Here is a 63,134-nt window from a genome sequence, read left to right on the forward strand (position 1 = left end):
TTCTCAATTCCCATTTCATTCAGAAACTCAAGATAGCATCATCAAAACAACTCAGTAACAGACCCACCGGTGTTTTGAAATCTGCACTGCTGCGCATCATCTGCTGTCACAAAGACAGACAGACGGACAGACGGACTGACAGCCAAGAGCCAATATTATATGCACCGTTAACATACGCATTATGTATCATTTAACTCTCATGTATAATGAGTCTAATTTATAATGACAGCGATATAAAGGTAACTGACAAAATAATGGAAACACTTGAGTAAATGAGGGATACAAAGTGTATTGAAAGCAGGTGCTTCCACACTGAGTTAATTAAACAATTAACATCCCATCATGCTTTTGGTCATGTATAAAAATACTGGGCAGGCCATTATTTTGGCTACTATCGCTATGCCCCCATCCACAGGGCACGAGTGGTCACTGAATGGTTTGATGAGCAGGAAAACAATGTAAGCCATATGCCATGGCAGTATCAGTCACCAGATCTCAACCCAATTGAACACTTATGGGAGATTCAGGAGTGGCGCCTGAGACAGCGTTTCCACCACCATCAACAAAACACCAAATGCTGTAATTTCTTGTGGAAGAATGGTGTCGCATCCCTCCAATAGAGTTCCAGACACTTGTAGAATCTATGCCAAGGTGCATTGAAGCTGTTCTGGCTTGTGGTGGACCAATGCCCTTTTTAAGACACTTTATGTAGGTTTCCTTTATTTTGGCAGTTACCTGTAGATAGGCCTATTTGTAATGTTGATGTGTTGCTGTAGTCGTAGATGGATCAGAGGAACAGATACACTGTAGGCCTACAAAGTGTGCGAGAAAAATTATCAATAACATAGCTTTAACTAATAGTATTTATTGCACTTACAAGCATCTATAAGAAAATAAAAAAATTAAAACATTATTGATATGAAAACATACAGTATATCAATGTCTGTGCAGTCAACTGTTATGGCATCTACCTCAATGCACAAATTATTCAGCCACGTTAGACAAATGACAACAGTGGCCTACATAAAAAAAGCAAGCTACAAAATCTCCTTTTCCTTTTCTAAAATTGTCACATTGTCCCTCACGATATCTCATATTATTCCCTTTTGTAGCCTATATATACACTACAAGACCAAAAATATGTGGACACCTGCTCGTCGAACATCTAATTCCAAAATCATGGGCATTAATATGGAGTCGTTCCCCCCTTTGCTGCTATAACAGCCTCCACTCTTCTGGGAAGGCTTTCCACTAGATGTTGGAACATTGCTGCGGGGAATTGCTTCCATTCAGCCACAAGAGCTTTAGTGAGGTCGGGCACTGATGTTGGGCAATTAGACCTGGCTTGCAGTCGGCGTTCCAATTCATCCCAAAGGTGTTCAATGGGGTTGAGGTCAGGGCTCTGTGCAGGCCAGTCAAGTTCTTCCACACTGATCTCGAAAAACCATTTCTGTATGGACCTCGCTTTGTGCACGAGGGCATTGTCATGCTGAAACAGGTAAGGGCCTTCCTCAAACTGTTGCCACAAAGTTGGAAGCACAGAATCGTCTAGAATGTCATTGTTTGCTGTAGCGTTAAGATTTCCCTTCACTGGAACTAAGGGGCCTAGCCCGAACCATGAAAAACAGCCCCAGACAATTATTCATCCTTCACCAAACTTTACATTTGGCACTATGCATTCGGGCCGGTAGCGTTCTCCTGGCATCCGCCAAACCCAGATTCGTCCATCAGACTGCCAGATGGTGAAGTGTGATTAATCACTCCAGAGAACATGTTTCCATTGCTCCAGAGTCCAATGGTGGCAAGCTTTACACCACTCCAGCCGACGCTTGGCATTGCGCATGGTGATCTTAGGCTTGTGTGCGGCTGCTCGGCCATGGAAACCCATTTCATGAAGCTCCCGACAAACAGTTATTGTGCTGACATTGCTTCCAGAAGCAGTTTGGAACTCGGTAGTGAGTATTTTGTATTTTATTAGGATCCCCATTAGCTGTTACAAAAGCCGCAGCTACTCTTCCTGGGGTCCACGCAGAACATGAAACATGACATAATAAAGAAGATTAATAGACAAGAACAGCTCAAGGACAGAACTACATTTTGCAACCGAGGACAGAAGATTTTTACGCGCTACGTGCTTCAGCACTTGGCGGTCCCGTTCTGTGAGCTTGTGTGGCCTACCACTTCGTGGCTGAGTCGTTGTTGCTCCTAGACATTTCCACTTCACAATATCAGCATTTACAGTTGACTGGGGCAGCTCTAGCAGGGCAGAATTTTGACGAACTGACTTGTTGGAAAGGTGGCATCCTATGAAGGTGCCACGCTGAAAGTCACTAAGCTCTTCAGTAAGGCCATTCTACTGCCAATGTCTGTGCTCGATTTATACACCTGTCAGCAACGGGTGTGGCTGAAATAGCCAAATCCACTAATTTGAAGTGGTGTCCACATACTTTTGTGTATATAGTGTACATTCAGTATAGAGGATGGACAGGTACTCTTGGTTAAAATAAATTAATCACCTTACCAAATAGACAAAAAGTGTTTTGTAAATTAAGAGATTATACTGTTGTACTCCAGTGCTTGTTCAGTGAATTATAGTGATTCAATGGTATATGCCAGAATAAAAATAACCTCTTCCAATATACTGTATGACCTGGGCATATACATAGGAAATGTACAATTCTTTTTTTATTTCTGGTCACTCATATATATTTTGTGGATTTTCTGGGCATGTATGCAAAGCAAATTCAAATAGATAGTTAGAGCACAGTTAATTCATACAAAAAACAAACATGATTGGCAGAGCTAACTACAAAGTGGAAGGGATGGTCACCCAACAAGATATGTAAATGAAATATAAATAAATAAAAATTCTGAAAACGCATTACACTCAACCATTTCATGAATCACTGTAATACATTTGTTAGGTCATCATTCATAAAGCTACAGTAAACGCCATATTCATAAGGAACCATCTGAAACATGTTCAGAAGCCCTTTTTTTATCTTTAGGTTGGTCTGTACTCTATACAGTATGAGAGAGTAGGTTATGTACTGTGAGGGAAAAAAGTATTTAATCCCCTGCTGATTTTGTACGTTTGCCCACTGACAAAGAAATGATCAGTCTATAATTTTAATGGTAGGTTTATTTGAACAGTGAGAGACAGAATAACAACAAAAAAATCCAGAAAAACGCATGTCATAAATGTTATAAATTTATTTGCATTTTAATGAGGGAAATAAGTATTTGACCCCCTCTCAATCAGAAAGATTTCTGACTCCCAGGTGTCTTTTATAAAGGTAACGAGCTGAGATTAGGAGCACACTCTTAAAGGGAATGCTCCTAATCTCAGCTTGTTACCTGTATAAATGACACCTGTCCACAGAAGCAATCAATCAATCAGATTCCAAACTCTCCACTATGGCCAAGACCAAAGAGCTCTCCAATGATGTCAGGGACAAGATTGTAGACCTACACAAGGCTGGAATGGGCTACAAGACCATCGCCAAGCAGCTTGGTGAGAAGGTGACAAAAGTTGGTGCGATTATTTGCAAATGGAAGAATCACAAAATAACTGTCATTCTCCCTTGGCCTGGGGCTCCATGCAAGATCTCACCTCGTGGAGTTGCAATGATCATGAGAACGGTGAGGAATCAGCCCAGAACTACACGGGAGGATCTTGTCAATGATCTCAAGGCAGCTGGGACCATAGTCACCAAGAAAACAATTGGTAACACACTACGCCGTGAAGGACTGAAATCCTGCAGCGCCCGCAAGGTCCCCCTGCTCAAGAAAGCATATATACAGGGCCGTCTGAAGTTTGCCAATGAACATCTGAATGATTCAGAGGAGAACTGGGTGAAATTGTTGTGGTCAGATGAGACCAAAATCGAGCTCTTTGGCATCAACTCAACTCGCCGTGTTTGGAGGAGGAGGAATGCTGCCTATGACCCCAAGAACACCATCCCCACTGTCATACATGGAGGTGGAAACATTATGCTTTGGGGGTGTTTTTCTGCTAAGGGGACAGGACAACTTCACCGCATCAAAGGGACGATGGACGGGGCCATGTACCGTCAAATCTTGGGTGAGAACCTCCTTCCCTCAGCCAGGGCATTGAAAATGGGTTGTGGATGGGTATTCCAGCATGACAATGACCCAAAACACACAGTCAAGACAACAAAGGACTGGCTCAAGAAGAAGCACATTAAGGTCCTGGAGTGGCCTAGCCAGTCTCCAGACCTTAATCCCATAGAAAATCTGTGGAGGGAGCTGAAGGTTCGAGTTGCCAAACGTCTGCCTCGAAAGCTTAATGACTTGGAGAAGATCTGCAAAGAGGAGTAGGACAAAATCCCTCCTGAGATGTGTGCAAACCTGGTGGCCAACTACAAGAAACGTCTGACCTCTGTGATTGCCAACAAGGGTTTTGCCACCAAGTACTAAGTCATGTTTTGCAGAGGGGTCAAATACTTATTTCCCTCATTAAAATGCAAATCAATTTATAAAATTTTTGACATGCGTTTTTTTGGATTTTGTTGTTGTTATTCTGTCTCTCACTGTTCAAATAAACCTACCATTAAAATTATAGACTGATCATGTCTTTGTCAGTGGGCAAACGTACAAAATCAGCAGGGGATCAAATACTTTTTTCCGTCACTGTATCTGCCTGAATCATTCTGGCTCATGGCTGTTGCTGGTACTGGCTCTCTGTTGCGGTGTAGAAATCCTCCAGGACACTCTGCAGGTACTCAAAGGTGGGCCGGTCCTCGGGCTTGTTCTTCCAGCACTCCAACATGATGTCATAGAGCTCCTTCGGACAGCTGTCGGTGCGCTGCATGCGGTAACCTTTCTCCAGAGAGCGAATCACTTCTGGGTTCGTCATACCTAGATGATAGAGCCAGCACAGAAACACATCATTACAGGGGGACAAGGATCCTTACACTTCATTTCACTATCATTTAATTCATCATTCAATTAATATACAGTACAAGTACAGTAGAGTACATGTTCTCATTCAGGTCCTGACCTGGATATGGTGTGCGTCCATAGCTGATGATCTCGGTCAGAAGAATGCCAAAGGACCAGACATCTGATTTGATGGTGAAGGAGCCATAGTTGATTGCCTCCGGGGCCGTCCATTTGATGGGGAACTTTGCTCCTTTTAGGGAACAAGAGTAGGCTTTCTTACTCTACGTCTGTTGCACCCTGCTGTCACTGATAAATAATACAGCTTGTCTCACAATCACAACATCTTTTTTTCTGTTCAAACCCTGTCATTCATTCACTCCCACAGAACTCACTCTGACACACTGATATATCTCTCTTCACTGAAAGCCCCCCTTCCCTACTACTACTGTACTAATACAGTGAGGGAAAAAAGGATTTGATCCCCTGCTGATTTTGTAAGTTTGCCCACTGACAAAGAAATGGTCAGTCTATAATTTGAATGGTAGGTTTATTTGAACAGTGAGATACAGAATAACAACCAAAAAATCCAGAAAAACGCATGTCAAAAATGTTATAAATTGATTTGCATTTTAATGAGGGAAATAAGTATTTCACCCCTCTGCAAAACATGACTTAGTACTTGGTGGCAAAACCCTTGTTGGCAATCACAGAGGTCAGACGTTTCTTGTAGTTGGCCACCAGGTTTGCACACATCTCAGGAGGGATTTTGTCCCACTCCTCCTTACAGATCTTCTCCAAGTCATTCAGGTTTCGAGGCTGACGTTTGGCAACTCGAACCTTCAGCTCCCTCCACAGATTTTCTATGGGATTAAGGTCTGGAAACTGGCTAGGCCACTCCAGGACCTTAATGTGCTTCTTCTTGAACCACTCCTTTGTTGCCTTGGCCGTGTGTTTTGGGTCATTGTCATGCTGGAATATCCATCCACGACCCATTTTCAATGCCCTGGCTGAGGGAAGGAGGTTCTCACCCAAGATTTGACGGTACATGGCGCCGTCCATTGTCCCTTTGATGTGGTGAAGTTGTCCTGTCCCCTTAGCAGAAAAACATCCCCAAAGCATAATGTTTCCACCTAGATGTTTGACGGTGGGGATGGTGTTCTTGGGGTCATAGGCAGCATTCCTCCTCCTCTAAACACGGCGAGTTGAGTTGATGCCAAAGAGCTCGATTTTGGTCTCATCTGATCACAACACTTTCACTGAGTTCTCCTCTGAATCATTCAGATATTCATTGGCAAACTTCAGATGGGCCTGTATATGTGCTTTCTTGAGCAGGGGGACCTTGCGGGCGCTGCAGCATTTCAGTCCTTCACGGCGTAGTGTGTTACCAATTGTTTTCTTGGTGACTATGGTCCCAGCTGCCTTGAGCTCATTGACAAGATCCTCCCGTGTAGTTCTGGGCTGATTCCTCACCATTCTCATGATCATTGCAACTCCACGAGGTGAGATCTTGCATGGAGCCCCAGGCCGAGGGAGATTGACAGTCCTTTTGTGTTTCTTCCATTTGCAAATAATCGCACCAACTTTTGTCACCTTCTCACCAAGCTGCTTGGCGATGGTCTTGTAGCCCATTCCAGCCTTGTGTAGGTCTACAATCTTGTCCCTGACATCCTTGGAGAGCTCTTTGGTCTTGGCCATGGTGGAGAGTTTGGAATCTGATTGATTGATTGCTTCTGTGGACAGGTGTCTTTTATACAGGTAACAAGCTGAGATTAGGAGCACTCCCTTTAAGAGTGTGCTCCTAATCTCAGCTCGTGACCTGCATAAAAGACACCTGGGAGCCAGAAATCTTTCTGATTGAGAGGGGGTCAAATACTTATTTCCCTCATTAAAATGCAAATAAATTTATAACATTTTTGACATGCGTTTTTCTGGATTTTTTTGTTGTTATTCTGTCTCTCACTGTTCAAATAAACCTACCATTAAAATTATAGACTGATCATTTCTTTGTCTGTGGGCAAACGTACAAAATCAGCAGGGGATCAAATACTTTTTTCCCTCACTGTATTTGTTAAATCAGCTGTTATGTTACAGTCATGAATTAACCATTATAGGGTACAGACATGTTCCCCAAGGGGATAATGCTAGGTGCTAATCTTACCTTCCCTGGCTGTGTACTCATTGTCCTCGATGATTCGGGCGAGGCCAAAGTCAGCAATCTTGCACACCAGATCCTTTGAGACCAGGATGTTGGCGGCTCGCAGGTCTCGGTGGATATAGTTCCTCTGCTCGATGTAGGCCATACCTTCTGCAATCTATGGACAAAGACATGGTTAGATGTCAGAAGACGATAGAAAAGGGGGTAATCCAAACATAGTTCTCTGTTTGTTCACTCGGCAAAGGATCATAAGGAAAATAACAGTCATTTTTGTAATCCAAAAGCAGGAGCATGGGCGCTCCCTTCTATTCCATCTCCCAAGTGATCTCAATGATTGATTTTGCAATATATCTGCTGTTTTCATGTGTCATTTTCTGATTTCAACCTGCAAAGTAAGTAGCCTCCCCTTACGAGACAGGATTTTGGAAGCCTGGCCACACGAGCCTACCCCTTAGGTTCTGCTATAGGATGATAAAATAAGCAGTCATCAAAATAATGATAATGATAGCGATAGTAATAAAGATAATGGACTTTCAATTAGCAAATTATGTTATTTACAAGCACTGATTACTCCAATACCAACTCAACTGGGACAATATTTCCTTCCCAACATACTGAGACCATCTGGGTTCCCTCTAAACTTACAACTACCATCAGGTTTTATTTTTCACCTCTCATTCCCGTCCCTCTCTCACGCCTATCTCTCTTTCTTTCTTTCTTTCTTTCTTTCTTTCTTTCTTTCTTTCTTTCTTTCTTTCTTTCTTTCTTTCTTTCTTTCTTTCTTTCTTTCTTTCTTTCTTTCTTTCTTTCTCACTCTCTTACACACACACACACACACACACACACACACATACACACATTGACTGACATATGCTATTATAGAACTAGATACACCTAATCTGTGTAACAATCTTAGATGAATAATTTAACATAACAAATCTGTCATGGTAGATTTAAATCTGAACAGACTCATCCGACAATGTCTTCCTGTTCCCCTTCTCTTTCAGTTATTCTCTCTTTCTCTCTTTCCATTCCATTTCAATATCTTCCTAATTCTTCAATCCTCTCACCTCACTTCACTCTACAATCTACATACAACAGATGGCATAAACATACATACTCACAGCATAAGTTCATAAGTTCGGCTGTAATTTTGTATCTAATGGCAGGATGTGAGAAATATGTCAATTTTACAGTTTCATTATCCTTATACAGTACATACGTAGAACAAATCATCAGAAATAGAGGAATTCTGGGGGTATTGTAAAGCAGTAGGCTACAGTAAAAACATATTGGTGTAGCATTGGTGTAGCACGGTGTGCGTATACCATTTCTACCCCATGCAACATTGTTGTTGAAGATAACCTTTTCTATGTGACTTGGCAACTGGTACAGTATAACCTGTCTCTCTCTGCTTGACAAAATTAATCAGCTTACAGTGTATCAATGAAATTCAGATAATGAGTGGAATATATTGTTACAGTTTTTATCAATCACTTTGGCGCATTTTTCAGACCTGGTATATTTTCTAAACTCTTAAGTACACTGATAAGATGTGTAATGCCCCCTTTATTATGTTCATAACAATGCGGAGGGCTCCGTATAGCTCTGTATAAGTCTTCATTGACATGATTGGTTGACGGTAGGTGAGTGCGGTGCATCCTGAATAAACACAAACTTATTTCCTTGACAACTTCGTTTACAACAGCTCTGCTCTGCTCCGCGAAGCGCAAGAAGTATGAATGCCCTGACCTCTGCAGAGGCCGCATCGCAGTAAATGCTGTACGGCCAATGCAGATGCCAGAATGACCATAAATTGGCTTTAACTGGAACATTAGCAAGCAGTTGCTTATCTACAGTTTGTTGATAGTATGACCATCTGCAGAACATCTACAGATGAAAAATCCAAATAAAGTGTGACCTGTTTTTTTTTAATCAGCACAAATTAGATTGAGCAATAAAAGCCCTACTCGTAGTCTTCTTAAATTAAACAAATTTTTGACAGTATGGAGCACAATACCACGGATAACTTTTATTCCATAGGCTGGTATCCGCACTACTATGCAGCTGTTGCAAGAGCACATTTTTCACTGGCTGTCCACAGGTCGCATAAACAATGATTGATAGGCAGCTTAGCCTACACTTCTTCAATTCAACCATTATTGGGGTTAAATACACCTATACATTTGGGGAAAGGCCATCCACAACAACCACAATCTGGAAGGCGCGAATAATTGAGAGAGCAGCAGTGTGATTCACACAATTGATATGTAAATATCCATAATAGGCCTAAGTGATATCTGTACCGCCCATAGGCGCCCGTAGGCGTTACGACCGCCTACGGTTGGCGGAGAGAACATTTTGCAGGTTTAAAGCTTGTTTCCTGCAATTATATAAATGTTGCCATGTCTAATGTGTATTTGAGTGACTCGAACATTGCTACAAAATCGAACATTGCTACAAAATCTATCAGCTAAAAAACCAAGCTAAAAAACATTTCTGACAAGTTATAAATAGCTCTCTAAGGTATGCAATGACTGACATGACAAGAGGAAAACTGATGATTCACTATCCAATTTCGAAATTGCACCTTGTGAATTCTACTATTACAACTTTCAAGAGTAAATTGAAAGCCGGACAGAGCAATGCAAATAGTCCAGGTAGCCATGATTAGCTGTTCAGGAGTCTTATGGCTTGGGGTAGGAGCTGTTAAGAAGCCTTTGGACCTAGACTTGGCGCTCCGGTACCGCTTGACGTGTGGTAGCAGAGAGAACAGTCTATGACTAGGGTGGCTGGAGTCTTTGACACTGCCTGGTATAGAGGTCCTGGATGGCAGGAAGCTTGGCCCCAGTGATGTACTGGGCCGTACGCACTACCTTCTGTAGTGCCTTGCAGTCAGAGGCCGAGCAGTTTCCATACCAGGCGGTGATGCAACCAGTCAGGATGCTCTCGAGGACCCACGCCAAATCTTTTCAGTCTCCTGAGGGGGAATAGGCTTTGTCGTGCCCTCTTCACGACTGTCTTGGTGTGTTTGGACCATGATAGTTTGTTGGTGATGTGGACACCAAGGAACTTGAAGCTCTCAACCTGTTCCACTACAGCCCCATCGATGAGAATGGGGGCATGCTCAGTCCTCTTTTTTTCCCTGTAGTCCACAATCATCTCCTTTGTCTTGATCATGTTGAGGGAGAGGTTGTTATCCTGGCACCACACAGCCAGGTCTCTGACCTCCTCCCTATAGGCTGTCTCATCGTTGTCGGTGATCAGGCCTACCATTGTTGTGTCATTGGCAAACTTAATGATGGTGTTGGAGTCGTGTCTGGCCATGCAGTCATGGGTGAACAGGGAGTACAGGAGGGGACTGAGCACGCACCCCTGAGGGGCCCTCGTGTTGAGGATCAGCGTGGCAGATGTGTTGTTACCTACCCTTACCACCTGGGGAGGCCCGTCAGGAAGTCCAGGATCCAGTTGCAGAGGGAGGTGTTTAGTCCCAGGGTCCTTAGCTTAGTGATGAGCTTTGAGTGCACTATGGTGTTGATCGCTGAGCTGTAGTCAATGAATAGCATTCTCACGTAGGTGTTCCTCTTGTCCAGGTGGGAAAGGGCAGTGTGGAGTGCAATAGAGATTGCATCATCTGTGGATCTGTTGGGTTGGTATGCAAATTGGAGTGGGTCTAGGGTTTCTGGTTCTGGGATAGTGGTGTTGATGTTAGCCATGACCAGCCTTTCAAAGCACATCATGGCTACAGATGTAAGTGCTACGGGTCGGTAGTCATTTAGGCAGGTTATCTTAGTGTTCTTGGGCACAGGGACTATGGTGGTCTGCTTGAAACATGTTGGTATTACAGACTCAGTCAGGAACATGTTGAAAATATCAGTGAAGACACTTGCCAGTTGGTCAGCACATGCTCAGAGTACACGTCCTGATAATCCGTCTGGCCCTGTGACCTTGTGAATGTTGACCTGCTTAAAAGTCTTACTCACATCGGCAATGGAGAGCGTGATCACATAGTCATCCGGAACAGCTGATGCTCTCATGCATGTTTCAGTGTTGCTTGCCTCGAAGCGAGCATAGAAGTGATTTAGCTCGTCTGGTAGGCTTGTGTCACTGGGCAGTTCACGGCTGTGCTTCCTTTTGTAGTCTGTAATAGTTTGCAAGCCCTGCCACATCCGACGAGTGTCGGAGCCGGTGTAGTACGATTCAATTTTAGTCCTGTATTGACTCTTTGCCTGTTTGATGGTTCGTTGAAGGGCATAGCGGGATTTCTTATAAGCGTCCGGGTTAGAGTCCCACTCCTTGAAAGCGGCAGCTCTACACTTTAGCTCAGTGCGGATGTTGCCTGTAATCCATGGCTTCTGGTTGGGGTATGTATGTACGGTCACTGTGGGGACGACGTCATCGATGCACTTATTGATGAAGACAGTGACTGATGTGGTGTACTCCTCAATGCCATCGGAAGAATCCCGGAACATATTCCAGTCTGTGCTAGCAAAACAGTCCTGTAGCTTAGCATCTGCGTCATCTGACCACTTCCTTATTAACCGAGTCACTGTTGCTTCCTGCTTTAGTTTTTGCTTATAAGCATGAATAAGGAGGATAGAATTATGGTCAGATTTGCCAAATGGAGAGCGAGGGAGAGCTTTGTACGCGTCTCTGTGTGTGGAGTAAAGGTGGTCTAGAGTTGCACATTAGAAATTAAGTAGAACGGATTTAAGTTTCCCTGCATTAAAGTCCCCGGCCACTAGGAGCGCTGCCTCTGGATGAACATTTTCCTGTTTGCTTATGGCCTTATACAGCTCATTGAGTGCAATCTTAGTGCCAGCATCGGTTTGTGGTGGTAAATAGACAGCTACGAAAAATATAGAAGAAAACTCTCTTGGTAAATAGTGAGGTCTACAGCTTATCATGAGATACTCTACCTCAGGCGAGCAAAACCTTGAGACTTCCTTAGTATTAGATTTTATGCACCAGCTGTTGTTTACAAATATACACAGACCGCCACCCCTTGTCTTACCGGACCGTTCTATCCTGCCGATGTAGCGTATATCCCACCAGCTGTATGTTATCCATGTCGTCGTTCAGCCACGACTCAGTGAAACATAAGATATTACAGTTTTTATCGTCCTGTAGGTAGGATATCCTTGATCTTAGGTCGTCCATTTTGTTTTCAAATTATTGTACGTTGGCTAATAGAATTGATGGAAGAGGCAGATTACTCGCTCACTGTCGGATCCTTACAAGGCACCCCGACCTATGTCCACGATATCTACGTCTCTTTCTCATGCGAATGACGGGGATTTGGGCCTTGTCGTGTGTCTGTAGAATATCCTTTGCGTCCGACTCGTTGAAGAAAAAATCGTCCAATATGAGGTGAGTAATCGCTGTCCTGATATCCAGAAGCTCTTTTTGGTCATAAGAGACGGTGGCAGAAACATTATGTACAGAATAAATTACAAAAACGGCAGCCATCTCCTCCGGCGCCATTTGGATACAATGTACCAAAGTGATAAAAAAAAAGTAAATACAACCAAGGTATTTCAGTAGTGCATTGTACACTACACTATAATTTCAAATGTTAGCACATAAAGTGACTCCACTTTGTCCTATTGAAGCTGGCTGATGGAGGATGATGATGTCGTATTTACAGCCACATATTCCAATGTAAATTGATACATTTATGATGAAAAATATAGAATTTTACAGTGTTCAGCAATCATCAAACTATATAGGTAAACTAGGCAGGCACTATACAATTTTGCTTCAGTAGTTATCAGTTTTGAGCAGTTTTATTAAGTGATAGTTAATATTGTTAACAAATGACAAGAAAATCATATAAAAAGTAAGGTGAATATTGCATTGTGAAAAGCAGATACTTACACTGAATATGTATGCAAATTGTCAGAGTGATTTGGTGCAGTGAACAAGTGATTTTGTGAATTTGTTTGCTGTACTCAGTCAATTGAAAATGTGCTTAGAGTTTTGAAATATGAGACATTTTGATAATCTGTTTAGATTGTTGTTCCTAGAGTTGTGAAAATGTACCACATACTTGTGAAAATTGCACGAGTGATTGAAAAAACTAACTAACTGTGAGATACGGTAGCTGAATCTCACCTGTGCACAGAAGTCAATGAGTTTGGGGAGCTGAACACGTTTGCCCTCATCACTCTTCAAGAAGTCCAGCAAACTGCCTAAAGACACACACACACACATGCACACACAAAAACAGAATTCAATGACAGAAATACACTGACAGGAAATGTACTGTATGGTAATGTTAATGTATAGAAAATGTCAAACTGTAGTGTACACACCCTTTTCCATGTACTCTGTGATGATGTAGATGGGTTCCTCTTTGGTAACCACAGCGTTCAGACGGACCAGCTTGTCGTGCTGCAGGGCCTTCATCAGGTTAGCCTCGTCCAGGAAAGCCTCCACAGACATCGTGCCAGGCTTCATGGTCTTCACTGCCACCTTGGTGTGCTTGTTGTATGTAGCTACAGCAAAAGATACAAAGACAACCACATTAGCCATGCTCAGTTCACAGCTTGCTAAAAACAAGATGTTTTCAGAATACATATAAACTTATTCTAATCTCCCAGTATTGGTCCAAACATAACCTTCTCAGAATGATTGAGTAACTCACCCATCCAGACCTCTCCGAACTGGCCAGCCCCGAGCCTCCTGTCAAGTTTGAGGGACTCCCGAGGGATCTCCCAGGCATCCTTCTCCCAGGGCTTCTGGGGCTTGGGACTGAGGCAGGGGCTGGTCAAGGCCTGGCACAGACCATCTCCCTGCTCTATAGGAAGCAAACATATCCAATGAGAGTAAGACATCCACACACAAAGCTCTGAATCATACAGGACATTAACTGAATGTATTTTTTAACTGTGCATAACACACATTAATAAACACATAGAAAGTGAACACTGCTGGAGGCCATATAGACTATGTGCCCATTTCAGATGAGGCAGCCAGCAGAGGGGGCTGTTTACCTCAAACTGTCACTATCCGCTTTAGTAACAGTGGCTGCTGGGTTGTATCCATAGAGATAGATAGAGAACTTTAGTTGGATATAAACTATTTTTGCATGGACATTGCCATAGAGTACCACAGTATGAGTCATAATACCCATAAAACCTAGCGGTCAAACAAGGAAATGGTTCCAGTCATTTTTCTACCATTCATTTTTCCCAAAGGGGATTTTAGAAACACTTAAAATAAGGGCTGTGTTTCGTGTAGGCTTACCCTGGCGTGAAGTTTTAATAACTGTGTAAATCTCTCTAGGACAAGGTGACTTTTACCAATATATTTGCCTGTATTTACCCCCAAAATGGAATGCTAATGTTGCTATCACAAAGAACTACAAATGCCATGATGATCTGGACAAGACCGCCGAATCAAGGCAAAGGTAAGAATCTCTGGATTAACTATCTAATGTTAACTACATTTAGAAATTAATAAATTGTCAAAAAGTCAATAATTCTGTGAACTGTCTTGTGCAAGGTTTTTTACACAATACCTTTTAGCAAAGGTGTCAGCTAGAGATGACGTGCAGGTGCTTGCAGGGATTTGTAGTCTTGCATGATGTCTACTTTGATGCTAATTAGCATTTACGAATCTGAGAGTAAATAGAGCCGAATATATTGATAAAAGTCACCTTGTCCGAGAGAGATTTACATGGTTATCAAAACGTCACGCCAGGGTAAGCCTACACAAAACAGACCTTATTTTAAGTGTTTGTAAAATTCCATTTGGGAAAAAATTCCATGTTTGACCTTAGGTTTTATGGGTATTATGACACCTCCATAGAGGGCTTCCAGCATTTTAAAATAGTCAACTGATATCTCTATCTATCTATCTATCTATCTCTATGGGTGTATCCCTGTGTATTATGGCCATGCTGTTGGCACTCACTCTTATAGTGGCTGACCAGTTCCTGCAGGGTGCTGAAGGTGATGCGTGGGGAGATGTAGAAGCCACCGTTGTCCAGTGTACGGATCTTGTAATGCTTGACTGTGTCTCCTGATTGGGAATCACTGTCCCTTACGGATAGGGAGTAGCTGCCTGTAGCAGAAAGGAGAGAGGGTGTTAGCTCGTTAAATGTGTAAAGGTTTGTTTGTATGTGTGTATGTTTAAGAGCTTTTTAACTTGCTCACCCTTGGTGGTCTCACTGTCACGGATCATGAACGATCCTGTTTTGTTTCCTGACGCCAGCAGCTGCCTCTCTGCATCTTTCCTGATCACTCCTTTAAAGAACCACCTGGATGATGGTAAATGTATATCACACTGATTCCTTTGAGCAGCTCTACTCACAAACTATTCACACAGTGCACTGATAAAATACTTACTCTTCGGTTTCAAGGCTGTCTATGGCTACATAGTTACTTGGGATGTAGCCTTCCTTGCCTGTGCTAATTAACTGTGCTCTCCACCATTCTCCAGATCTGCAGAGAGAGCATGAGAGCGAGAGAGAGCGAGAGAGAGCGAGAGAGAGAGAGAGAGAGAGAGAGAGAGAGAGAGAGAGAGACCAGAGACCCAAAGAGTGAGAGGTGTGGTCATAGGTATTCAATACACTGCTATGTATGGGTAAGGATGCATCATGTTTGTGTGTAAATGTCAGATACACTCACTCCTGTAAGATTCTAAGCTTGTCTCCCTTCTTGAAGCCCAGGTCTCCATGATTTACACCCTCATAGTCATACAGTGCAATGGCAATGCTCTCAGGACCTGGAGGGGGAGGGAGCAGAGAACGCAAGTGTGTGTGTGTGTGTGTGTACAGGTGTGCGTGTGTATGTGCATGCACGCATATGACAAAGAAAGACTTGTGGGTGACTTCATGTGCAACTTTACATTCTTAATACAACAACAGTGCTTTGCCTGGGTCACTAAATATGTCTGGCTGCTTTACTATTATAACAGTGGCCTCATTATATGACAACAAACGGTAACCCATTTTAGATTTACAGTATGTGGTGTGCTGTTCAAAATACAGTGTGACACAGTAATAGTTCCTACATCACAGACTCAAGTAAGCAATGTGAGTCCTGTAACTTTTATGCGTCATACTCACCATTAGAGGGGACTGGAGGGGCAATGGAGATGGTTCTGTTCTGTAAAGACAATATGAGATTGAAGTCTTGAGGAGAACCATGGGAAATGTAGTATAGTATAGTATATTATAGTTGTAGTGTAGTATAGTATAGTTGGGAGAAAGTGAGTGAGACAGACAAGGAGATGTGTGTAAGCAAGAGTGAGATAGACCGATAGAAAATAGGAATGTAAGTAAAACAGAAATAGAGGAGAGCCATTTCAATTCAATTACTAAATGTCTGTCCAATGATCACAAACTAATTTCTGCACTTGTTTGTTGTGCTACTTCCTCTTCCTCATTCTGAATAACAGCGTGTACAGTCATATCCCAGCTAGCACATAACGTTCTGAGAACCATATGTTTCTTAGAGCTTGGTGAGAGCCTGGTTGTCCAATGGTTATTTTGCATACAACCTTCTCACAAATATCTGGGAATGGTGCAGAACAGTTGCTTGGCTTTGGAACATTCTCAGCACATTGAAGGAACTTGACAGAAAAACACAATTTTCTTGGTATTTGCAGAACGTTTCCTAAAAGTTCAAACATGGTTACATATAATTTCAATGTTGGTAATGTTCTAGGAATGTTGTCTTATTGGTTGAATAGTTATGCACGCTCAAGTTATCAGTTTTTTGGTCTTATTTCTTGTTTGTTTCACTAGAAAACATATTTTGCATCTTCAAAGTGGTAGGCATGTTGTGTAAATGAAATGATACAAACCCCCCAAAAAATCAATTTTAATTCCAGGTTGTAAGGCAACAAAATAGGAAAAATGCCAAGGGGGGTGAATACTTTCGCAAGCCACTGTACATTCCATTCTCAGCGTCAACAAAACAGAAGATTATAGGTTTGAATCTCACTGATGCCATGTTACAATACAAAATAAATGTGTTTGCATGATGAATGCCCAAGGAATGTCCATGCGTCCTATCTGTGCTTGGAGTTCAAAAAAGTTTAAACCAAATAAGCTAGCATTGTTATTAAAATACTTATTGTTGGAAGACTTCCTTAGTTTTAAGGAAGTCATTCAAAAAACTCCAAATAACCCACAATTTTAATTCTCAGAGCGTTAATAAAGCTTCCCAGGAAGACATTCAAGAAACTGGAGTAAAACGTTCTCAGAACATCCCTGCAATCTAAATATAAACGTTCCCATAACAGGCAACATTTTTACTTCTGTTCTCAGAACATTAAAAAACGTTTAGTTTTACCACAACCAATATGAAACCAAAAACATATGTTCCCACAACTTCCAAGGAACCAGATGTGCTAGCTGGGATTACAATTAACACACAGGAAGTAATGACCACCCCAGACACCAAAGGAAACCTACTTACAGATCAGTCACTTGGACTTGGCAACAGAGAGTCTAGCAGTAATGCAAATAAGTAACAACTGGCTAGAACAGCACTTATTTGTGTAACGCACCTCACAAATCAATTATCTGCACATAAGGTCAATGACAACTACACATACTCATTAGAATGTCCCTTCCACTGACCCTGTCTCACACTGAAGTTTTTCCCTAGCCATGTTCTTTATACAATTCTCTCTCTCTCTCTCTCTCTCTCTCTCTGTCCTCCAACATCATAATCTTCGTCATCATAATCACCCCAACCCCCCCCCGGTGTTCACTTACAGCCTTGGTCCCTGTGGTGGGGTCTTTGACGTACTGGCCTGTCTGAGTCTGGTTCAGAGAGTCGTCATTGACCACTCCTTTGCTGCTGGGATCCTGCTGCTCATTGGACCCCACACAGCCCATGGTGGAAGAACCTAAAAATGTGTTTTTTCAAAAATATCAGTCAGAATACAACGTCTGTTCACTACATTTGGACTGGAGTTTACTATAAGCTACAGTATGGATTTACTTGCCGTACGCTCTGAGGGTGACCGTTTACTGTAATATTTCCCATACAAGCCTACAGTGCTGTTACACAGCTGTTTAAAAGCAAAAAAATGCTCAAAGTCATAATCACCAGCGTGACACCCAACTAGCAAAACACAGCCCCGCCTTTGAGACAGACGGTTAAAAAATGTGCTGTTGGTGATTGGTGGCATGAAGAGCTTATTTTATTTATTTATTAAACCATAACATGGTAGGGCTATGTTCAGAGTCATATGGTCTGTGTAAAATATTTACAAGAGGGAAATTAGAGAGAGGGGGAATTCCTATGATTGAATAGTGTCTGTATGAGAGAGACAGGACCTGTCGTTTTATTGTTCATCTGTGTTGACAAAAACAGATGAGCTGCAGTATTAAAAATGAGCGTGAAAGAGAGAGTGAAAGAGAGAGAGAAAGAGAGAGAGAGAGAGAGAGAGAGAGAGAGAGAGAGAGGCCTTTAAGTTATAGTGAAAATACTCCTACACCACTGAGTGTGAGCATGGATGAGTGAGTGCAGTGGGGGAAAAAAGTATTTAGTCAGCCACCAATTGTGCAAGTTCTCCCACTTAAAAAGATGAGAGAGGCCTGTAATTTTCATCATAGGTACACGTCAACTATGACAGACAAATTGAGAAAAAAAATCCAGAAAATCACATTGTAGGATTTTTTATGAATTTATTTGCAAATTATGGTGGAAAATAAGTATTTGGTCACCTACAAACAAGCAAGATTTCTGGCTCACACAGACCTGTAACTTCTTCTTTAAGAGGCTCCTCTGTCCTCCACTCGTTACCTGTATTAATGGCACCTGTTTGAACTTGTTATCAGTATAAAAGACACCTGTCCACAACCTCAAACAGTCACACTCCAAACTCCACTATGGCCAAGACCAAAGAGCTGTCAAAGGACACCAGAAACAGAATTGTAGACCTGCACCAGGCTGGGAAGACTGAATCTGCAATAGGTAAGCAGCTTGGTTTGAAGAAATCAACTGTGGGAGCAATTATTAGGAAATGGAAGACATACAAGACCACTGATAATCTCCCTCGATCTGGGGCTCCACGCAAGATCTCACCCCGTGGGGTCAAAATGATCACAAGAACGGTGAGCAAAAATCCCAGAACCACACGGGGGGACCTAGTGAATGACCTGCAGAGAGCTGGGACCAAAGTAACAAAGCCTACCATCAGTAACACACTACGCCGCCAGGGACTCAAATCCTGCAGTGCCAGACGTGTCCCCCTGCTTAAGCCAGTACATGTCCAGGCCCGTCTGAAGTTTGCTAGAGTGCATTTGGATGATCCAGAAGAGGATTGGGAGAATGTCATATGGTCAGATGAAACCAAAATATAACTTTTTGGTAAAAACTCAACTCGTCGTGTTTGGAGGACAAATAATGCTGAGTTGAATCCAAAGAACACCATACCTACTGTGAAGCATGGGGGTGGAAACATCATGCTTTGGGGCTGTTTTTCTGCAAAGGGACCAGGACGACTGATCCGTGTAATGGAAAGAATGAATGGGGCCATGTACCATGAGATTTTGAGTGAAAACCTCCTTCCATCAGCAAGGGCATTGAAGATTAAACGTGGCTGGGTCTTTCAGCATGACAATGATCCCAAACACACCGCCAGGGCAACGAAGGAGTGGCTTCGTAAGAAGCATTTCAAGGTCCTGGAGTGGCCTAGCCAGTCTCCAGGTCTCAACCCCATAGAAAATCTTTGGAGGGAGTTGAAAGTCTGTGTTGCCCAGCGACAGCCCCAAAACATCACTGCTCTAGAGGAGATCTGCATGGAGGAATGGGCCAAAATACCAGCAACAGTGTGTGAAAACCTTGTGAAGACTTACAGAAAACGTTTGACCTGTGTCATTGCCAACAAAGGGTATATAACAAAGTATTGAGAAACTTTTGTTATTGACCAAATACTTATTTTCCACCATAATTTGCAAATAAATTCATAAAAAATCCTACAATGTGATTTTCTGGAGAAAAAAAATCTCATTTTGTCTGTCATTGTTGACGTGTACCTATGATGAAAATTACAGGCCTCTCTCATCTTTTTAAGTGGGAGAACTTGCACAATTGGTGGCTGACTAAATACTTTTTTTCCCCACTGTATGATGGCATATAGATGGCATATATTACTTTTGTTTAAGCTTTGACACACTGTGTATAACACACTGTGACTAAGGCAATTGTTCATAGAACACTTTCAAACTGCTATTTTTTAAAGTGACGAGGGAATGAAGTGATGTTTATCAGTCTGAGAGATTACCTTACTTTAACCTAACAGAAGAAAACTATTAACTTCCCTTTTTCATTTAAACTGTGTTCCTCTTTGTGACAGCAGGATCAGTTTCTTTTTAACAGTTAAAGTTTAACTTCCAGCAAACCAATTTATGCTTACAGACTCCAACACCACTAAAAATGCCAAATGGTTATTGTGATTGGAAAAGGTTCAATCTATCATTATGCTTCCCCATGCCAGTATGCCAGGCTACAGGTATAGGACCCTACCCCCCCCACTCCTCCCTCCGGTTCTCAAAAGAAGACACTTCTTCCTGACTATCAAGTGTTGTATCATGAAAAAGTGTCTCTGGTGGTAGGCCAAACCATTCTCATCCATTTACAAACCTCCTCAGCCTCTTATCAACCACTCACATCGTCCATTTATCTCATCAAACCATGACACACATGGTATGTACGTCCTGTACAGAGGAAGTTAACTGGTGGTGATGCTCAGACCATAGACGCAGAGAACCACCCTGCTCTTTAGAAAGTGCCCCTTCATCCTTATTGTCTCCATCCATCTTTCTCTCCACGTCACTTGATCCAATCAGCCCCTAATAACACCCCCAATCATCCTCCTCCTTCTGTCTCTGGCAATGTCTGTCTGTCTGTCTGTCTCTAACCATCATATTACCCACAGATGCTAATCTAGTTAGCTGTGAGAGCCCTGTGCCATGTGTACCTCTGGCCCTAACCGCTATCATGGCATCTGCTGCAGGGCAGGCGGCGGGCGGCTGGGACTGGGAGTGGACACCATGTGAAAAACAGCACTGCTAAACCTCCTCTGCTAGTACGCTCACACAATGCCATGCCATGGAACCAGGCACCAGGCACAATACACACACATAACATATGAAACATATGGAAGCAAGTTTCGGGTGTGATGTGACCATTTACATTTTATTTTTTTTACAAAATCCACAATAATTACTTTCCATCATGGGTTAGAACCTAAATTATTTTCTGAACAGAACCCCTATTTTTTCTGTTCCGTTCAAGTTTCTGAACTGGTTCGAACCAAAAAAAGGTAATGGTTCATATAGTTCCTTTTCCTTCTTTTTTTAAAGCCTGTGAAATCTACAGTTTTGACAAAATAGCTCATTAATTTACTCTACCAATTAGCACGGATAGAGAAGCTTGCTATGGAACACGTAATAATTGTTTAGTTTCAAGTTTTGTATGTACAGGATACACATGTACACCGTCCAAAGAAATTCTTACTTGCAGGTTCCTTCTCGATTATGCAACAACAATAAGAAACAATAAAAGATTAGAATACGAACATAAAGTAAATGGCTCAGTACAATAGAATAAACATTGTAGCATAAGTATAATACTGGAAGGCACAATTTATAATACAATATTTACAGTTGAAGTCGGAAGTTTACATACACCTTAGCCAAATACATTTAAACTCAGTTTTTCACAATTCCTGACATTTAATCCTAGTAAAACTTCCCTGTCTTAGGTCACTTAGGATCACCACTTTATTTTAAGAATGTGAAATGTCAGAATAATAGTAGAGAGAATAATTTATTTCAGCTTTTATTTCTTTCATCACATTCCCAGTGGGTCAGAAGTTTACATACACTCTATTAGTGTTTGGTAGCATTGCCTTTAAATTGTTTAACTTGGGTCAAACATTTCGGGTAGCCTTCCACAAGCTTCCCACAATAAGTTTGGTGAATTGTGGCCCATTCTTCCTGACAGAGCTGGTGTAACTGAGACAGGTTTGTAGTCCTCCTTGCTTGCACACGCTTTTTCAGTTCTGCCCACAAATGTTCTATAGGATTGAGGTCAGGGCTTTGTGATGGCCACTCCAATACCTTGACTTTGTTGTCCTTAAGCCATTTTGCCACAACTTTGGAAGTATGCTTGGGGTCATTGTCCATTTGGAAGACAGATTTGCGACCAAGCTTTAACTTCCTGACTGATGTCTTGAGATGTTGCTTCAATATATCCACATAATTTTCCTTCCTCATGATGCCATCTAGTTTGTGAAGTGCACCAGTCCCTCCTGCAGCAAAGCACCCCCACAGCATGATGCTGCCACCCCTGTGCTTCATGGTAGGGATGGTGTTCTTCGGCTTGCAAGCTACCCCCTTTTTCCTCCAAATATAACGATGGTCATTATGGCCAAACAGTGCTATTTTTGGTTCATCAGACCAGAGGACAGTTCTCCAAAAAGTACAATCTTTGTCCCAATGTGCAGTTGCAATCCATAGTCTGGCTTTTTTATGGCGGTTTTGGAGCAGTGGCTTCTTCCTTGCTGAGTGGCCTTTCAGGTTAAGTTGATATATAACTCGTTTTACTGTGGATATAGATACTTTTGTATCTGTTTCCTCCAGCATCTTCACAAGGTCCTTTGCTGTTGTTCTGGGATTGATTTGCACATTTCGCACCAAAGTACGTTCATCTCTAGGAGACAGAACGCGTCTCCTTCCTGAGCGGTATGACGGCTGCGTGGTCCCATGGTGTTTATACTTGCGTACTATAGTTTGTACAGATGAACGTGGTACCTTCAGGCTTTTGGAAATTGCTCCCAAGGATGAACCAGACTTGTGGAGGTCTACAATTATTTTCTGAGGTCTTGGCTGATTTCTTTTGATTTTCCCATGATGTCAAGCAAAGAGGCACTGAGTTTGAAGGTAGGCCTTGAAATACATCCACAGGTACACCTCCAATTGACTCAAATGATGTCAATTAGCCTATCAGAAGCTTCTAAAGCCATGACATCATTTTCTGGAATTTTCCAAGCTGTTTAAAGGCACAGTCAACTCAGTGTATGTCAACTTCTGACCTACTAGAATTGTGATACAGTGAATTATAAGTGAAATAATCTGTCTGTAAACAATTGTTGGAAAAATTATTTGTGTCATGCACAAAGTAGATGTCCTAACCGACTTGCCAAAACTATAGTTTGTTAACAAGAAATGTGTGGAGTGGTTGAAAAACGAGTTTTAATGACTCCAACCTAAGTGTATTTAAACTTCCGACTTCAACTGTACATGTGTTTTGGGGAAGAGGGATTGGGGGTCAAGTGTTTAAACTGTGTAGTATTTAGCAATAATAAATAAGAGTCTGGTAGCAGCAGTTGTGATGTGTATGTAGCATGAATGTATATGTGTGTGTGTGGGTGTGTGTGTGAGTGTGTGTGTGCTCAGGTGCAGAGAGTCAGTGCAAGTGGTCAGTCCAGGTTTTTTGCTACTGCAGGCTCAAGATGCTACTGAAATTTCACCGGTGGGGAAAGAGCGAGAGAGAGGGGTGGACAAGGAAGCACCTTGGTTTGAACCGGCTCAGGGAACAGAACCGGTTCATGCCAAGCCCCTTCCATGTACTCACTCACGCCCTGGTTTCCATCAAGAAATAGATTACAATCCATGAATAGGCGTTGCATTTATATACAGTGTGCATATTGTAGGCGGTGTTGGTATCAGTAGGCTAAGCAACTTTTGGTTCCTCTTTATCATTTTTTAATACAGTATAGGCTAGAGAAAAAGCAGTGAGACAGAGGCTCATCAAAATGAAAAATAAATTAATATCTCAACATTCCTGGGATAACAATATGTAACAATTTTGAATAAACTGTTCATATAAATCTCACCTTCAACGCCATTTATGTGAACATTCTAATTCTGTAGTTTCTGAATTGTCATAGTGTTCTCCCGAGTAGCTGTGCCACTAGAAATCCTGGTTCGAATCCAGGCTCTGTCGTAGTTGGCCGTGACCGGGAGACCCATGGGGCGGCGCACAATTGGCGTCGTCCAGGGTAGGGGAGGGAATGGCCGGTTGGTAGAGCATGGCGTTTGCAACGCCAGGGTTGTGGGTTTGATTCCCACGGGGGCCAGTATGAAAAATTATAATAAATAATGTATGCACTCACTAACTGTAAGTCGCTCTGGATAAGAGCAGATTAATCAAAATTGACTTTGAAGTTGTGCTGATGATATTGGGAAATGCCTTCAAAACCGACCACTCGGGAAACCGTGAGGGCTCTTCCCATGACTCCAGATTCGAAGGTCGCGTGTTCTATCCCAGTGGTAGACACTATTTTTTATTTTATTTTAACCCTATCCCAAACCTTAACCCTGACCTTAACCATTAATAATGAATGCCTAAACATAATGTTTTAACCCTATCCAAAACCTTAACCCTTAACCCAATGAGTCCCACCATAACGCCAGCGCGTTTTGGAATTCTAACCCCATTTTAAAAACGTATGTTTGAGCTACAAACTTCTAGGTTATACTATTTGTTTGTGAGACAAGGGCGGATCGCGAATGCACCCGGGCAGGGTCATTTATACAGAAATGTCTGTAGCGTCTGAATGGTTAAAGCTACAGCTATCTATGAAAAGCTGAGACTCACGAACACGCACATGTAACCTGTTCTGCTCTGTTCTGCTCACAAGCTATACAATAATCGTTAGAAAGTAAGGCGTTCTTCTACATAGAAAATCATAGGAAATCCCAGGACATAGTGTCTATAATACTGTAATAAACTGAGCAGGAAGCAACCCAGGGTGTTAAAAACACTTCGAAATTTAACATTTGGAGCAATTTCGAAATTTCATGTTTGGAGAAAGGTGGATAAACGTCCGAATTTGAAGTCAAATTGGTAAAACCGTGAGATCTTGTTGAGTTTACATATATATATATATAAAGCATTAGAATACACTTCTGCAATACCTAGGCCTACATTAGCCTATAACACGGTCATAACCCTTTAATGCGCAATTTTCATAATGCCACTAACTGAATGACCCAGATGGGAAATGCTTTAAGACAACAGCCATCTGTTCATCTACTTTTATTCTTTAAGAAATGCTTATTGCCTATGGTATGAATATCAGTGAGGATACATATTCCCCTTGTAGTATAGGCTAGTGGTCTAGAAGAAAACATTTGAGGGAGTTACCTCGTTCCAACCAGCTGTATATTCCACGTTCTCTAACGCTGAATTATTTATATTCTTTAGAAAGCGCTCCTTTTCCTTTTATGTCGGCTCTTCCATCCCGTGATTCTAGTTCAGATAGAAAGAGCTGAAGGGTGCGTTCTATTTGTATACGAGGAAGTTAGTGCCTCGCATCTAACTGCGCACGATGAACTTTCTCTCTGTCTCTGTCACATCAATCATAATCTCGCCCACCAGCCGGGTCTCTCTCTGTCTATGCGTTGGTCTATGGGTCAGCAATTCGAGCCTGGGGACGAGGTTAATTCAATCATGAGCCTGCTATCAGTCACAGAGGGCATGGAGCATGGTGGCATGGGCGGATCGGGCCATGTAAGGACATTTAAAAAATCCTCTGTCTCTTTCAAATGTCAGGATTAAACAAACATTTATTCTGAGCCACGGGTTGAAAGAGAGAGTCAGAAGGAGAGTCTTAGATGGGGCCAGTGGTGTAGTGGAGGGTATACGCAAGTACACACCTTGTACCCACTTATTTTTCAGCGGGCATTGAATATACTCACTTCTTAATCCCCACGGTGCGTATCAAGGTAGTGTAGTGGAGGTATACGCCATATCAATTATTAATAAGGCATTTGGAACAGATAAGAATGTATAGCTTAAAATGTTGATAAACAATTATTTCTAAACATTTTAGGTTAGCAATGTGCTCACGGTGGTAGGCCTACGTGCCAATGTTCCAAAATGCAATTTGCAGGAACACACCGTTCTAAAATGCACGCCGCACATGAGAGCGGTTTTGTGGACAGAGATTGAAATATCCAGGGTTGGCCCGCCCATTAGGCAGGATTTGGCAGATTGACTAGGGCCGCTCCAGATTGACTAGATAAACCTCCAACAACACATAAAACCTCACATAATTCTGCCTAAAAACAATGACAGTTTCTCTCAACCAGTGGCATATGGGCTTTTTAGGTGATGCCATCCTGTGATAAGCAGTGCCCACTTTGTCAAAGGCAGAGGTGCAAAACATTTTGCTTGTCCATTCCCAGCAGAGTGCTGGTGCTGTTGGAGAAATACATCACTGCGGCGCTCCACCAACATTCCATCAAAAAATATTATAACAAAGCATGTAGCAGATATAGCCTATGGTAGTGGTCTTTTCTGTAGCCTACAGGCTGGAGATAACATGTATGACAATGTAATGAGAAGGACACTTTTTACATCATGCACGTTTCTCCGATCAAATAGCCTAACCTAAATGGCGCCCAATCAAATATAAAATGCGCTGACATCTTAACATCATATCCTAAAAACAGCACAGGTCAAAGTAAATGGGACAATATGGAATGGAGGCTACTCACAACTGCTGTCCAGGAGTTTTACCCCTTGGGCTAAATTGTCAAGATCAGTAGTTTCAAGTTTGTATCTGTCTATTTTTGATGAGCTGATCATAGCGAAATAAAAAATACTTCTGCATTTCCCACTGTGTTAACACATTGATTCTCATTGCAAATAGGCTCAGGATAACTCCTGATAAAGTTGGGTAGCTGATATTCAGAGCTTAAATAGAGAAATTGATTAGTCACTGGGATCAGGACTAATAAAGCCAATTCAACTGCCTGTTTTACACAACTAGCTCTCACAGTCTCAGGTCCAAATGAGATATTCATCCATGTTTCTCAAACATCAAATTTTGAAGTGTTTAAGGTTAAGTTGAGGCATTAACTCAGAATTCTTAAGGTTAGGGTTAAGTTTAGTCATTAACTCCGAAATCTTAAGGTAATGAAAAATGTATGCACTCACTAACTGCTAAATGACTCAAATGTAAAATGTAAATGTATGCATTGACTCCGAATGGTTAAGGTAAGGGTTAAGGTTTGGGATAGGCTTAAAACAAAAATCTCAAAAACAACTTTCTATCGCTGGATTTGAACTTGCAACCTTTAGAATCCAAGGCAGAGTTTAGAATATGAGGCAGATGCTAACACTCTTCCACCATCCCCATCAACAACAACATCAACAAAACCCTAGCAAAACCGAAACCTACTTGAAGATAACAGCGCTCCCTGTTGCCCCTAGTGGCCGTTTTCCACGTCATCTCCCGACGTCCTCAGACATGGATGGACACGGAATACTGACTTGTATCACAGGTGACCTGACTGGTTTTATAAATGGTAGGCCTACCACATGGATGAGAATTCATAAAATTCCATTGCAGACCGACACTGTACACCCCAGTAAGCATGGACCAACGCCGACGTCTTTTGGACATTTTTTTTTGTTGTTGTGCGGTTCGGACCGGCCTTGACGTCTATGTTTGGTTCAGATTTGGTCCGGTCTGGACTGGCCTTGATTTGGTCCAAAAACAGACATCTATAAATGACGTCTTTTCATCTTTCATTCAGAACCCTAAAATGAACTTGATTGCAATGTCTGGAAAATACGTATTTTAAACGTCCGGAAAAGCCATCTTTTCACCTTTAATTTAGGTTCATTTTAGGTTCTAACTTCAACATCTGGAAGAAACGTATTTTAGACGTAATTTTGCCTACTGGGACTTTTCAAGATTTACTGGGGTATAGGAGGGCAGGACCGGGCCTGAAAATATCTGTTAGAAATTTAGAAAGATGGGAGATCTAAACATGAAACAACTATCATGGGTTGCTAATATTACTAGGATAATGCCTTTGGCTGCTAGACAATTAAAGAAAGTTAAAAGAAAGCCAATCGAACAGGAGAATACATATGAGGAAGTCTTTATAAAATAATTGCCTCCATGTTTCTATGGTGGGATTTCAGCCAGGTCACCCATGATACAAGTCAGTATTCAATGTCCATCCATGTCTGAGGACCTCGGGAGATGTGGAAACTGTCCACTAGGGGCAACAGTGAGCACTGTTACCTTCAAGTAGGTTTCGGTTTTGCTAGGGCAATGTGGACGGGGATGGCCGACAATACCTTTTTAATTCTATGCACTATACATTTTGCTAGAATTTTTGCATCGCAACACTGAAATGTGAGTGGCCTCCAATTTTTTTAATGGACTGGATCTTTATATTTCCCACTTGTATCCTGTTTCAGTAATAATGAAATCAAACCTTCTTCTTGAGTGTCTGATAATCTACCATTTACATAGGAGTGGTTAAAACATGCTAATAACGGTCCTCTGAGTATATCAAAAAAGGTTTGGTATACCTCGACTGGTATGCCATCCAACCCTGGAGTTTTCCCGGACTTAAAGTCTTTAATTGCATCCAGAAGTTCCTCCTCTGTAATATCACCTTCACATGAGTCTTTCTGTATGGCTGTTAATTTTACATTATCAATAGAAAAAAAATCCCTACAATTCGCTTCAGTTAGAGGAGATGGAGGCGATTGAAATGAAAATATATGCTTAAAGTACTTTGCTTCCTCCTTCAAAATATAATTTGGAGAATCATGGGTGACTCCATCATTTGTAACCAGTTTCAGTAAATTATTTTTGGTAGCATTTCTATGTTGAAGATAAAAAAATAATTTGGTGCATTTTTCCCCATATTCCATCCAGTTTGCTTTATTTTTATAATATATTACACTTGATCTTTCTTGAATAAGTTTCTCCATTTATTTTATTTTTTCCTCTAATCTATTCTGAGCCTCTATGTTACAGTTTTTAATGTTATCTATCTGTTCTGTTAGACCTTCTATTTCCTTTGTTAGTAGGGACTCTTTTGACCTAAATTGCTTTTGTTTTCGAGATGAGTACTGAATTGCATGGCCTCTAAAGGCACATTTAAAAGTGTCCCATACAATAAGGGGATTTGCTGTACCTATGTTATGTTGGAAAAAAATCAGTTATAAATTCCTCTGTCCTAGTTAAAAACAAGTTATCATCCAATAGGCTTTGATTAAATTTCCAATATCCTCGCCCACGTTGAAATTCAGTAAGAGTAATGTATATGCCAATTATATGATGGTCCGACCGCATTCTGTCCCCAATCAACACTTTTTAAACTTTTGGTGCCAACGAGAATGACATAAGAAAGAAGTCAAGACGACTAGCTTGATTGAGTCGCCGCCATGTATATCTCACTAGGTCAGGATATTTAAGCCTCCATTTATCTACTAATTCTAATGTATCCATGACATTCATGATTTCCTTAAGAGCATGAGGGTGATAGTTTGTAGTGTGACTTCCTTTACGGTCCATTGAGCTATTTAAAACAGTTTATAATCTCCCACCATAATAATAGAGTATTGTATTGCTTGCAGGGTTGATAATTTATTATATATATTGTCAAAGAAGTGTGGATCATCATTATTTGGTCCGTAAAGGTTAATGAGCCGTATCTGTTTATGGTCCAATAACATATTTAAAATCATCCATCTACCTTGCGGATCTGTTTGGACAATTTGCACATTTGGATCGAAATTACTGTTAATTAATATCATTACCCCTTTTGAGTTTCTTTGCCCATGGGAGAAGTATATTTCGCCCCCCCCAGTCCTTTTTCCACACAATTTAATCCAGAATTGATGAATGAGTTTCCTGTAAACAATAGATATTATATTCCTTCTCTTTGAGCCATGTAAATATTGTTATTCTTTTGTTATTATCTGCTAAGCCATTACAATTATAACTGGCTATACTTATTTCACCACTTACCATAATGAGATACAGGTTTCAAATCTATTTATCATAATATATGTTTGTCACATTGCCAATAGAAAATACCTTAGTGATTGAGTGTCCATATAGCTGTACCATGATATTTGCATTGCTGCTAAGTAACCCTCCAATTGTTCTCCACTATTCCCCCCGCTAAAGCCCCTCCCCATCCCAAGTTGGGTTGTCATCCCAGTGATCGGCATACCACCCCCGTCCCCCCGGATCCCTAGGCCCCACGAGAGGCCAGGACCCATCCTTCGAAAACAGCCACTGTGATTATTATTTGACCCTGCTGGTCATCTATGAACGTTTGAACATCTTGAAGAACGATCTGGCCTTAATGACCATGTACTCTTATAATCTCCACCCGGTACAGCCAGAAGAGGACTGGCCACCCCTCAGAGCCTGGTTCCTTTCTAGGTTTCTTCCTAGGTTCCTGCCTTTCTAGGGTGTTTTTCCTAGCCATCATACTTCTACATCTGCATTGCTTGCTGTTTGCGGTTTTGGGCTGGGTTTCTGTATAAGCACTTTGTGACATCTGCTGATGTAAAAAGGGCTTTATTAGTACATTTGATTGATTAATTTATTAATTCTGCGTGGGTGATGAATCTCATCAGAGTTTAAGGTATCCCTTACTAACCTGACAAAGACCACAAAGACCTACAGTACCATTAATTTTGACGGGAGATGTCCAATTTGAACAGATATCTAAAATGTTTGAAAATGTGAAATATTTCCACCATATGAAACTATTAAGTGATAAATTGATTTGAAAAAGACCTAGTGATAGATGATGGAAAAGCAGGAATTCCCACAGTGTTCCATCTCTGTGTTCACTGTGGCGTTGACTTCCTGTGACTGGGCTGGGGTGTCGGTTTCCCGGATGATCACAGCATCATAGGAGAGGTTTCCACACTGTTGGTCTGGTCCCGAGTGGCGCAGTTGTCTAAGGCACTGCATCGCAGTGTTAGCTGTGCCACTAGAGATCCTGGTTCGAATCCAGGCTCTGTCGTAGCTGGCCGCGACCGGGAGACCCATGGGGCGGCGCACAATTGGTCCAGGGTAGGGGAGGGAATAGCCGGCAGGGATGTTGCTAGAGCATGACGTTTGCAACGCCAGGGTTGTGGGTTCGATTCCAACGGGGAGCCAGTATATAAAAAATAAATAATGTATGCCCTCACTAACTGTAAGTCGCTCTGGATAAGAGTGTCTACTAAATGACTAAAATGTAAATGTCATGACGACATGGTCACTTTGCATAACATCCTGGACCAAATACATGTTTCCAGACAGTTTTATAATTCAAATAACCATGTTTTATTTTTCATCACATTGTTAAGATAGACTACATATTTAGATGGCTTTTTAAAATGTATTATTACACATTCAATATTGACTTCATAGCTAGTACACAACAGTGTCTCTAAGAGCTTGAAGATTCTTTACCTTACCAATGTCATATATTGAGAACATATTTTTATGCAGAGTAAACATGGTAGAGAAGAGCAGTGTCACTCAGAGCTCTCTCAACACTGAGTGCACTAAGTTCACATAGTTGACTACTGACAATGAACATATTGGACTCTGATGACATTAGCAAAAAAGCAGAGATCAACGAGAGTCCATAATGGCTTCAGAACTATTGTGTTGTTCCCCCCTCCACACTCTTACCCCCCACATCATCCCACCACATTAACACAAACTTTGTTGCAGCTGCAAGTGGAAAGTTAAGACTTGAAAAATATGTGCTATCTGAAAACCAAAAAGAGGAAGAAGAACAATTTGTGACAAAAATAGCCAGGCAGAGGTGACAGTTCTGCCAGGAAGCAGACATGCATGAATATGTTACATGAGAGCACAATATTAGTGTGAGAGAGAAGTAGAGATAGGGGTTACAGAGACTGAGAGAGAGAGAGTGGGAGAGAGAGAGTGGGAGAGAGAGAGTGGGAGAGAGAGAGTGGGAGAGAGAGTGGGAGAGAGAGAGTGGGAGAGAGAGAGAGAGAGAGAGTGACAGAGTGAAAGAGAAATAAAGTAGGTACTGTAGTAGAGTGGCGACTCCCCCTGTTTGGCCTTCTGAGACAACAGCAATGCTGGGAAGTCAGCGTGAAAGACATTCTTTATCAGTTGGAGGATAATTCAATATTAATCACGAGGTTATTATCTAGTTAGCCATTATCAAGGTTATTCCATTGAAATGCATAAAGCCCACTAGCAAGAACCCTCTACTGAAAGGACAACAGTCAGATGGAAGAAGTTCTGTTAAAGTCGTTGACACTGGCTGTCCCTCTGTTCCAATTCCAGTGAGACAGACATCTCCATTGCAGAGAGGGGTGATTAGGAGGGTGGAATACAGCTGATAGATTGATCCTTTTTTACATCGAACATCACATGGCTGAGGGAAGAGGGACAACAAAAAGAGGTTGAGGTGTAAGTGTAGTTTTTCTTTTACTCGCTTACTAAATGTAATTAAACCCATGTTTCAGGAACACAGAGCTACAGGCCAAGGGGTTTACATGAAGTCAATATACAGTGGGGAAAAAAAGTATTTAGTCAGCCACCAATTGTGCAAGTTCTCCCACTTAAAAAGATGAGAGAGGCCTGTAATTTTCATCATAGGTACACGTCAACTATGACAGACAAATTGAGAAAAATAAATCCAGAAAATCACATTGTAGGATTTTTAATGAATTTATTTGCAAATTATGGTGGAAAATAAGTATTTGGTCACCTACAAACAAGCAAGACCTGTAACTTCTTATTTAAGAGGCTCCTCTGTCCTCCACCCGTTACCTGTATTAATGGCACCTGTTTGAACTTGTTATCAGTATAAAAGACACCTGTCCACAACCTCAAACAGTCACACTCCAAACTCCACTATGGCCAAGACCAAAGAGCTGTCAAAGGACACCAGAAACAAAATTGAAGACCTGCACCAGGCTGGGAAGACTGAATCTGCAATAGGTAAGCAGCTTGTTTTGAAGAAATCAACTGTGGGAGCAATTATTAGGAAATGGAAGACATACAAGACCACTGATAATCTCCCTCGATCTGGGGCTCCACGCAAGATCTCACCCCGTGGGGTCAAAATGATCACAAGAATGGTGAGCAAAAATCCCAGAACCACACGGGGGGACCTAGTGAATGACCTGCAGAGAGCTGGGACCAAAGTAACAAAGCCTACCATCAGTAACACACGAAGGAGTGGCTTCGTAAGAAGCATTTCAAGGTCCTGGAGTGGCCTAGCCAGTCTCCAGATCTCAACCCCATAGAAAATCTTTGGAGGGAGTTGAAAGTCCGTGTTGCCCAGCGACAGCCCCAAAACATCACTGCTCTAGAGGAGATCTGCATGGAGGAATGGGCCAAAATACCAGCAACAGTGTGTGAAAACCTTGTGAAGACTTACAGAAAACGTTTGACCTGTGTCATTGCCAACAAAGGGTATATAACAAAGTATTGAGAAACTTTTGTTATTGACCAAATACTTATTTTCCACCATAATTTGCAAATAAATTCATTAAAAATCCTACAATGTGATTTTCTGGATTTTTTTCCCTAATTTTGTCTGTCATAGTTGACGTGTACCTATGATGAAAATTACAGGCCTCTCTCATCTTTTTAAGTGGGAGAACTTGCACAATTGGTGGCTGACTAAATACTTTTTTCCCCCACTGTATTTATGCACAGTTTGTCTCACCCTCATTTTACTCTCTATTCTTAGGTGAGGTACATTTCCTTCGAAAATAACACATTCCACTGACAAATATGTGTCCGCATCTCAGTGTGACATACAGGCCAACTCTCAGACATTCAGTAGGCACAGTATAGTGTGTGTGAGCTACAAACCTCAGTGTGATTTTATCCTTGACTGGTCATCTGTGTCACTTGGGCTCTTTCCCAGTTACTGTATGAAGAAGGTTGATCCTCCTCTCCTTCCGATGAGAAACTAGAGGAGAACAAGAGAAAAGAAACCCACAGCTTGATACAAGACACACATTTGACTTCATATGTGAGCTTTCTATTTCTCTTTCTCTTTCACTCTCTCTCTCTCTCTCTCTCTCTCTCTCTCTCTCTCTCTCTCTCTCTCTCTCTCTCTCTCTCTCTCTCTCTCTCTCTCTCTCTCTCTCTCTCTCTCTCTCTCTCTCTCTCTCTCCCTTTTACTTCCCCTCCCTCTCTCTATCCATCCGTCCTTACCCTCTGTGTCTGTGTCTGTGTCCAGCCCAGTCCTCTTCCTTTTGGAGCTCTGGCTGCTCTCTGACCCAGACAGACTGCTCTCCACTTCCTGGTCGTCTGAGTTGCTCCCTGGAGCAGTGCTTTGGGCTGACTGTAAATATCAAACAATGACAAGACACTAACTGTAAATAACCTCAGATCAGTTTCAGTTTACAGACTGTGAACATATAGGGATTGTAGACACTTGCCTTGCCATTGGAGTAAAGTTTCTTCTGCAATCCAGAATTCAGAGCCTCAAGGAGCACCACTGTAATTACAGAGATACATAAAAATATATATATTTTTTTTCTCCCAGTCTTCACCCTGGTACACACCGAACTACGTACCATGAAGGCTGCCGGCCACCATCTGGAATGGCTGGATAAGAAAACAGGGCTCACAGTACATGCATATAAGGAACATGTCTCAAACTACAAAGATGCGCTCCACAAGACCAAGTCTAACCACTACTCAATCATTATCAGTAAAGGTCATAATAACCTGAGAGCTTTCATCTCCACGATCAAAAAGCTACTACAGCCACATAATGACTCCCCCCTCAATGCTTCAGCTGACCTCTGTGATCAGTAGCTGGACTTCTTCCAAAACAAAATAGACACTAAAATAGATACAGCTCAAACAAAGTCCACAGAGCGAGCCCCCTCCATAGCTCGACTCAGCAACCCTTTCCTCCCTCTCCACCTTCTCCCCTGTTGATGCTGAGTTCATCTCTGGTCTAGTCACCAAATCCAAAGCTTCAACCTGCTCACTTGACCCTATGCCCACTTCCCTAGTCAAGACATGTCTTCCTGCAATCTCTCCCCTCACGGTTGTCAATGTGTCCTTTGCTTTGGCACTGTTCCTCCTGATGTCAAACTGGCTGCTATCCCACCCATTGTGAAAAAAAACAAGGACAAAACCCAGCTAACCTCAACAACTACAAGCTAATATCCAACCCTTCCTGGCATAAGTTATTGAGCATGATGTACCTTCCCAACTCAATCAGCACATGGCTTCCAATGACCTCTTTGAGCCTCTTCAATCGGGGTTTAGGGCCAATCACAGCACGGAAACGGCTCTGGTTCAAGTGGTAAATGATCTACTACTAGTAGATTACTCTGGCAATCTAAACATCCTCATCCTAATGGACTTATCAGCTGCCTTTGACACAGTTTGCCATTCCATCCTCTTTGAAAGAATGGAGCGGACCCTGGTAATTATCGGAACAGCTCTGGCCTGGTTCAGGTCCTACCTGTCGGACAGGCAGCAGTTTTTGACCCTGGAAACTTCAAATCCGCCCATTATGCTGTCCGCCAGGGAGTCCCCCAAGGCTCAGTCCTAGGGCCTCTCCTTTTCATCATCTACATCCTACCCCTTGGCCAAATCATCCGTCAATACGGTCTGCAATCCCACTGTTACGCTGATGACATGCAAATCTACGTTCACTCCAAACCCACCTCTGACCTCCACCATCATCACTCATCAACTGTCTTCAAGAAATAAAATAATGGATGAGCTCAAACTTCCTGAAGCTCAACAGTGATAAGACAGAGGCCATGTTGGTGGCCCCCAGATCTCTCCTGAAGAAGGTGGAGGAGGTCGACCTTAACATCGACAGCTGCTCTATCCGTCCTGCCTCCGAGGTGAAGAATCTGGGGGTCGTCCTCGATTCTACGCTCTCCTTTGATGCCCACATTAAAAACATCACAAAATCTGCCTTCCATCATCTCAAGAACATCGTCAGACTCCGCCCCTTCCTTACAGACTCAGTTGCTGAAACCATTAAACAGGCATAGGATGTTCATCTGATCACCCTATTGCAGGAGAACTTTGCTGCAATGCAGGATCTTTAAAACGTTAAGTGTATTTGAGGTTTAAAAAGGCTTCTGCATTTTGTAATTTCCACTCCGAAATGTCAGACTTGATTTTCCCTTAAAAAATATATAAACCCCTACAAAAATGGCCATTAATTATCATCCACATAATAATTCATATTTCCTGTTGCTGCAGGATTATTCCCTTGCTTTAGCAAACTGGCTCAAATTAAGATCCTACATCTGTACATGCCTATTTTACCTCACACCTGGACTGTTGCAATGCTCTCCTGTATGGACCATACCAGCTCCCTCAACAAAATTCAGTACATCCAGAACTCAGCCGAGAGATTCCTCACCTGCCCCCAGTGGCAGACTGGGCAGAAGAGGCAATTGCCTCAGGCCTCACATCATTAAAGGGCCTCGTGAGCTGGGCATAAAAAATTAAAAAAGACTAGTAATACATTTTTACAAAATAATTTCTCTTCTTGAGGCCTCCCCATGCTCTACTCGAGGTCCCCCTTGATTGCGGCAACAATAGAGGAGCAATTGAGGACAAAAGAGGACATTTATTGGGAGCCATGTTCCTTTTTGTAATGTACTTTTGCTCTTATTAATGTAATGTCCTTATGTATCTTGAAAGGTGCAAATACAATGTATTATTATTATTATTATTATTATTATTATTATTATTATTATTATTATTATATGTACTTGTACTTCTACACATACAGCCTTGTCATGGTGTCCTGTACCTGGACACAGTGAGATGGTCAGAACAGGGTCTTTCCTGTCCTCAGAGTCCTTTCCTGTTCTTTGATCTGCTTTCCCGTCAGCTTCCTCCATCTCTGATTGCCCTTCCTCCTGTGGATGGGGTTAGACATATCACATTACTAAATCACACGCGTGTTGGTATGTCTATTTCACATGCTCATTGAGAGGAAGGCTTCAGTAAAGTACCTTGAGGTTGTGATCGCTGGGGCTTTGCCTCTGTTGGCTGGGGGGAGGTATAGAAGAGGAGGATGAGGGAGGAGCAGGTGGAGAAGAAGAGGAGGAGGAGGAAGAGGGAGGATGGGCCTGGATCTGTGAGGAGGAGTCTGTCCTCGTGGCCCTGTTAGATGTCTCTCCCTCTATGTACAAGTCCTGCAGTGTAGGGCTGGGCTTGCTGTCCTGTGGTGATTTACTGCTTTTGAACCTCCCAGGATCAGACAGGTCCAGAGGAGAGTCAGCCTCTTTCAGACCCTCCCCAAACACCCTCTCTGGCTGCATCTCCACATCCCTCCATGGGGGCCGCACCCCCCGCCTGTCCTGGTCCTGGACCCGTGCGGCTGGGGTCTTCCCAGGCTTGTGCCAGGCCTCCCCAGTGCTCTGCATCCTGCTCTGGGTGTTGCTGCTGCTCTGCTGGTGGAAGGTCTGGAGGTAGGGGATGCTTCGAAGGTTGGGGTTAAGGTCAGGGTGGACCACCAGGCCATCGCCCACAGAGGTGGCTAGAGTGACCCAGTCAGAGTGCTCGGGCAGGGGCCAGGGGACGGAGAGATGGGCACTCTTGATAGAAAATGGCCGGTAGGGGATCGGGGCATGGACCAGGTGACGGCTTTGCTTCTCATCTCCAGGTATAGAGGAGGAGGAGGATAAAGCGGAGGAAGAAGGGAGATGGTTGTTCTTCAGGACAAGACGGTGGGGGTGAATGGAGGGAGCGACAGGGTAGCGCTGCTGGACAATTGTTTCCACACTATGGACTCGAAGAGAAGGGTGGGGGGGAAGAGGAGAAATAGAGGGAAGAGAGGAAAAGGTTATAAGGATAAATGTGCTTCTGTTTTCTCTATATTTTGCTGTTAATGCCTCACTTGCTCACCTCTTCTCTTCAGTGTTGCTTTTGGCTGTACTTTGCTCTGGCCTCAATGCTGGTGGGATGGGAGTGGACATGGAGAGAGGCTTATGGGATTTCTGTGTGAGATAAGTAGGGAGATGATGGCTGAGATGAGACATTTTGACCTGTGCTATATTGATCCATATTTTCAGCTAATGATTTGTTTTTAAGACATACAAAATCACTTACATAGGATTGTTTTCCATTCCATCCCTTCACATGTCTATGTTCAAGTATTGTCTCTATTTTAACAAAAAGCCAAAACAAGAAAATACATCCTGATGATTATACTGGTGATAATGATGAGTTATCATTAATTGACTCTAAATACTTTAGATTCATGATGAGAAGTGTATTCTTTCCTCTCACCGTCAGCTCCAAAGGAACGTCTGTGGTCCGTCTGAGTATTGACTATGGACAGCCCTGCAGTGGCGACCTCTGGTGGCTGGCTGAGAGACCTGATGGCTGTGGTGTGTGGCATGGCAGAAAATGAAAGGTCAGCAGACTGTCTGACCTCCGGGGTTGCATCCTGGGAGGAGGAATGTCCACTCTGACCTCTGAAATGACAAGAATGTTACGCTCCAACTAACAAGACAAAATCACATTCATTCACGCAAAGTCACACACAACAATAGGCTCACTTGTAATAAAACATAGGCTGAGTGTACAAAACATTAAGAAAACCTTCCTAATATTGAGATGCACCCCCCCACCCCCACACCCCCGTTTGCACTCAGAATAGCCTCAATTCTTTGAGGCATGGACTATATAAGGTGTCGAAAGTGTTCCACAGGGATGCTGGCCTATGTTCAATCCAATGCTTCCCACAGTTGTGTCAAGTTGGCTGGATGTCCTTTGGGTGTTGGACCATTCTTGATACAAATGGGAAACTGTTGAGCGTGAAAAACCCAGAAGCATTGCAGTTCTTGACACAAACCGGTGCGCCTGGCACCTACTACCATACCCTGTTCAAAGGCACTTAAATATTTTATCTTGCCCATTCACCCTCTGAATGACACACATATAGGGCCTTCAGAAAGTATTCACACCCCTTAACTTTTTCCACATTTTGTTGTGTTACAGCCTGAATTTAAAATTGATTAAATTGAGATTGTGTGTCACTGGTCTTTATACAATACTCCATAATATCAAAGTGGAATTATGTTTTTAGAATTTTTTACAAATTAATAAAAAATGAAAAGCTGAAATGTCTTGAGTGAATACGTTTTCAACCCCTTTGTTATTGCAAGCCTAAAAAAGTTCAGGTGTACACATTTGCTGAACAAGTCACCTAATAAGTTGCATGGACTCACTCTGTGTGCAATAATAGTGATTAACATGATTTTTGAATGACTACTTTATGTATGTACCACACACATACAATTATCTGTAAGCTCTCTCAGTCAAGCAGTGAAATTCAAACACAGATTCAACCACAAAGACCAGGGAGGTTTTGCAATGCCTTGCAAAGAAGGGCACCTATTGGTAGATGGGTAAAACATTTAAAAGCAGACATTGAATATCCCTTTGAGCATAGTGATTGGAGAAAACTGAAGATGGATCAACAACATTGTAGTTACTCCACAATACTAACATAATTGACAGAGTGAAAAGAAGGAAGCCTGTACAGAATACAAATATTCCAAAACATGGATCCAGTTTGTAATAAGGCACTAAATTAATACTGCAAATAAAAAGGCAAATAAAAGAACTTTATGTCCTGAACACGAAGTGTTATGTTTGGGGCAAATCCAACACCGCAAATCACTGAGTACCACTCTTCATATTTTCAAGCATGATGGTGGCTGCATCATGTTATGGGTATGCTTGTCATCGGCAAGGACTAGGGAGTTTTTTAGGATAAAAATAACTGGAATAGAGCTAAGGACAGGCAAAATCCTAGAGGAAAACCTGGTTCAGTCTGCTTTCCAACAGACACTGGGAGACAAATTCACCTTTCAGCAGGACAATAGCCTAAAACACAACACCAAATATACACAGGAGTTGCTTACCAAGACAACATTGCATCTTCCTGAGTGGCTTAGCTACAGTTTTGACTTAAATCAGCTTGAAAATCTACAGCAAGACTTGAAAATGGCTGTCTAACAATGATCAACCACCAACTAGACAGAGCTTGAAGAATTAAAATAATAATAATGTGCAAATATTGTACAATCCAGGTGTGTAAAGCTCTTACAGACTTACCCAGAATGACTCACAGCTGTAATTGCTGCCAAAGGTGATTCTAACATGGGTGTGAATACGCATGTAAATGAGACATTTCTGTATTTCATTTTCAATACATGTTTTCACTTTGTCATTATGTGGTATTGTGTGTAGATGGATGAGATTTTTTATTTATTTATTTATTTTGAATTCAGGCTGTAACACAACAAAATGTGGAATAAGTCAAGGGATATTATCACGTTTCAGGAGAAGACCCAGATGCAGACAGTGTCGAAGTAACAAAAGTTTATTACAGAAACAGGGGGCAGGCAAACAACAGGTCAAGGGCAGGCAGAGGTCAATAATAGAACGGCAGGCAGGATCAGGGTCAGGGCAGGCAGAATTGTCAAAACCGGGGAAAACCAGAAAACAGGAACTTGAGAAAGACAGGAGCAAGGGGAAAAACACTGGTAAGCTTGATGAAACAAAACGAACTGGCAACAGACAAACAGAGAAAACAGGTATAAATATACTGGGGATAATGGGGAAGATGGGTGACACCTGGAGGGGGGGGGGGGGTGGAGACAATCACCTGGTGTCCTACCTGGGCACATACAGTGGGGAAAAAAGTATTTAGTCAGCCACCAATTGTGCAAGTTCTCCCACTTAAAAAGATGAGAGAGGCCTGTAATTTTCATCATAGGTACACGTCAACTATGACAGACAAAATTAGATTTTTTTTTCTCCAGAAAATCACATTGTAGGATTTTGAATGAATTTATTTGCAAATTATGGTGGAAAATAAGTATTTGGTCAATAACAAAAGTTTCTCAATACTTTGTTATATACCCTTTGTTGGCAATGACACAGGTCAAACGTTTTCTGTAAGTCTTCACAAGGTTTTCACACACTGTTGCTGGTATTTTGGCCCATTCCTCCATGCAGATCTCCTCTAGAGCAGTGATGTTTTGGGGCTGTCGCTGGGCAACACAGACTTTCAACTCCCTCCAAAGATTTTCTATGGGGTTGAGATCTGGAGACTGGCTAGGCCACTCCAGGACCTTGAAATGCTTCTTACGAAGCCACTCCATCATTGCCCGGGCAGTGTGTTTGGGATCATTGTCATGCTGAAAGACCCAGCCACGTTTCATCTTCAATGCCCTTGCTGATGGAAGGAGGTTTTCACTCAAAATCTCACGATACATGGCCCCCATTCATTCTTTCCTTTACACGGATCAGTCGTCCTGGTCCCTTTGCAGAAAAACAGCCCCAAAGCATGATGTTTCCACCCCCATGCTTCACAGTAGGTATGGTGTTCTTTGGATGCAACTCAGCATTCTTTGTCCTCCAAACACGACGAGTTGAGTTTTTACCAAAAAGTTATATTTTGGTTTCATCTGACCATATGACATTCTCCCAATCCTCTTCTGGATCATCCAAATGCACTCTAGCAAACTTCAGACGGGCCTGGACATGTACTGGCTTAAGCAGGGGGACACGTCTGGCACTGCAGGATTTGAGTCCCTGGCGGCGTAGTGTGTTACTGATGGTAGGCTTTGTTACTTTGGTCCCAGCTCTCTGCAGGTCATTCACTAGGTCCCCCCGTGTGGTTCTGGGATTTTTGCTCACCGTTCTTGTGATCATTTTGACCCCACAGGGTGAGATCTTGCATGGAGCCCCAGATCGAGGGAGATTATCAGTGGTCTTGTATGCCTGGAAACAGGAGACAAAGGGCTGTGAGAAATGGGTTTGATCCTAGGCACATGAAAAGTGGGATGTATACAGAGGGTACGGGGCAACAGAAGATGAACAGCAGAGGGGCTAATGATCTTGGAGATGGGGAAAGGGCCGATAAACCGGGGGGGATAGTTTGCGGGACTCCACCCGGAGGTTGCAGATCTCGGATGGACAGCCATACCTTCTGCCCGAGACGATACCAGGGAGCTGGGGTCCGGTGGCGGTCCGCTTGTCATCGATACCTGGAGGTGGTCTTGAGAAGAGCCGACCGGGCTGTCCTCCAGGTACGACGACAGCGGCAGACAAACATCTGGGCCGAAGATATGCCGACCTCTTCCTCTTGCTCCAGGAAGAGCGGGGGCTGATAACGCAGGAAACATATTCGACCCTCACTAGTTGCTGGCTCCAGGTGGTGGGGTTGGTGGAGACCAGGCAGCGCAGAGTCGTCTCCAGGTCTTTGTTGGCTCGCTCCGACTGGCCGTTGGACTGAGGGTGGAAACCGGAGGACAGGCTGGCCGAAGACCCAATGAGTGTGCAGAATGCCTTCCAGAACTGGGACAAGAACTGAGGACCCCGGTCGGAGACCATGTCCACTGGGAGTCCATGGATCCGGAAGATGTGCTGCACCAAGAGCTGGGCCCTCTCTTTGGAGGAGGGTAGCTTGGGGAGAGGAATGAAGTGGGCAGCTTTGGAAAACCGGTTCACAACCGGGAGCCCGGGTGGCAGGCAAGCCTGGAGGAGTGGGCCCACTCCAGGACTGAGGAGCGGACAGCGTCAGGAACAAACACTGCGCCTCCCAGACCTTCTTCCCTATTCTCCAACTGAGTGCCGTCACCAAGCATGAGATGGGAAGAATGGTCTCGGATTCCGGGGGTGTAGCCGCGGGGCTATAGCGGCGTGACAGCGCATCTGGCTTGACATTCTTGGATCCCGGTCGGTATGAGAGGGAGAAGTTGAACCGGGTGAAATGTAGCTTGCCTGGAATTGAGATGCTTGGCGGTGCGGAGATATTCCAAGTTCTTGTAGTCTGTCCGCACAATAAACGGATGTTCCGCCCCCTCCAGCCAGTGCCTCCACTCCTCCAACGCCATCTTCACCGTGAGAAGCTCACGATTCCCCACATCGTATTTCCTCTCCGTGGTGTTGAGGCGATGGGAGAAGAAGGCGCAGGGATGTAACTTGAAGTCCAGGGCCGAACGCTGGGACAGGACCGCCCCCACTCTAACATCCAAAGCATCGGGACGGGTCAGGATGAACCAAGATGGGAGCAGTGGTGATCGGTGATTGAGATCCCGGAACGCCCGGTCAGCAGCTGGGGACCATGTGAACGGAACCTTGGGAGAGGTGAGTGCAGACAGGGGGGAAGCCAGGGTGCTGTAACCCCGGATAAAGCGGCGATAAAAGTTGGTGAATCCCAGGAAACGTTGTAGCTGCACTCTGGACGTAGGCTGGGGCCAATAACCACCGCGCTCACCTTCCCGGGATCCATCTGTACACTCCCTGCAGCGATGATGTATCCCAGGAAGGGAATGGTGGAGCGATGGAATTCACATTACTCCACTTTCACAAAAAGCTGGTTCTCCAGGAGGCGTTGGAGGACCTGTCAGACGTAGAGCACTTGTTCTTGGGCGGAGCGGGAGAAGACGAGGATGTCGTCGAGGTAGACGAAGACAAACTGGTTGAACATGTCGCGGAGAACATTAACCAGGGCCTGAAACACAGCTGGAGCATTGTTAAGGCTAAATGGCATGACCAGGTGCTCGTAGTGACCGCTGGCCATGTATTTCTTATATTTTTTTAATAGTTATTTAGCAGACGCTCTTATCCAGAGCGACTTACACGTAATGAGTGCATAAATTTTTGATTTTTATATATTCTTTCAATATTTTTTTTCATACTGCCCCCCCCCCATGGGAAACAAACCCACAACCCTGGCGTTGCAAACACCATGCTCTACCAACTGAGCTACATCCCTGCCGGCCATTCCCTCCCCTACCCTGGGCCAATTGTGCGCCTGCCGACAGGGCGAGATTGTGGTCTAGGAGAGAAGGCCACCAGGTTACGGGGGCCATTGGTCATTAGAGGGAAGGAGAGTGTAGAGGCACGGCGAGAGGTACTGGGGTGTGTTACCAGTCCGGTCCGGCCCGTTCCTGATCCCCGCACAAGGCCAGTGGTGTGTGTTCCCAGTACGGTCCGGCCTGTTCCTGTCCCTCGCACCAAGCCTGTGATGCGCGTCGCCAGCCCGGCCCGGCCTGTTCCTGCCCCTCGCACCAAGCCTGTGGTGCGCGTCGCCAGCCCGGCCCGGCCTGTTCCTGCCCCTCGCACCAAGGCTGTGGTGCGCGTCGCCAGCCCGGCCCGTTCCTGCCCCTCGCACCAAGCTTGGGGTGCGCGTCACCAGCCCGGTCCAGCCTGTTCCTGCTCCCCGCACCAAGCCAGTGGTGCGCGTCGCCAGCCCGGTCCGGCCTGTACCTGCTCCCCGCACCAAGCCAGTGGTGCGTGTCGTCAGCCCGGTCCGGCCCGTTCCTGCTCCCCGCACCAAGCCTGTGGTGCGCGTTGCCAGCCCGGTCCGGCCAGTTCCTGCTCCCCGCACCAAGCCAGTGGTGCGCGTCGTCAGCCCGGTCCGGCCCGTTCCTGCTTCCCGCACCAAGCCTGTGGTGCGCGTCGTCAGTCCGGCACAGCCCGTGCCTGTTTCACCGGTGCCTGGTCAGGTACCGGTCAGCTGCTCCACACCGGAGCCTAAGCAATCCGCTCCACCGATGTCCAGTCCAGCTCCAGCCAGCGGGACCAGACCAGGGGCGCTACAGGGGGTTAGTTAGAGGGTGGTGGTCACGCCCGGAGCCGGATCCGCTTCCGAGGCGGAATGCCCACCCGGCCCCTCCCCTGTTGGGTTTAGTTCCCGCACCAAGCCTGTGGTGCGCGTCGCCAGCCCGGTCCGGCCTGTTCCTGCCCCTCGCACCAAGCCTGTGGTGCGCGTCGCCTGCCCGGCCCGGCCTGTTCCTGTCCCTCGCACCAAGCCTGTGGTGCGCGTCGCCAGCCCGGCCCGGCCTGTTCCTGGCCCTCGCACCAAACCTGTGGTGCGCGTCGCCAGCCCGGTCCGGCCTGTTCCTGCTCCCCGCACCAAGCCAATGGTGCGCGTCGCCAGCCCGGTCCGGCCTGTTCCTGCTCCCCGCACCAAGCCAGTGGTGCGCGTCGCCAGCCCGGTCCGGCCCATTCCTGCTCCCCGCACCAAGCCTGTGGTGCGCGTCGTCAGTCCGGCACAGCCCGTGCCTGTTTCACCGGTGCCTGGTCAGGTACCGGTCAGCTGCTCCACACCGGAGCCTAAGCAATCCGCTCCACCGATGTCCAGTCCAGCTCCAGCCAGCGGGGCCAGACCAGACCAGGGGCGCTACAGGGGGTTAGTTAGAGGGTGGTGGTCACGCCCGGAGCCGGATCCGCCTCCGAGGCGGAATGCCCACCCGGCCCCTCCCCTGTTGGGTTTAGTTGGCGCGGTCGCAGTCCGCGCCTTTGGGGGGGGGGGGGGGGGGGGGTAATGTCACGCCCTGGCTCTGGGGACTTTTATATGTTGAGCCAGGGTGTTAGTTTCTATGTGTTCGTTTCTGGGTGTTAGGTTCTATGTTTCGTTTTCTATGTTCTTGTTCTAGTTTATGTGTTTCTATGTTGGCCGGGGTGGTTCCCAATTAGAGACAGCTGTGGCTCGTTGTCTCTGATTGGGAACCATACTTAGGCAGCCTGTCGTGCACTTGTCTTTTGTGGGATCTTGTTCCGTGTAGGTTTGTGTTCATGACCGAGGACTTCACGTTTCGTTTTGTTGTTTTGTTATTGTTATAGTACTCAATAAAAGATGTACGCATTTCACGCTGCGCCTTGGTCCACTCATTACGACGATCGTGACAGCGCCGCCTCATGGGTCTCCCGGTCGCGGCCAGCTATGACAGAGCTTGGATTCGAACCAGGATCTCTAGTGGCACAGCTAGCACTGCGATGCAGTGCCTTAGACCACTCTTCCACTTGTCCCCCTCCCGTGTCCGCACCAGGTGGTAGGCGTTCCATAGGTCCACCTTGGAGAACACGTTGGCCCCCTGGAGCCTCTCGAAGGCCGAGGAGATGAGTGGTAGTGGGTAGCGGTTCTTCACCATGATGTCGTTGAGGCCCCTGTAGTCGATGCATGGACGCAGGGTTTTGTCCTTCTTCTCCACAAAGCGGAACCCTGCGCCGGCGGCGGAGGCAGAAGGACGGATTAACCTGGCAGCTAGGGAGTCCTCAATGTAGGTCTCCATAGCCTTGGTCTCCGGACCCAACAGCAAGTACAGTCGTCCCCGGGAGGGAGTGGTGCCTGGGAGAAGGTCGATTCCACAGTGGTAGGGTCGGTGGGGCGGAAGAGAAGTGGCCCAGGCCTTACTGAACACCTTCCGGAAGTCCTGGTAATCCGCAGGAATGGCGAAGAGGTCCGAGGCAACTTCCGAGCTCCCAGGAAGACGTCCCGGGGCAGGCTGCGCTGACTTCAGGCAATGAGCGTGGCAGAACGGGTTCCAGCCAATGATGGCACCAGTAGACCAGTCAATAAAGGGGTTGTGTCGCTGGAGCCAATAAAAACCCAATACCACGGGAACTTTGGATCATCTCGCTGTGGTTCCCTGATACTCGTAGGTTGATGGGGGTGGTATTGTGGGTGACCCGGCCTATAGAGCGCCCGTCCAGCGCTCTAACATCCATGGGAATGGAGAGGGGCTGAGTGGGGATGCCCAGCTCGGACGCCAGGGTAGCGTCCATAAAGCTCTCATCGGCCCCAGAGTCGATGAGTACCCGGAGAGATTTCGACTGGTTCCCCCACAGCAACATGCTGTGTGACAGGTATGAATAATTTCTGAAGGCAATGTACACAAACCATGTCTCAATTGTCTCAAGGCTTATAAATCCTTCTTTAACCTGTCTCATCCCCTTCATCTACACTGATTGAAGTGGATTTAACAAGTGACAACAATAATGGATCATAGCTTTCACCTGGATTCACCTGGTCAATTTATGTCATGGAAAGAGCAGGTGTTCATAATATTTTGTACACTCAGTGCATATAACTCACTCTTGTGCTCCTCTCAGATGACTGATTTCTTCTTGCAATCTCTGGTTATCCTTTTTCATTTTGTTAATCTCTCCCACTACAAAAGAAATCACAGTCCATGGCTAATGTTTAAGTACTATACTGTAGCTATGAAATAAGCATTATAGTTGGATCTTTCCGCAATGCTTGAGATGCATGTGAAGGAGACGTTGATGTGTTAGCTAGCTACCCAGGATAGAAATGTGATGGAGGCTCTGGATCTGGGAGGTCTCATACTCCTGCTGCCTGCGCTTGGCCACGTCCTGAGTGACAGTACACCTGTCACACAGCCCCGCCCTCAACCTGCAGCACAGAGGTCACCAGGGGGTCAAACACTGACACACATTCAGCTACAGATGTTGTTAAGACAGCACACACACACACAATGTTTATATTTCTCGTGTTTAAAAAATATATTTTCTTATTAGTTAGTATACTTTTTTGATATTGAATACAGCACTGTTGGGTAGGGCTTGCAAGTTAAGAATTTCACTGTACATGTGCATGTGACAAATATAACTTAAAACTTTAAGCTAAAAACACTAATATAGAATACCCAAACACAGAGACATACAGAGGGACCCACCTGTTTTCCAGCTGTTTTATGTTTTCTGTGAGTAACCGCTGGTGCTCTTTCAGCTGTTGGTTCTTGATAAACAGCACCTCCATTTGCTTTGTATCACTACTCAGAGTAAAACACCAAGAACTGCCATCACTACATCTCCCATATATCAACATATCACCTTTAATAAAGTGCTTTACTCACCAGCCCATTTTATTGGTCAGCTCCTGAAATGTCTCTTGCCATCCTAGAGCGAGAGAGAGAGACAGACAGAGAGAGAGAGAGAGAGAGAGAGAGAGAGAGAGAGAGAGAGAGAGAGAGAGAGAGAGAGAGAGAGAGAGAGAGAGAGAGAGAGAGAGAGAGAGAGAGAGAGAGAGAGAGAGAGAGAGAGAGAGAGAGAGAGAGAGAGAGAGAGAGAGAGAGAGAGAGAGAGAGAGAGAGAGAGAGAGCGAGAGCGAGAGCGAGAGAGAACGAGCGAGAGAGAGAGCGAGAGAAGAGAAACATGTCAAATAGCTGTTTTCACATTTTGAGCTTAGATTTTACATGTGAAACCATATTTTCACATGTATTACATTTAGAGTTCACATGTTAACACCACCTTTTCACATGTGAGGAGAATCACATGTTTTCACCCCACATGTGAATTGCAGTTTCACATTTGAAAGTTGTGTTTTAACATGAAATATTTTCACATGAAATATAAAAAAATATATCCCATATACAGTATCATATACAGTACCAGTCAAGGGTTTTTATTTATTTTTTACTATTTTCTACATTGTAGAATAATAGTGAAGACATCAAAACCATGAAATAAAACATATGGAATCACGTAGTAACTAAAAAATTGTTAAACAAATCAAAATATATTTTATATTGGAGATTCTTCAAACTAGCCTTGATGACAGCTTTGCACACTCTTGGCATTCTCTCAACCAGCTTCACCTGGAACGCTTTTCCAACAGTCTTGAAGGAGTTCCCACATATGCTGAGCACTTGTTGGTTGCTTTTCTTTCACTCTGCAGTCCAACTCATCCCAAACCATCTCAAATAGGTTGAGGTCGGGTGATTGTGGAGGCCAGGTCATCTGATGCAGCACTCCATCACTCTCCTTCTTGGTCAAATAGCCCTTACGCAGCCTGGAGGTGTGTTGGGTCATTGTCCTGTTGAAAAACAAATTATAGTCCCACTAAGCGCAAACCAGATGGGATGGCGTATCGCTGCAGAATGCTGTGGTAGCCATGCTGGTTAAATGTGCCTTGAATTCTAAATAAATCACCGACAGTGTCACCAGCAAAGCACTCCCACACCATCACATCTCCTCCTCCATGCTTCACGGTGGGAACCACACATGCAAAGATAATCTGTTCACCTACTCTGCGTCTCACAAAGACAGCGGTTGGAACCAAAAATCTCAAGGACAGATTTCCACCGGTCTAATGTCCATTGCTCATGTTTCTTGGCCCAAGCAAGTCTGTTCTTCTTATTGGTGTCCTTTAGTAATTGTTTCTTTGCAGCAATTCGACCATGAAGGCCTGATTCACGCAGTCTCCTCTGAACAGTTGATGTTGAGATGTGTCTGTTACTTGAACTCTGTGAAGCATTTATTTGGGCTGCAATTTCTGAGGCTGGTAACTCTGATGAACTTATCCTCTGCAGCAGAGGTAACTCTGGGTCTTCCTTTCCTGTGGCAGTCCTCATGAGAGACAGTTTCATCATAGCGCTTGATGGTTTTTGCGACTGCACTTGAAGAAACTTTCAGATTTTCCGTATTGACTGACCTTCATGTCTTAAATTAATGATGTGCTGTCGTTTCTCTTTGCTTATTTGAGCTGTTCTTGCCATAATATGGACTTGTTTTTTTTTATCAAATAGGGCTATCTTCTGTATACCCCCCCTACCTTGTCACAACACAACTGCCTGGCTCAAGAAGGAAAGAAATTCCACAAATTAACTTTTAACAAGGCACACCTGTTACTTTAAATGCATTCCAGGTGACTACCTCATGGAGCTGGTTGAGAGAATGCCAAAAGTGTGCAAAGCTGTCATCAAGGCAAAGGGTGGCTACTTTGAAGAATCTCAAATATAAAATAAATTTTTATTTGTTTAACACTTTTTTGGTTACTACATGTGCTATTTCATAGTATTGATGTCTTCACTATTATCCTACAATGTAGAAAATAGTAAAAATAAAGAAAAACCCTTGAATGAGTAGGTGTGTCCAAACTTTTGACTGGTACTGTATATAGAAATCTCACTTTCACATGTGGAATTGCAAGTTTACATGTGAAAAACAATCACATGTAAAAATCTAATTTGCAGTTTCATTAATGAAAAACTTTCACGTGATTGTTTTTCACATGTGAACTTGCAATTCCAGATGTGAAAGTGAAGATCTAACTGAGAGTTTCACATGTAAGAAAACTCCACATTTATTCCAATGTCTGTAAACTAAGTATATGTAAACAAACACTGTATAGCCTAAAAACATGGATAAACAAGATTTTTGATATCATGGATGGTCAGTCCGTTAATCGTAGTCTATGGATTTGAGAGTAGTTGCATTTTTCCAGCCCCATCCCTTTTTACCGAAACTGTTGCGGGGAGGGCACTTTGTTAATGTTTCCACTAAGGATTGCCACTTTAAACACCTATAATAGTGTAATAGTGTTATTATATAGTGCAATCCTCTGGTGAATGAGTTACTTTTGTGTCATTAATATCTAGTGTTGTGGAGTAATGAACTATATGTAGTTCAACTAGTAATTTAACAACATTTCGCAGTAGCTTGTTGGTAGTTGAACTCAATTCAAATCTTGGTAGTATTTTCAGTAGGTAATAAAAAACATTTGCCATGTGGTGGTGTAGCTAACTACTGGAACTTCACACAACTTTTTTCTTTGCAAAAATAATATAAAATATGGGTGAAGATGGCAAGAAAAAAAAAAAATCACATCAGATCTTCCTAATTCTCACTTGTTTTTGTGTTTAATAGGCTAAATTACCCACTCTGTTAACATCTGACTCCAGAGTGAGCAAATGACTTTTTTGCAAAAAATGCAAATGACTTTTTTGCAAAAAATGTTTTTAATGATAATGCTATTAAATTAAACGCCTCCCTCTTTCCTGCATAATTCCCTATCTTTGGTTATGTTACCTAGGCCTTTGCGTTCACTGCCTTTTTTCCAGTTGCAAGTATTGGCTCATTCATTCTATCAACATACCACCCTGTATCCCACTGCTGTTTTGCCTCTGAAGCTAAGCAGGGTTGGTCCTGGTCGGTCCCTGGATGGGAGACCAGATGTTGCTGGAAGTGGTGAAAAATAAATGTGTGTTGTTTTTTTTTCATGTGACAAATGTACATATGAAACTTCACGTGTCAAAAAACACATCTGACTCGTGAACATTTCCGAAAACCACATGGCTATACAGTGCATTCGAAAGTATTCAGACCCCTTGACTTTTTACACAATTTGTTATGTTACAACCTTATTCTAAAATAAATAAATAAAAAAACTAATCAAACTACACACAGAAAAACAACAACAATTTAATCAATTTTAGAATAAGGCTGTAATGTAACAAAATGTGGAAAAAGTCAAGGGGTCTGAATACTTTCTGAATGCACTGTACTTGCATGATTAAGTGCTTTGCATTCCAAAACAAAATACATTATTTGCTGTTACAAAGACATAATAAAGTTGTTAGTCCATTCACTCTTTTGTTTTGACTCATGTCTCAGAGTATCAGCAACACTGATACTGTAGGAGGATTGCTCACTCACCTTCGACCTCTCGCTCATGGGCCTCCCTCAGTTTGTGGAAGAGCTTGTTGAAACTCTCCAGAGCCATGGTAACACTAGGCTGTCACAGCTGATCTGGACACAGAACCCCTCTTTCTCTCAGCTGTCATCCACTACAGCAATGTCATCAACTGGGGAAGATATCCAACCAAAATAGGTAACTGTTTTTTTAAATGTTATTTCACCTTATTTCACTGTATGTTCAGGTCTACAGAAGAGAATGCTAGGGTGCATTCTGCACTGCAGCCCTTATGGCCTTGCCCTGCACATAACACAAACATGAGGGCAAACTTATACAGAGATATTGGAAACTATAAAGTTTTTTTGATGTCTGTGCCCAAGGCCTCAATTTGTGTGTGTGTGTGTGTATGTGATAGAGAGAGAGAGAGAGAGAGAGAGAGAGAGAGAGAGAGAGAGAGAGAGAGAGAGAGAGAGAGAGAGAGAGAGAGAGAGAGAGAGAGAGAGAGAGAGAGAGAGAGAGAGAGAGAGAGAGAGAGAGGGAAACACTTGAGTGCTGTATGCTTTTAGAATCTAGACTAGTGGTCAATATATAAATCATAGAATATGAAACATTCTTGGTGAAATCTCAATGTTGCTGTAAAGTGACAATGCAATCCTGTCATGTAATATCCTTACAATTGGGCCATGAAACACAACATGTCTGAGAGAAGCAGTATTCCAAGGACATTCAGAGGGCATGAGGAGCTGTTGTTGAGATATTGAAGAGGGCAAAACTCTAAAGTGATATACATTATTATAATATCAAATATTTGTATTGACTACTGCATGTTTCCTTTTGTGTGAGGGTGTGTCTACACATTCGAAACACTCCTTTGCATTTCGATCAGAGCCGTTCTCTCGGCATGTTGGGATACGTTGACTAACTGTCCCAAACATTGCAGCAAAGCAAGAGAAGACCTGTCTGTCTTCCACAGCTGGCTGGCTCTCATGGCTTCTCTACTGTACCTCACAAGCTCTCAGTTCAATTATAACATACACACTTACAGTGAGGGAAAAAAGTATTTGATCCACTGCTGATTTTGTACGTTTGCCCACTGACAAAGACATGATCAGTCTATAATTTTAATGGTAGGTTTATTTGAACAGTGAGAGACAGAATGACAACAACAAAACAATCCAGAAAAACGCATGTCAAAAATGTTATAAATTGATTTGCATTTTAATGAGAGAAATAAGTATTTGACCCCTCTGCAAAACATGAATTAGTACTTGGTGGCAAAACCCTTGTTGGCTGTAATATTCATATGTGTCACCATACTGAATTGTAATTGGATGCATCATACTGTGCAATGATTGGTTAAGACCACCCAGGTGGTGAGGTCATTCTAAGATGATCATGGCCAGAGACACATGGACATGCACGTTATAGCTAGTTAATAAAGAGCTACGTTTATAAATATCCTGTCGTCCTGCATTTTATTATTTTGTACAAAGCGTACAAAACAAGACATTGGCAATCACAGAGGTCAGATGTTTCTTGTAGTTGGCCACCAGGTTTGCACACATCTCAGGAGGGATTTTGCCCCACTCCTCTTTGCAGATCTCCTCCAAGTCATTAAGATTTCGAGCCTGACGTTTGACAACTCGAACCAGCTCCCTCCACAGAATTTCTATGGGATTAAGGTCTGGAGACTGGCTAGGCCACTCCAGGACCTTAATGTGCTTCTTCTTGAGCCACTCCTTTGTTGCCTTGGCTGTGTGTTTTGGGTCATTGTCATGCTGGAATACCCATCCACGACCCATTTCCAATGCCCTGGCTGAGGGAAGGAGATTCTCACCCAAGATTTGATGGTACATCGTCCCTTTGATGCGGTGAAGTTGTCCTGTCCACTTAGCAGAAAAACACCCGCAAAGCATAATGTTTCCACTTCCATGTTTGACGGTGGGGATGGTGTTCTTGGGGTCATAGGCAGCATTCCTCCTCCTCCAAACACGGCGAGTTGAGTTGATGCCAAAGAGCTCGATTTTGGTCTCATCTGACCACAACACTTTCACCCAGTTCCCCTCTGAATCATTCAGATGTTCATTGGCAAACTTCAGACGGGCATGTATATGTGCTTTCTTGAGCAGGGGGACCTTGCGGGCGCAGCAGGATTTCAGTCCTTCACGGCGTAATGTGTTACCAATTGTTTTCTTGGTGACTATAGTCCCAGCTGCCTTGAGATCATTGACAAGATCCTCCCGTGTAGTTCTGGGCTGATTCCTCACCGTTCTCATGATCATTGCAACTCCACGAGGTGAGATCTTACATGGAGCCCCATGCCGAGGGAGATTGACAATATTTTGTGTTTCTTCCATTTGCGAATAATCGTCTTGTAGCCCATTCCAGTCTTGTGTATGTCTACAATCTTGTCCCTGACATCCTTGGAGAGCTCTTTGGTCTTGGCCATGGTGGAGAGTTTGGAATCTGATTGATTGATTGCTTCTGTGGACAGGTGTCTTTTATACAGGTGACAAACTGAGATTAGGAGCACTCCCTTTAAGAGTGTGCTCCTAATCTCAGCTCGTTACCTGTATAAAAGACACCTGGGAGCCAGAAATCTTATTTCCCTCATTAAAATGAAATTCCATTTCTAACATTTCTGACATGCGTTTTTCTGGATTTTTTTGTTGTTATTCTGTCTCTCACTGTTCAAATAAACCTACCATTAAAATTATAGACTGATCATTACTTTGTCAGTGGGCAAACGTACAAAATCAGCAGGGGATCAAATACTTTTTTCCCTGACTGTATACATCACTGTATCTACAAGAACATTACACACACTGTATATTACACACACCTGTATTAGGATTTTGACTAAAACCGCTTATTTGATCTAAGTAAAGGTCAATTTTCTCTTATTGATAATTCGGGGAGTTCACAGAACAATATGCCTGATTTACTCTTACCTGTATCTAATACAATGCCCTGTAAATATCTATTTGTTTGCTGTAAATGGATACTGACTAGCTGTATTGCTGCATAATTGTGCACTGCATGATGGTGTTTGCACAACAAAGTAGGAATTGAAGAGCTCAAGACACTTAGAGAAGAGAATGTTAGTGTGTATAAGGATACAGCGAGGTGGCTCAAGAATCTGTGACACATTAAGAAATGCAGTCTCAAAGTGTGAACGAAGCCTGAACAATCAAAGATTTAGGATGCATTTACCGAAATGAGACACACATTGACACTCACACGTAGACACATATAAATTACATGCATGCAAACACAGCAGGTGGCAGTAACAAGGCTACATTTTCTATATCAATAGAAATATAGATTCAGCTATATTTACATTTACATTTTAGTCATTTAGCAGACGCTCTTATCCAGAGCGACTTACATTAGCAATTAGGGTTAAGTGCCTTGCTTAAGGGCACATCGACAGATTTTTCACCTAGTCGGCTCGGGGATTAGAACCAGCGACCTTTCGGTTACTGGCACAACGCTCTTACCCACTAAGCTCTTACCCACTAAGCTACCTGCCGCCCCTATATGGTACCTACTAGTGATCCGCGGGTTGACTCATAACCCGCAGTCCATGCAGCTATATCCGCAGGGTGGACGGGATTAGGGTCATGAAATATTATGTGGCTGAAGGGCAGGTGGGTTCATTGAATATAAAGAAACAATAAATCCATAAATGTATAATTCTTGTGCAATTTATATAGGCTACATTGAGGATTTTCTTTCATTATTTTAGGCTATCTGTTATTAGTGCATAAGCCTAAACTTTAGGGCTTAACTGTACGTGCCAAATAGCCTACATAGCCAATCGCCAAATAATGCCTTTGGGAAAGGGCAGAAAAAGCTCATGTCAAACCACAGAGGCAAAAAGGACATTGTCAAAGTTTAATTCAATAAGACAAAAGCTGCAAAAGGAGAGTTTAAAATAAAGAGAAGGGAGGGCCAGAAAAGTAATGTTTGGAAAAGTTTTGGTGAAGTGGTAAAAGAGGATGATAGCAGTGCCAGCTATGTTATGTGTGATGATTGTGAGGCGCTATACAAATTCGACAGTCACAAGACATGACTTCAAATAGGCCTATGACATGTCAAGGGAACTGTAGCCTACTGTTTTGATGAGTTACAGTTTTTTACGATTTCTTACACACTAAAATTAAACTTTTCCCACAATTAGCAAAACCTTACACTCAAGGAGCAAAACACAAGGCTAGATTTGCACAACTGTAAGCACATTGTCAGCTTCACACTATTTGCAAAACATTACACACAGGGATTTGCAAAACACTTAACACACTTGTATACATCAGACACAGAAGTATATCATGATGTCACTTCCTTGCAATTCCAAAGCACTGACTGTCAAATTACCACACCTATGAGCAAATCTGTTAAACACAGCCATCAGGTGCACAAACACATGATTGCTAAATTGTAGACACACCAATCAGGTTTAAGCACTATAAAAATGCAGCAGGTAGGTTCACCTGCCTTCAACCAAAATGGAAGGAGTCAGAAGAAGAGTGAGGGTGAGAGGAGGAGTACACAGAGGAGGAGGAGAAGGAGGTAGAGGAAGAGGCAGAGGCCGAGCCAGAGCCAGAGGTCAAGGAAGACCTGAAGCAGGAGGAGAACGTGCACAAAGAAAAAGAGGACCAAACTTATCAAATGACATTTGTGCAACACTAGTGGACCATGTTGTGAACCACGGATTGACGCTGAGGGAGGCTGGACTGAGAGTTCAGCCAAATCTTAGCAGATATACAGTGGCATCTGTCATAAGGACTTTTCGACAGGAAAACAGGTAAAAGAAGATCTGTCTACAGTTACAGTAATCAGCTGCTTATTGTATGCACCATATCAGCACTTGTGATACCCCTTCCTGTGACATTGTACAGTAAGTTACATGTATTATTTTCTACATAGGATTGAGGGTCGGGAACAACAAGGAGGAAGGGGGCCCATATTCACGCAAGAACAAGAGAGAGATAATAAACATGGTTTTGGCCAATAATGCTATCAGGCTCAGAGAACTACAAGCCAACATTATCGGTGACCATGCCATTTTCAATAATGTCCATCAGGTCTCTCAGTCAACACTGGCACGCATCCTGAAAAGACATCAGGTTCAAATGAAACAACTTTATCGAGTGCCTTTTGAGCGGAATTCAGAGAGGGTCAAAAGGCTGCGGCACGAGTATGTGGAGGTTTGTATTGTTCACTTTAGCACTGTGATGTTGCATACTGCACACATTACCTTTTTACATTGACTGTATACTAGACCTATCCTGAACTACACAATCTTGTCTTTCACTGTATTTCAGAGAGTTTTGCAGATGGATGCTGAGGAAATCCTGCATGAATTCATATATATTGATGAGGCAGGGTTCAACCTCACAAAAGCAAGAAGGAGAGGCAGAAATATCATTGGCCACAGGGCTATAATCCATGTCCCAGGGCAACGTGGGGGTAACATCACCCTTTGCGCTGCCATTTCACAACATGGGGTTCTCCTCCGTCATGCCAAAATGGGCCCTTACAACACACCTCAAATTCTCGCATTTTTTAACCGATTGCACCACATCGTCACAGCAGGTAATGAAATGCACCAGATGCAATACACTGTCATCTGGGACAATGTGTCATTGTGTCTGCTTGTGTCTGCTTTGGTCCAGAACTGGTTTCAACACCATCCACAGTTGACAGTACTATATCTTCCACCATACTCTCCATTTCTAAACCCTATCGAATAGTTTTTCTCTGCATGGCGGTGGAAGATTTACGATCTCCAGCCCCAGGCTCAGGTACCCCTCATTCAGGCCATGGAGGATGCCTGTGACCAAGTCGACACCACAGCTGTGCAAGGATGGATTCGACATTCAAGACGGTTCTTCCCGCGTTGTCTTGCTAATGAGGATATTGCTTGTGATGTTGATGAAATTCTCTGGCCAGATCCAGCTAGGCGAAGAGGTAATGTATAGTATGTTTACTGTAGTATTTTCTGTACAATATTGTCAGTTTTTTTCAGATTATTTTTTATGTTTGTTGTTGTTGTTATTTACTGTAATTGTAACCTGTACTGGATACAGTATTTTACGTTTGTCTGTTGTTTGCTGAGCTAACAGTGTTATGCACACTACTGTAGTAGCATGAAAACTGGGACATGTTTTGTTGTGATTCTCCATGTTGACTGATTTGGGTATATGGAGAGAAATAAATGATATTTTCCTCAGTCTGCAGCATTGGTCTTGTGTAGTGTTTGTATAGTTGCACTTTCTCTGTGTACTTCATTTACAGTACTCTAATCACTGAGAATTAGACTTGCTAAAAGTGTTTTAGGTTAGCAACAGCAGTGTGTAAGTAGTTCAAAAAGATTGAAGTCATATGAAATGTGTGTGTTTCGTATGGTAATAAAATATTGTTTTTATGAAGACGTGTATAGTTTTGACAAAAGTGTTCCATTTTGCAAATGATCTGAAGTGTTGTGCTACTTTGGTGTAGTGTTGTGCTAATTGTGTGTAGTGTTTTGACAAACCGGGCCCTGTTTTCAAAATTGTGCTTAAACAATTGAAAAAAACTGTAAATGGAAACTGAAATCTGGACACTGACTGTAGGTCTATAACCTCTCACATAGCCTTAATAATAACTCAGAATTAAGGATTTCTTGCAGTAAAATAATAATAATAATATGCCATTTAGCAGACGCTTTTATCCAAAGCGACTTACAGTCATGTGCGCATACATTTTTACGTATGGGTGGTCCCGGGGATCAAACCCACCAACCTGGCGTTACAAGCGCCATGCTCTACCAATTGAGCTACAGAGGACCACATTGAGCTACAGAGGACCACCAAATGTAGGCAAAATGTGGACTTGGGAACAGGAGTGGAGAAATACTGTATGATTTCTTTCTTTCTGCATCTTGAGGGAATGCAATGCTTAGTTAGATACCATCTGTAGAGGTGCTGTCTTCATCATAAAAGCTGATAGTATTTCAACCACATAGGTCTAAAATATGCATCCAAGCTGAACTGAAATCTTATCAGAAACACATTGGGTCGTTTTAACAGGTTTCTTTTTCCTCCCAGCCTGTCAAACTGATGTAATTTGGACATTTTGCACAGAAAATTGTTCCTTTTTTTTTTCCCGCTATTGTATTTTCTCGCCAGTCCCTAAACCTCTTTGCTCCATGACAGAGAAACTTTACAGATGTCAACGAGATTGAAGCATTCATTCTATCGATCTAAAAACGGTAACCCCCCCCATTTGTATTGGTAAACAGCTGGGGATGGGGACAGAGAAATGTGATCACTCCTATTTACATTTACGTCATTTAGCAGACACTCTTATCCAGAGCGACTTACAAATTGGTCAACAGACTATGGATGCAAGGACTGATCATCCATAACATTAAAATGATAGTTAACCAAGTTTTAACCAGTCCAGAAATGTATGAACCGATCCCGGTTAGTGCAATCATGTACAACACAGTGTTGGGAAACAGACATAGTCACAACAGTAGGTTATGTTCACACCATGTTAATATCTGTGCTCTAGGGTGGCAGGTAGCCTAGCGATTCTGTTGGGCCAGTAACTGAAAGGTCGCTGGTTTGAATACCCAAGCAGACAAGGTAAAATATCTGTCGATGTGCCTTTGAGCAAGGCACTTAATCCTGATTTGCTCCAGGGGTGCCATACTACTATGGCTGACCCTGTAAAACAACACATTTTACTGCACGTATCCAGTGTATGTTGCCTTCATGCTCTGTCGCCTACTCTGCCCCAATCAACACACGGATCACTAGCGCACTGTCAAACCACAAACCATTATTCCATCACCTGACAAATTCAATGTGAACCTGGCACACTTCACTACACTGTGTTTTATTCATTAAAAAACATATTGTGTTTTCATACAAGATGCAATTAGAGAGAAGTGTATTTTAACCATGAATATACAGTACTAGCAGTTTGTCCTGTAAATAATGTAATTTAATATGGAGAACATCTTCCTCTCCTTCATCTTACAGATAATTCCTCTTTTACACCTTCTTTGTCTATTTATTATATTTTTCTATTTCTAATGAGAATTCAATGAGGGCACGTAAGGAAACAGTTATTTCCTGCACAGTAAAATCGCAAGAGTTAATTCAACTCATATGGAGTCAATTGTAACACTATTTTGGGGTTTATATGGTCCACCCCCATTTTGTGTTAAACTACTCTGGTCACGGTGTTGATATTTTTGGAGTTAAAATGACACTAAAAGGAGTAAGTATCCAACTATCAGAGAGTTGCTTAAATTTAACTCCAAATGCCACTTACTTTTTTCCTTTGAGTTATAAGGGTGTTATGCCTTATTTGATTATTTATGGTGGTTTGCAATGTGATATCCAATCTCTGTTGGAAGCCAACTTCCAAGGAGATATCCAGCACTTATACATCACTCACAACTTGCATTTAGAATGCCTGTCAGAGTAGGGTAGAAAATAAACATAGACTACCTACACCATGTAAACTGGAACAACTATCTCACTAACGGTTGCTATGAATCTAACTACTTACAGATTGGATTAGTTTAGAAAAATGTATGTTTCTTATCTTTCAGTAGCATAAAATCAATGTACATGCGAAAACACAGATATTGAAACAAAAAATGTTAAACTCAACCTGCAACAGAGAATGCTGACTATGAGGCCCCTCCTATATCTGTGGATAATGCTATAGATTTAAGTCCCTGTCTCTGGTTACTCTTAATGGAGTTGAAAGTACTCCGTCCCAATGAACTACAGTTATCAACACTAACTTCAGGGAGCATATCACTCTCTTGAGGGTTAAGATAAATCCCAGTAGAGTCAATTTAACCCTAATTTATTTAACACTGTGATTTCAACCATCCTTGATTTACTGTGTGTATGCTAATGAATGGACTCTCCTGCCCAGCCTTACTTCTGCCAACTGCCAACCTGCCAACCCGCCCCAACCTTACAGGCCCCTGCTCCACACCACACACTGTCAGCAGGCACACTCACCTCCTCCCAGTACCATCAACAACCCGTCTGTCCCTTCTGCTCCAATCAGAATCCCTCTCCTCCTTAGCCCTGTAGAGTTGGTTGATCAGTGCCAGAGATGGACAGAGCAACAGAGAGAGAAAGCAAAAGAGGAAAAAGAGGCAAGGAGAGCGTCGTCGTCGTCGTCCACCCCCCCCACCCCCACCCCCCACCCCCCATCTCCACCCCAGGAACAGGACGGACCAGTCCTCCTCTAGAGTACACAAACACAAACACCCGGGCCACTTCTCCCTGGATATTCCGGTTCTGCAGAAATCCCAAAAAACTGGCCCAACCGGATTTATGAACCTTGAGAGGCAATAGAGAAACTCAAACACACAACAGAGAAACGCAAACACACAATGCCATGCAATAAACGTTTCATTCTTACTATTCTGAAGTAAGAGAGGAGATCTTGAAAAAAATACATACATCTTGGTCTATAAACATTGAGTTATGATTGAGTGAATAGAGAATAGTGAATACATATTACTACTAAATAAAAAATTATTTTGGTTACTTTTTCTACTTGAGTGGAGTACCCGTATCAAGTAATCTAAAAAGTTAAGAGTGACTTTAAGAGACACTTGCTCAAATTGTGCAAACTGTCTTTTGAGGTTTTAGATAGGAACATTCAACTCTCAGGTATTACTTGTATATTTACAAATGGGGTGGACACAATTGTCATGTTGCCCTTCTACCTCTATATCCAGCCTAGTCTCATAGACTAGACGTAACATAGTAAATGTAAATCCGGGTCATTCAAATTATTATGATACAGTATGTTACTTAAGGCAAAAACAAAAAGAGGGTGGTTGGTCAGGGTGGATGGGTAGGTGTATAAAGCAAATGTCTAGCAACCCAAAGGTTGGGTTTTTGTATCTCATTACGAACAACTTTAGAATTTTAGCTGATTAGTAACTTCTCACCTATTTACTACTTTTTAGCTACTTAGCAACTACTTAGCATGTTAGCTAACCCTTCCCCTAACTCTAACCTTAACCTTAAACCTTTTAGCTAACCCTTCCCCTAACCCTAACCTTAACCCTTTAACCTAGCTCCTAACCTTAACCCTAACCTTAACCCTAACCCCAAACCCTAACCCCACAGCCTAGCTAACGTTAGCCAGCTAGCTAACGTAAACGTTAACCACCTAGCTACCTAGCTAACATTAGCCACAACACATTTAGCAAATGCGTAACATATTGTTTGTTTTTTATAATACGAATTGTAATTCGTAACATACACTACATTACCAAAAGTATATGGACACCTGCTCGTCGAACATCTCATTCCAAAATCAGGGGCATTATTATGGAGTTGGTCTGCCATTTGCTGCTGTAACAGCCTCCACTCTTCTGAGAAGGCTTTCCACTAGGTTGGAACATAGCTGCGGGGACTCGCTTCCAATCAGCCACAAGAGCATTAGTGAGGTCTGGCACTGATGTTGGGTGATTAGGCCTGGCTCGCAGTCGGCATTCCAATTCATCCCAAAGGTGTTTGATGGGGTTGAGGTCAAAGCTCTGCACAGGCCAGTCAAGTTCTTCCACACCGATCTCGACAAAACATTTCTGTATGGACCTCGCTTTGTGCACGGGGACATTGTATGAAAATGTATGCACTCACTAACTGTAAGTCGCTCTGGATAAGAGCGTCTGCTAAATGACTAAAATGTAAAATGTAAATTGTCATGCTGAAATAGGAATGGGCCTTCCCCAAACTGTTGCCACAAAATTGGAAGAACAGAATCGTCTAGAATGTCATTGTATGCTGATTTATCTTCACTGGAACTAAGGGGCCTAGCCCAAACCATGAAAAACAGCCCCAGACCATTATTCCTCCTCCACCAAACTTTACAGTTGGCACTGTGCATTGGGGCAGGTAGCGTTCTCCTGGCATCCAACAAACCCATGATTCGTTGGTCGGACTGCTAGATGGTGAAGCGTGATTCATCACTCCAGAGAACACGTTTCCACTGCTCTAGAGTCCAAAGGCGGCGAGCTTTACACCACTCCAGCCAACGCTTGGCATTGCGCATGGTGATCTTAGGCTTGTGTGCAGCTGCTTGGCCATGAAAACCCATTTCATGAAGCTCCCCGACAAACAGTTATTGTGCTGACATTGCTTCCAGAGGCAGTTTGGAACTCGGTAGTGAGTGTTGCAACCGCTTCATCACTCCGCGGTCCCGTTCTGTGAGCTTGTGTGGCCTACCACACAGTTGTTGCTCCTAGATGTTTCCACTTCACAATAACAGCACTTACAGTTGCCTGGAGCAGCTCTAGCAGGTTGTACTGTAGGACAGCAGCAGCAGCTATGGTTATGACGTAAATATGATAGCTAACACAATGACATGACTGTCACCTAACCCAACAATGCTGCTGGGCCACAAAACCTAGAGAGTTTCCTGAACACTGGACAGACCGGGTTGAACAACAACAAAAAACTTCAGTCGGTATGTCTCCACCCTGATGGACGCTGCAGACACACAGAAATGCAATGAGAGAATGATAGGAATGATTAAAATGCTGAATGTTGTCAGTGCATAATGTACTCCTCCTCTTACAAAGGAGAAAAAGAAGCCTTAAGGCTTTATTGTGCTTTTTTCCTCAATAATTGTTTATGTATTTTTTCCTCTGGCTGGAGCAGCCTATCTACTACTTTTAATTATCCAATAAATTATATCAATCACCCGAGAGTATGTAGGTCCTCATATCTACTTGAATGTGCACTGAGAATTAGTTATTGATAATTCATCTGTTAATTGATTATTGATGCCTTGATCATAAAGAAAAGGAACCTGATCTCAGATTTGCAGCTAATCTCTGATAATGGACACAATGCTGTCAGAGTCCATTCTAGTAACAATTGATGCAAAATAAGTGAGGCACTTCAACTCTTCACTAGAGGTCCCTGTCTGGCCTCTTTACACAGAAGAGAGAGAGAGAGAGAGAGAGAGAGAGAGAGAGAGAGAGAGAGA

General features: G+C 43.2%; 2 protein-coding genes across 2 annotated transcripts; both read right to left on the bottom strand.

Moving 5' to 3' along the window:
- Positions 1-4,615: 4,615 nt before the first annotated feature.
- LOC311148251 (tyrosine-protein kinase HCK-like) lies at positions 4,616-25,335 on the bottom strand. Its single transcript, XM_084185154.1, has 13 exons — positions 25,243-25,335; positions 17,793-17,926; positions 16,134-16,173; positions 15,694-15,790; positions 15,412-15,507; positions 15,220-15,323; positions 14,978-15,127; positions 13,707-13,859; positions 13,375-13,557; positions 13,175-13,251; positions 7,064-7,217; positions 5,024-5,155; positions 4,616-4,881 (listed from the first exon to the last, which is right to left on the bottom strand). Exons 2-13 carry the CDS (start codon positions 17,913-17,915, stop codon positions 4,679-4,681), a joined length of 1,512 nt encoding a protein of 503 aa, XP_084041280.1. The 5' UTR covers positions 17,916-17,926; positions 25,243-25,335; the 3' UTR covers positions 4,616-4,678.
- Positions 25,336-31,181: 5,846 nt separating this feature from the next.
- LOC311147297 (uncharacterized protein) lies at positions 31,182-60,333 on the bottom strand. Its single transcript, XM_084183983.1, has 15 exons — positions 60,140-60,333; positions 51,125-51,273; positions 47,545-47,587; positions 47,365-47,460; positions 46,969-47,081; positions 46,761-46,836; positions 38,147-38,334; positions 37,967-38,019; positions 37,763-37,854; positions 36,868-37,639; positions 36,663-36,771; positions 34,303-34,361; positions 34,076-34,205; positions 33,728-33,827; positions 31,182-32,276 (listed from the first exon to the last, which is right to left on the bottom strand). Exons 2-14 carry the CDS (start codon positions 51,189-51,191, stop codon positions 33,763-33,765), a joined length of 1,863 nt encoding a protein of 620 aa, XP_084040109.1. The 5' UTR covers positions 51,192-51,273; positions 60,140-60,333; the 3' UTR covers positions 31,182-32,276; positions 33,728-33,762.
- Between the last annotated feature and the right edge of the window lie 2,801 nt (positions 60,334-63,134).

This window comes from Coregonus lavaretus, assembly GCF_964263955.1.
Source record: "Coregonus lavaretus genome assembly, chromosome: 20".
NCBI lineage: Eukaryota > Metazoa > Chordata > Actinopteri > Salmoniformes > Salmonidae > Coregonus > Coregonus lavaretus.

Excerpts from the sequence above, each read along its gene's own strand:
- LOC311148251 (XM_084185154.1), bottom strand. The coding sequence starts at position 17,915 with ATGGGCTGTGTGGGGTCCAATGAGCAGCAGGATCCCAGCAGCAAAGGA. Across the intron at positions 15,324-15,411 it reads GACAGCCTTGAAACCGAAGA|GTGGTTCTTTAAAGGAGTGA; the intron begins GTAAGTATTTTA and ends ACCATCATCCAG. Across the intron at positions 5,156-7,063 it reads TGAGTACACAGCCAGGGAAG|GAGCAAAGTTCCCCATCAAA; the intron begins GTAAGATTAGCA and ends GTTCCCTAAAAG.
- LOC311147297 (XM_084183983.1), bottom strand. The coding sequence starts at position 51,191 with ATGGCTCTGGAGAGTTTCAACAAGCTCTTCCACAAACTGAGGGAGGCC. Across the intron at positions 36,772-36,867 it reads CCAGCGATCACAACCTCAAG|GAGGAAGGGCAATCAGAGAT; the intron begins GTACTTTACTGA and ends CCCCATCCACAG. Across the intron at positions 33,828-34,075 it reads CACAGACACAGACACAGAGG|TTTCTCATCGGAAGGAGAGG; the intron begins GTAAGGACGGAT and ends GTTCTCCTCTAG.